At 50.1% G+C, this 63327-nt stretch overlaps 2 protein-coding genes across 3 annotated transcripts; both read left to right on the top strand.

Moving 5' to 3' along the window:
* The first annotated feature begins 8700 nt into the window (after positions 1–8700).
* Positions 8701–36929, top strand: C3 (complement C3). Its single transcript, XM_004655013.2, has 41 exons — positions 8701–8825; positions 10065–10257; positions 10599–10758; positions 10859–10929; positions 12516–12610; positions 12691–12773; positions 12859–12949; positions 13067–13169; positions 13599–13725; positions 13837–13952; positions 14027–14170; positions 15497–15706; positions 15848–16054; positions 16235–16390; positions 17737–17866; positions 18089–18160; positions 18273–18473; positions 19395–19503; positions 19791–19876; positions 21568–21710; positions 21802–22014; positions 22671–22737; positions 22836–22922; positions 23411–23614; positions 24218–24293; positions 24566–24725; positions 25117–25215; positions 26827–26983; positions 27282–27445; positions 28139–28297; positions 28986–29045; positions 29180–29270; positions 29385–29436; positions 30234–30321; positions 30422–30511; positions 32768–32873; positions 33893–33982; positions 34171–34254; positions 36345–36428; positions 36512–36647; positions 36729–36929. The coding sequence occupies exons 1-41, from the start codon at positions 8749–8751 to the stop codon at positions 36868–36870; spliced, it is 4983 nt and encodes a 1660-aa protein (XP_004655070.2). The 5' UTR covers positions 8701–8748; the 3' UTR covers positions 36871–36929.
* A 4053-nt stretch (positions 36930–40982) lies between these two features.
* Tnfsf14 (TNF superfamily member 14) lies at positions 40983–45108 on the top strand. Of its 2 annotated transcripts, none has more exons than XM_045134609.1 (4): positions 40983–41102; positions 42977–43013; positions 43247–43288; positions 44681–45108. In XM_045134609.1, exons 1-4 carry the CDS (start codon positions 40983–40985, stop codon positions 45106–45108), a joined length of 627 nt encoding a protein of 208 aa, XP_044990544.1. The 2 variants fall into 2 exon arrangements, with proteins under 2 accessions (XP_044990544.1, XP_004655068.2); XM_004655011.2 differs by having other exon boundaries at positions 40983–41201.
* Positions 45109–63327: the final 18219 nt, after the last annotated feature.

Here is a 63327-nt window from a genome sequence, read left to right as displayed (position 1 = left end):
GGGTCAGTAATTAACTCAAGGTCATTCTTGGCTTCATAGCAAGTTTGGGACCAGCTTGGACTACATGATATCCTGACTCAAAAAAAAAAATAGGGCTGGAGAGATGGCTTAGCGTTAAGCGCTTGCCTGTGAAGCCTAAGGACCACGGTTCGAGGCTCGGTTCCCCAGGTCCCATGTTAGCCAGATGCACAAGGGGGCGCACGCGTCTGGTGTTCGTTTGCAGAGGCTGGAAGCCCTGGCGCGCCCATTCTCTCTCTCCCCCTCTATCTGTCTTTCTCTCTGTATCTGTCACTCTCAAATAAATAATTAAAATAAAATAAAATAAAAGATTGTCCCACGTGGACAGATGTCTGTGGCCATGTGCCCATCAGCACAGCCTTAGCCTGTCCTCGGACCTGTACTGAATTGCGAGTGACTATAAATTGGCACCCTCTAGGGCTTGGCTCTTATCTACTCTCCCACAAGGGCACCATGAACCCCTTTTGGAACTGAGAAATGTACCTCAGAGTGGGCCATGGTCACAGACAGGGAGCTGGAGTGGGTGGAGGCTTCTGGAACATAGAAACAAAACCAGCTGGGCACCAGATGGATGGAAGCCCAGCCAGCTGAAGAAGGAAGTAGGAGGCACTGCATGCCAGGAAGTCCTGTGAAGGATGAGGAAGAGGGTCTAGATCTTAGGTCTGGGGGCTGCCATGGGGAGCTGACACAAGCCTAAAGACAGGGGCCTAGAGGTGGTCATTGGGTAGTGCTTGTCTCAAGCATGAAGACCGGAGTTCAGACCCCCAGCATCCATGTAAGCCAGGGTGTGGTGCCACGTGCCTGTGACCCGTGTGGAGGCAGAGGTGGAGATGGCGCAGGGCTCACTGGCCAGCCAGCGCAACCAAGTCTGAGCTGTAAGTTCAGTGATGCTGTCTCCAAGAGCAAGGTGAGTGTGACATTGGCAGCCTGTCTCAAAGGGGGTGTCTGGGGAGATAGTTCACTGGATTAAATGCTGCACAAGCAGGAGGGCCTGAGTTCAGAGCTCCAGAACACACACGTGTTTGTTATTTTCTTGTGAACACCTCACCAGAAGCAACTTGAGGGAGGAAAGGGTTTAACTCCATCATGGCAGGAGTGGGGAGCCAGCTAGTCACATTGTATCCATGGCCAGGAAACAGAAGGAACAGGAAATGAGGTCAAGCTATGAAACCTGAAGGCCCAACCCCCAGTGATAGCTTCTCGTAACAAGGCCCCACCTCTGAAAAGTTCACAGCCTTGGCAAACAGCACCACATGTTCAAACGCAGGAGTTCACAGGAGACATTTCACATTCAAACCACAACATCCCATAAAAGCTGGGCATGGTGGCGCGTGCCTGTCTGGAGACAGGAGGGCCGTTGGATTGTCACCCCCAACTTAGAGATGAGTTGTGTCTGAAGCCAGAATCCAGTTCTCCCTGGCTCTGCACCCAACTATGGTGAGAGGGAACCCTATCTGCCCGTGTCCAGCACCGCACAGGTCAGACTGGAGCTGTTGTCACAGGGCATGTTGGCAGAGGCAAGCGGTCAAGGTTACCTAGGAGTTAATGGGTAATGGGGTGGGAGTGGAGGCTGCTAGGCCCGGGTGCTGGGAGGAATTATAGGAAAGCAGAGCCAGCCTGGACATGGGGATCAGCTAGTGTGGGTCCTTGGGCTCCCAGGCCTGGAGGCGCACCCGCAGAGACAGAAGGGTGAGGCGGGACGGACCACCATACCCAGAAATCCTTCCCACGTCTTCCCCGTTCTCTCCGTGCGGCACAGCGATGGTGGGGCTGAATCTGAGGCCTCCAGGACAGCCTGAATGTCACTTAGACACCCAGTACAGAGCCTTCCTCAGGGGACAGGTCCAGGGCCACCACAGATACGAGAATCCACCAGTGCTGCAGAATATTCTAAACCGTGGCAGGAAGGTGCCAGGCTTGCATAGAACCTGTGTGCGTTTTCCCAGAAAACTTCAAAATATCTCATCTTTAGAAAAAAAAGAAAGAAAAAGTAATCTTTCCATGACTCAGAAACAACACAGGGTCACACTGGGTACATCACTACTCAGTGCTGTCGCGAGAATACAGACAAGAAAATAGGTTCATGTGTCTCCCTTCTCGAGGCAGGTCTCTACCCAGGCTGACCTGGAACTCATGGCCATCCTACTGCTTCAGCCTCCTAATTACTGCGATTAAAAATGTGAGCCAGGGCTGGAGAGATGGCTTCATGGTTAAGCCTATGTATTAGTCGGGGTTCTCTAGAGGAACAGAACTGCTAGAATGAATTATTTAAAAGGGGGATTTATTGGATAAGCTTACAGTAGTCCAATAGCAGTTGCAGGCCTGAAATCACCGAACCTGGTAGCTGCTCAGTCCTCGTGTCCAGAAGCCTCAGCAGTCCCGACCCAGCGCTGCACATGGTGCGGGGAAGCCTGGCGGCTTCCTGAGGAGCTGCTGGGTTTCGATCCATGAGGGTCTTCAGTTGATGCTGGTCTTCAGTCCGCACTGGTCTTCAATCCACGCTGGAAGGTAGCGAGCAGCTCTGGCAGCTAAGTGGAAGGAAGGAAGGAAGGGAGAAAGGGAGGGAGGAAGGAACTCTTTTTACCCAGAGCTTCCTTATATCAAGTCCCCCTCTGAGCAGGGCCGCCCACTCTGGGGGAAGGGCTCACCCTGGGGGAAAGACTTCTTCCTTTAGTTGAGCCTTCCTAGAAGCAACCTGTGGATTACTAAACAGATCAAGTTGACAATACCTTAACTATCACAGCCTAAGACCCATGTTCAACTCCCCAGATCCCACGTAAGCCAGACGCACAAGATGACACATGCACAAGGTCACACATGTGCATAATGTGGTGCACACATATGGAGTTCAATTGCAGTGGCTGGAGACCCAGGCATGCCAATTCCTTCTGTCTTGCTCACTCTCACTCTCTCATGAAAGAAAGGACAGTCTGTTGGGCTTGCCTAAATAAAACGAGAGAGAGAGAGAGAGCCATTAAAATTTAAGATCAGGGCTGGAGAGATGGCTTAGTGGTTAAGCACTTGCGTGTGGAGTCTAAGAATCCCAGTTTGAGGCTCAATTCCCTAGGACCCGTGTTAGCCAGATGCACAAGGGGGCGCATGCATCTGGAGTTCGTTTGCAGTGGCTGGAAGCCCTGGCGCACCCATTCTCTCTCTCTCTCTCTCTCTTTCTCTCTCTCTCTCTGCCTCTTTCTCTCTCTGTCTGTTGCTCTCAAATAAATAAATTTTTAAAAAATAAATGAGAAAAAAAAATGTAAGATCAGCTCTCTGATGTAATTTTTTTAAAGTACTTATTTTACTTTTTTTTAAGGTAGGGTCTCCCTCTAGCCCATATTGACCTGGAATTCACTATGTAGTTCTGGCTGACCTCAAACTCATACCAATTCTCCTGCTTACAAGCAGATAAGAAAGAGAGAATGAGAGAGGGGACAGGGTGTGCCAGGGCCTCCTGCCACTGCAAATGTACTCCAGGTGCATGCATCATTTTGTACTTCTGAATTTATGGGTTCTGGGCAATTGAACCCAGCCTGTCAGACTTTGCAATCAAGAATCTTCAACCACTGAGCCATGTATCTAGTCCACAGATATAAAAAAAAAATTGCAAATTCTTCCCTTCCTTCCTTCTTTCTAGACATTTTGTAATTGGTTGAATCCACAGATGCAAGGCCTCAGCTTCCCACGTGCCAGGATGATAGATGTGCCCTACCACTTCTGCCCTGACTCTACTTTTATTTATTTTTTAGCTTAAGTGTCCGCATAGGAACTCTTCTGTCAGCTAGGTGGCTTGGCCCCGGGCTCTGTCCCACTGCTGGAACACTGGGCTGGGTTGACCAACGAACTGGAATTCCCTACGCATTTTGTTTCCTGCTTTGGTGGCTTACCTTGTCCACTCTCCCTTTCTCAGCATTATGACACAAGCTCTCACTCTCTCAGGGGAGAGTCATGGTTGAATGAGAATTTCCCTTCTTTCCTCCCAATGGGCCCTGGTACAATCCAGGCCTCCATATCCTTCCTTCCCCATATCCTGTGGTCTGGTCACTTCCAGGAGGCCAAAAATGAACCTAGAACCCCATGCATGTTTGACCTGTGGGCTGCATGCACCCTAGGAGAACTATGAATTTGGCCCAATATATTTGTAGACCACAAGGTCATGTTGCATGGTCAACCCCTGGTTATGGTCCCAGCAACACCAAAATCAAGAATGATGTCCAGGGCTGCAGAGATAGCTTAGTGGTTAAAGGCACTGCTTGCAAAGCTTGATGGCCCAGGTTCAATCCTCTAGACCCCACATAAAGCCAGATGCACAAAACGGAGGCTCATGCATCTTGAGTTTGTTTATCATGGCAAGAAGCCCTGGAATGCCCATATCTGCTCTCTTCCTCTCTCTCTCTCTGCTTGCAAATATGTAAATAAATTTTAAAAAAGAAAAGCCAGGTATGGTGACGCATGTCTTTAATCCCAGCACTTGGGAGGCAGAGAGATAGGAGGATCACCATGAGTTCGAGGCCACCCTAAGAATACAGAGTGAATTCCAGGTCAGCCTAGACTAGAGTGAAACCCTACCTCGGGGAGAAAAAAAAAAAAAAAAAAAAAGGAATGGTCCACCATCTGATTGTCAGCTTGTCCCTCACAGGGCTTCTAAGTACCTGGGCTCCTTTTCTTTCATAATCCCCAAATATGTCATCCTCATGTGTCCCAATGCCCAGATGGTAAAACTGAGGCTCCACAGAGGTTGAAGCAAACTCTGCAGCAAGAAATAAGCCAGGTGAGATTTCCTTCTCCCTACTGTCCAGCCACAGAGCCCCGTTGTGCTGAAGGAAGTAAAACAGGTGCCTGGAGGAAGGAGAATCAGGGGGACTGGCAATGCAGTATCAAAAGTTGAGTGTTTGTTTTTAGAAGCAAGCAAGCATTTGCCTCCTCCCCCTTCTGCCCCTCTCCAGAAAGAGTGTTGCAATCATAGCAAGAAGCCAGGTTTGTTATTCTCCCAGCCAACCACCCCCCTCAATACTTCTGCAAAACCAGGAAAAAGGAGTGACTTACAGGAAATTAGCCCGATCCTCTGTTAACCCCTTCAGCCCAGTTTATGAAATTACCTGTCCATGGACACTGATGTTTGCCTCACTGTTCCCGTAGCCATTCGTGGCCCCAGTTCAGAGGACAACATGGCTGAGTGTCAGAGGAGCGCAAGTGACGGAGACTCCAGGCATCACCTTTGAGGAAGAGAAAGCCCCTGCCCCAAAGGCAGCTGGGTGTGGTGGCACTCACTGGTCACCCTAGCCCTCTGGAGGCTGAGGCAGGAAGATTACTGCCAGTTACAGGCCAGACTGAGAACGAGAGTCTGTCTCACAAAATGGAAAGGGCTGGGGCAGGGGGCGGTGGTGGGGGTGGGGCAGAGCCCTTGCCTGGCACGCACTGCCCCAGCACTGCGTAGACCAAGCACGGTGGCACATGCCCATCATCCCAGCAGTGGGAAGGTGGAGGCAGAAGGATCAGGACTTCAAGGTCATCTTCAAATGTATTGTTCGAGGCCAGCCTGGGCTACACAAGACCCTTTATGTCCAAAAAAAACCCAAAGTCTGCAAGGCAGCCAGCATGCCCCAGTAGACAAGACATGGGGAAGCTGGCAGCTTATACCCTGCAGTCTGGTCAGTTTGTAAATCACTCGAGCTTCCCAAGAGGCAATGTGGCAAGACTGCATATAGCAAGACGCACCTAGAAGCAGGCCCAGCAGCCAGCGTCTCACAGGAAGCAGTGGAGGCTCCCAGGGGTCATGGGGTGGCTGGTCCCAAGGGCACAGCCAGAGCTGTCAGAAAGTGTGAAGCGTGCATGACTGGTGACCCAGAAGTCTGTCTGTCCATCAGTAGAAGCGGCTTCTTTCACACAGTGTGCGAGGGGCAGTTGGCAGTAAGAAAGGAAGCTCTGGGTGTCACTTCTGAGGCGCAATGTTTGTGGAAATGCTAGTTGCAACACGGAGAAGCAAGGAAGAATGGTGTTGAGTGTATGTTTGTATGGTTATTTTACAAAACCTGTATGCAGGCAATAGGGGTGCTGGGGAGAGGCCCCCTTCTGCTTTTGAGGTGTTGAACTCTGTGAATGTATTATCCAGCCACAAATGCACACCAAGGCAGCACAACTTAAAGTATTAAAACTCCTGTGGAGGGCTGGAGAGATGGCTTAGCGGTTAAGCGCTTGCCTGTGAAGCCTAAGGACCCTGGTTCGAGGCTCGGTTCCCCAGGTTCCACGTTAGCCAGATGCACAAGGGGGCGCACGCATCTGGAGTTCGTTTGCAGAGGCTGGAGGCCCTGGCACGCACATTCTCTCTCACCCTCTATCTGTCTTTCTCTCTGTGTCTGTCGCTCTCAAATAAATAAATAAATAATTTAAAATAAAATAAAAATAAAAAATAAAGAGTTGTTTAAAAAAAAAAAAAACTCCTCTGGATGTGAGACAAGTGCAGGAGGACTCTCCTCACTGCTGACTACCTGAAATACCACACAGTCACCTCGGCATCCTAAGGGCAGGTGAGTGGAGATTTAGAGTACCTTTTCCCTAGCAAACAAACAGGCCTGTGTAGTGAACTCCTTTGCCTACTCTGAAGCCAGAATGACCTTGCCCCAATCATCTAAGAAGCAGAATTCCTTTCCCATTCTAGAAAACATTCTTACTCCGTGGAGGTGAAAAGTGTTTATGCTGTGCTGTCTCTCTTCCTCCTTAACCACTAAGGCATCTCTCCAGCCCCCAGGGACTTTTTAATTTATTTTTTTTATTGACAACTTCCATAATTATAGACAATAAACCATGGTAATTCCCTCCCTCCCCCCACTTTCCCCTTTGCAACTCCACTCTCCATAATACCTCTTTCCCCTCTCAATCAGTCTCTCTTTAATTTTGATGTCATCATCTTTTCCTCCGCTTATGATGGTCTTGTGTAGGTAGTATCAGGCACTGTAAGGTTATGGATATCCAGGCCATTTTGTGTCTGGAGGACTGTGTTATAAGGAGTCTTACCCCTCCTTTGGCCCTTACATTCTTTCTATCACCTCTTCTGCAATGGACCCTGAGCCTTGGGAGATGTGGTAGAGATTTTTCAGTGCTAAGCACTCCTCTGTCACTTCTTCTCAGCACTATGATCCCTTCTGAGTCATCCCAAGGTTGCTACCATCTGAAAAGAGAAGTTTCTAGAACCAAAAGTGAGAGTAGCATTAGTATATGGGTATGAACATTAGCAGAAGTGTTTACCAGGCAGTTTAGTGAGCATAGTATATATACTTAGCCAGACAGCAGCAGACTGTTGTAGATTTTCAGTATCAGGGATGTATCCCCTCTTATGGAGTGGGCCTCCAGCCCAGTTAGAGAATGATTGGTTTCCCCCTTAACAGACATGCCATATTGCACCATTGGCTCATTTGGCCTGGTTGGCTAAATTTAAGGCTTGCAATGTCCACTGTTGAGTATCTTCACTGGTGATTTCTCTCTCTCCCATTGAGCTGCATGCAGCATATCTTTATCCAGCTTTCTGTCAGCTAGTCTACATGGTTTTCAGCTCAGCTTCAGCAGGATTTCCCAGTGACCTTGCAGCCCAAGTATGTGGAGTCTTCAGCAATGGGGTCTTGCCATCTATTCCTGATGGACAACCAAGAGCCTTGGCAGTGGCCTTTAATGTTTTGGGGACATCAGGGACCTCCCTGGCCAACAACTCACTGGAAGGCCTCCCATCTCCAGGGAATTGGACTCGCCAGCAAGCTCTCCGGATCCTCCTTTTCTTCACCTCCCCAGCACAGAGATTGTACTTGCAGATCGCCTCAACTGACATTTTTGTTTTATTTTGTTTTTGAGACAAGCCCTCATGTAACCCAAGCTAGCCTCAAATTCCTCATGGGGTTGCAGACGACATCGAGTCCCGATCCTCCTGCCTCCACGCCCAAGTGCTGGGATGGCAGCTGTGTGCCTCCACGACCGGGTTTTCACACCTGGCACTTCACATTACGTGGGCCCCAGAGATAGAATTCAGATCCTCATCCTTTCAAGGTAAGTCCTCTATCCACTGAGCCATCTCTCCAGCCCATGGCCCTTCCTCTTATAAAGACGCACTCCATGGCAGGGCGTGGTGGCGCACGCCTTTAATCCCAGCATTTCGGAGGCAGAGGTAGGAGGATCTCTGTGAGTTCGAGGCCAGCCTGAGACTACATAGTGAATTCCAGGTCAGCCTGGGCCAGAGGGAGACCCTGCCTCGAAAACCACAAGCTGCACTCCATGAACAGGGTGTGGTGCTGCGCACCCTGAAGAGTCTGAGGCAGGAGACTTGGTTGAGTTCAGTAGTTCACAGTGCCCCCACCCTGGGCTTATATTGCTAGTGAACAAACAGAGAGTGCATGGCTGGAAGAGCTCTGGAGGTGCCTGGGGCAGGTGGCTGTCTGGATCTAGTGGAGAGGAGACACCCCCAATCAGTAGCTAGCCTTCACCCCGAGCCAGTCCAGAGCAGGCCCAGGTGCTGCAGGGGAAAATGCCTCTGGTTATTCACCCCAAGACATGCTGGCCCCAGTGCTTGTGAAAAGTTTAGGAAACGGTATTGAGAAATCTGGGGCAGCACCAGGGAGGGCGGAGCCACTGGGAGAAGGGAGGACTGGGAGGAGGGACGCACAGGGACCACATAAGAGGCACTGAGAACAGCCCCAGGCCCATTCCTGCCCATCCCTCCCCTCACTGCCTCCTGCCCTCCATTCCTCCACCATGGCACCTGCCTCAGGACCCAGGCCGCTCCTGCTGCTGCTGCTGGCCAGTCTGCCCCTGGCCCTGGGGGACCCCATGTGAGTGGCCACCTTCTGGGGTGCAGTGCCTCACAGAGTTCAGAATGCAGCTGTGTGGTTTTGGTTTGGGGAATTTATTCAGGCTGGGATGTTTAAGCATTTGGCTGCTTGTGTGTGGAGGTGTTTTCAGGCTGGTTGTTTGTAGAACCCAGAAGACGTGATATTGAGGGTCAGATTTGTAGACCCACGGGTTTAGGGGTTTAGGGTGCCTGCTGTGTCTCATGATTGCAGGGTTGGGAAGTCCCAGGGAATCAGCACACTTTGGGGTCGGGGGACCCCAGGTTGTTCAACCTATGCCTTGGGGGAGGGCACTGATTGGGTCCAGGAGGTCTAGGTGCTTTCAATGTTGGATGTGTAGAGTTTGGAGTGCATGAAGGTCTGGGTGTTTGTGTTTGCAGCAAACTGTAGAGGATGTCACCTGTTAAAAGTTTTTGTTTCTTTTTTGAGGTAGGGTCTCACTCTAGCCCAGGCTGACCTGGAATTGACTATGTAGTCTCAGGGTGGCCTCGAACTCACAGCGATCCTGCTACCCCTGCCTCCCAAGTGCTGGGATTAAAGGTGTGCACAACGACGCCTAGCTGTCACCTGTTAAAAATTTTGTTGAATGCAGGTCTAGGTCTGGGGATTGGAGGTTGCTGAGATCAGCAACAGCTCCCAGTTGTCCAAGGTTTTAAAGGTCAAACTCGAGCTGGGAATGGTGGTGTGGGCCTGTGATCCTGGCCACCGCTCTGGAGGGCAGAGTGGGAGGATTGCAAATCCCAGGCTAGCCTGGGCTACAGAGCAAGCTCGAAGCCAGCCCGAGTGTCCTTGGAGAGATCCTGTCCCAAAATAAAATGTAACGACAAAGACTGCATGTATAGCTCATCGGTGGAGCACTGGGCAAACATGGGCAGAAGTCCTGGATTCAGCCCCCAGCACTGAACAGACAAATGAAAGGGAGGGAGGGAGGGAGGGAGGGAGGGAGGGAGGGAGGGAGGGAGGGAGGGAGGGAGGAAGGAAGGAAGGGAGGTGGGTGCAGATAATAGGCCAAGTTCATCTGGCTGAGGAAGTGTGGGTTGGATTGAGATGGCTGCTGCAATCCCCCGTGGAGAGGGCGGCAGTGCCCAGGAGGAATGCGGATCCAGGCACTGGCGCTGGCAAAAGTCCCTGGATCCCCTCCAGGACAACGTTGAGCCAAGTTCTGGGGAGCAAAAGACCAGCTGGGCACCAGGGAGCTAAAGGTTGGGGTCTGCCCTCTAGGTACTCCATAATCACTCCCAACATCCTGAGACTGGAAAATGAGGAGACCATAGTGCTGGAAGCCCATGAGGCCCAGGGTGACATTCCTGTCACCGTCACAGTGCATGACTTCCCCGCCAAGAAGCAGGTTCTGTCCAGTGAGAAGACAGTGCTGATGGGTGCCATGGGACACCTGGGCAATGTCACCATCAAGGTGGGTGCAGGCCGGGTTCTCCCAACACACCTGCCCACTGCATGCCCAGTTCCTCTGAGTCCTCTCTTCCCCAAGCCCCCTTCCTCCAGCCCCTTCTCCCCTATCTCTCTGGCCCTCCCCTCCGAGTCTCAGCGTCCAAGCCCCTCCCTCTGCCTCCCTCCCTTAGTCCCGTGTTCAGAGCCCCTCCCCTGTCTGAGACCCTTCGCATCTCCCCAGCATCTCTTCCCTCCCCCACCCCGGCTGGGGGGGCAGAGGCTCAGGGGAGCGCCCACGCGGGGCCAGAAGCCCCCTGGGCGTGTGCCACCCTGCAGCCCACCCCTGACCGCCCCGGCCCTGTTTAGATCCCCGCTGGTAAGGAGTTCAAGCCGAATAAGAAGCAGTTCGTGATGGTCCAGGCGAACTTCGGGGCGACGGTGGTGGAGAAGGCGGTGCTGATCAGCCTCCAGAGCGGGTACCTCTTCATCCAAACGGACAAGACCATCTACACCCCGGGCTCCACCGGTGAGCGCCAGGGGCGGCTGGGGAAGGCCGGGCTTGGTAGCTACCCCCCCTCAAGTCTGGGGTCTCATCCGGCTCTTTCTGTGTCCCCCACACCTCCCAGTCCTGTATCGGATCTTCACTGTCGACCACCAGCTGCTGCCTGTGGGCCGGACCGTCATCATCACCATTGAGGTATTGCTGCTGGGAACCCCAGCGAAGGTCTACCCATACTCGGGCACACCGAGGAAAAGAAGGGCACACCCAGAGAGACCTGCAGCGTGGGGCATAAAGCCAAGGCCCTGGTTCTGCATGAGGCCCTGACCAACGCGCTCCCAGAGCCTCAGTTTCCCCATCTGAGGAGTGGGCAGATACTAGTAATTCTATGTAGCCTTCTCCAGCTAGAGGGCCCTGAGTGAGGGGCTGCCCTCTTTGCCCACAGCCCTCCAGGGCTGCAACCTCCGGCGGGGCCAAGCCCAAGTCCTCCCCACAGCCCACCAGGCCCTGCCCACCCTGCCTCTTCCTCTCTGACCTCCCTCCTCCCTCTCTGCTTCTCCCTCGGGTGCCCTGTTCTCCCACACTTCAAGCTTAGTACCGTGCCAGGCCTTTAACAAGAGCGTCCTCAGACTCAGGGCCTTTGCAGGGCGGTGTAACCCCCCCCCAAAGAAAACCAATTTCCTCTACATAAACACTGCTTACTGGTTCACCTACACGCTATACAGTTTTACACACACACACACACACACACACACCCCTCCTCCTTTCTTGCCACCGCCCCACTCAACAAGAACTATGATTTCCATGCAGGGTAGGAGTGTTCTCTGTTCATGGTTTCTGTCCATGTGTGGTGACGTCCTCCTGCCATGCCGGCACTTAGGGAGGCGGAGGCAGGAGGATAAGGAGCTTAGGGTCATCCTCAGCTACACAGAGTTCTAGGACAGCCTGAACTACATGAGACCAAAACTAGCAGCACTGGAAGAAAAAGGGAGCCAGAAGAGACAGGACAGGAAGGGACAGGAAGTAGATCTGAGGAAGTCATGGGATGTGTCTGAAGACCCTGAGCTGGCTTTAGATGCCACGCCCATGAAGCCCATGAGAAACAGGTCTCATGCTTCTTTCTCTGCTTCTCAGACTCCTGCTTGTGTCAATTATGTCCCAAGCCAGTGAGATCAGGACCCTTTTCATTTATTTTATTTTATTATTTATTTTGAGGTAGGGTTTCACTCTAGCCCAGGCTGACCTGGAATTCACTATGCAATCTCAGAGCAGCTTAGAACTCACAGCTATCTTACTACCTCTGCCTCCCAAGTGCTGGGATTAAATTTTTATTTATTATTTACTTATTTGCAAAAGAGAGACAGAGAGCAAGCCAAGGCCTCTAGCCACTGCAAATGAACTCCAGACACATGCACTACCTTGTACATCTGGCTTTACATGAGTACTGGGGAATCGAGCCTGGGTTCTCAGGCTTTGCAGGCCAGCCTTAATGGGTGAGCCATCTCCCCAGCCCAGGGCCCTTTTTTTTTTCTGAGACTGACTTGCTACCTACTGTGCTAATGAGGCACAGGAAAGGCGGGGAGGTCAAGTAACCTCCCTGAGGTCAGACAGCTTGTAAGTGGTACAGTAGGGATTTGAACCCAGGCTGACTGACTGGGCTCCTTAGTCTTAACCACTGCCTCTGTAGACATGATTAAGCTAGTTGGAGAAGTCTGGGGGACAGACTGGACCACTAAAGGCCTCAAAAGAGCTCTTTATACCCACTCTTTTCTTTCTCCTTACAGACCCCAGATGGCATCCCCATCAAAAGAGACACTCTGTCCTCTCACAACCAGTATGGCATTTTGCCCTTGTCCTGGAACATTCCAGAGCTGGTGAAGTATGTGTGGGTCTCCAGGACAGGGCTGGGGTGGGGGGGCTGTCTCTGAGGGTGGTCACATCTCCTTACCCTCTTGGCAGCATGGGGCAATGGAAGATCCGAGCCTTCTATGAGCACACACCTGAGCAAGTCTTCTCTGCGGAGTTTGAGGTGAAAGAATACGGTGAGCCAAGGGGCCCCTGCTGGGGGATGGGAAAGAGGCACCCTAGGATGCCCGCCAATGTCACTCCACCCTCCCTCACCGCCAGTGCTGCCAAGCTTCGAAGTCTTGGTGGAGCCAGCAGAGAAATTCTACTACATCGATGATCCCAAGGGTCTGGAAGTCTCTATCACCGCCAGGTGAGGTCCACGGAGGAGCAGGGCATGGGGACAGGGGCTCTGGGTCATTATCCTCAGCCAGGGCAGCTAGGAGCCGGTCACTGGCCCGCAGAACTGAAGCCTCTCCTTGCCTCCCAGATTCTTATACCTGAAGAATGTGGACGGGACAGCCTTTGTCATCTTTGGGGTCCAGGATGGTGACCAGAGGATCTCCCTGGCCCACTCTCTCACCCGCGTTGTGGTACTGACCCTCGGCGGCCGGGCCCGGTCCTTCCCCATGCCCGGGAGCCGCACTCTCTTCTAAGACACGCCCCTCTGGACCTGGTCCCCTCCGAGCCACGCCCCTCTCTGAGACCCTCCCCTGCGTCCTGGCCCAGCGTCCCTCTCTGAGCCCACCTTCCTTAAGTCTCACGGTCCTCTGAGCCCCACCCCAAGCCACATCACTTCTGAGCCCCACCCCCACTCTCTGGACCCTTCTCTTTTGAGTCCTGCCCCTGCCTCGCCCCACCCACCCCGAAGACCCGCCCCTCCTTAGTCCCTCTGCTCCCTGAGGCCCACCCCTCTCTGAAACTCTTTTCCCGAGGTCCTCCCGTTTCTGAGCCCCTCCCTTCGCAGATCCTCCCCCCACGCCCAGAATCCTCCCCTTCTCAGCCTGGCTCCTCTCCCCCAGATAGAGAACGGCGCTGGGGAGGCGGTGCTGAGCAGACAGGTGCTCCTGGACGGGGTGCAGCCCTCCAGTGCTGATGCGCTGGTGGGGAAGTCCCTGTATGTGTCCGTCACGGTCATCCTGCACTCGGGTGAGTCCTGGTTGGAGGGAGAAGGCCCAGTAGGAAGGCCAGTCTGAGAGAGGAGGCCTGGCACCTGGAGGCTGCCAGGAAGCCAGCCCTCAAGTCATCATTTCCTCTCAGGCAGTGACATGGTGGAAGCAGAGTACAGCGGGATCCCCATTGTCACCTCCCCGTACCAAATCCACTTCACCAAGACGCCCAAGTACTTCAAGCCAGCCATGCCCTTCGACCTCATGGTGAGACCCAGAGCCGAGTCCCACTCCCACCTCCCGGATGGCCTTGCCGCCTGACCCTCCTCCATCTGTCTTAGGTGTTCGTGACCAACCCTGATGGCTCCCCAGCCCAACGTGTGCCCGTGGCGACCAAAGACAACGTTCAGGCCCTCACCCAAGATGACGGTGTGGCCAAGCTGAGCATCAACACGCCCAACAGTCGCCAGCCCCTCAGCATCACGGTGAGTGGCTGGGACCCCTGGGCCTGCTGACAGAAGGGGTCTGCCATCAGGATACCAGCCTCAAAAGTAGCAATACCTATCTGCAAAGGGGGTCTGCCTCCCACAACCCGGTGCCCAGAGATCTGAGATGCTTTGGTCCTTGTGTGTGCAAGGAGCGGCCTCGTCTTCCTGCCTTTTGCACGAAGGAGTCTGAAAATTATTATTATTATTATTATTATTATTTTCTTTTTTTGAGGTAGGATCTCACACTAGCCCAGGCTGGCTTTGAACTCACATCAATCCTCCTAACTCTACCTTCCGCTGCTGGGATTACAGGCGTGTGCCACCATGTCCCATACTGCTGGGATTATAGGCATGCACCTGGCTTCTAAGGAGTTTTTGTGTATTTTTTTAGTTTAAATTATTATTACTACTACTACTTTGGTGCCCTCTTTTCCCTCATCCTTGCCCGCATTCCACTGGGGACCCTCCTCAGTTTTAAATATGTATTTCTTATTTGTTAAAAATTTATTTAGTATATGTACCATGGTACTTTGGTGTTGAAATTTCTTTTCTTTAACCATCTCTGTGAGCCTCTGGGGAAATCTTCCTGTCTCCTTGCTGGGGCTACAGAAGCCTTCCACAGCTTTTTGCCTTTTTATGTGGAGTCTTGGGGATCCAAACTCCGGTCCTTAGGTTTGTGAGGCAGGTTCTTTACACACTGAGCCGTCTCCCAGCTCCGAGTGTGGGTCTTACAATGCTGGCTTCTGGGGAGGAGGTAGCTTGGCCATGCTGCCGAGGAAGGAGTGGTCTCTGCCTGCTCCCAAGCTGGCCCCCCTCTGCCTTTCCAGGAGGCCTGCCCCACGTGTGGGCTCTGAGCATGTCCAAGTCCCTCATGGCTGTTGTGACAAAACCACAGCTTGATGATGAAATTCATGAGTCATTTAAGTTCTGGAGGTTGGGCATGGCAAAATCCAGGTGTGACAGGGTGATTTCTGGAGGTTCCAGGGAGAGTCTGGTCTTTTCTAGAATCCACAGCCTCTTCCTCCTCCTCTTCCTTCTTCATTCCTCCCCTTTCTCCACTTCTTCATCCTTCCTCGTCTTCCTTCTTTCTCCCTCTTCCCCCTTCCTCCTTTTCTGTCCTTATACTCTCCCCTCCCCTCCTCTTCCCCACTCTTCTGTGTTCCAAATGCTCCCATGCCATGACCCAGATCACCCAGCAGGCTCCCTTCCCCCAACACAGGCCCTTAACTGTCACCATTTGTGAAGGTCACCTATTCCTCGGTCTCAGGGACTCCTGGCAGGTATCTCTGGGGAGACCAGCAAGCCTCTCCTCTCCTCACCCAGGTGCGCACAATGAAGGAGGGCATCCCCGAGGCACGGCAGGCCTCCAGGACCATGCAGGCCCAGCCCTATGGCACCATGCACAGCTCCAACAACTATCTCCACTTGTCTGTGTCCCGGGTGGAGTTCAAGCCGGGCGACACTCTGAACGTCAACTTCCACCTGCGGACCGACGCTGGCCAGGAAGCCAAGATCCAATACTATACATACCTGGTTCGTGGCTGCCTGGAACCTCATCCCTTCCTCCCCAGTTATCCTGCACCCCCAGAACCCCTCCCCAGCACTGGGTCTCCCCAACCATACAACCTGACCCTCATCTTGGTCCTTACGCCCCCCTCCCCCCCGTGTCTCCAGGTCATGAACAAAGGGAAGCTGTTGAAGGTGGGCCGCCAGACTCGGGAGCCGGGCCAGGACCTGGTGGTGCTACCCCTGACCATCACGACTGACTTCATCCCTTCCTTCCGCCTGGTGGCCTACTACACCCTGGTTGGCGCTAGTGGCCAGAGAGAGGTGGTGGCTGACTCCGTGTGGGTGGATGTCAGAGATTCGTGTGTGGGCACGGTGAGCCTTTTGGGTCTCCTCCTCCATTGCTTCCCTTTCTACCCATCTTGCCTCATCTTTCTGTCCATCTCTCCCTCTCGCCATCTGTTCCCCTCTTTTCCCACATCTCTCTCTGTCCCTCTCTCCATATCTTTCCCACTTTGCCTGTCTGACTCTCTCCCTGACTCTCCCCACCCACAGCTGGAGGTCAAAGGTAACCAGGACAAGAAACAGCCTCTACCTGGGCAGCAGATGACACTCACGATACAGGGTGACCATGGGGCCCGAGTGGGGCTGGTGGCTGTGGATAAGGGTGTGTTTGTGTTGAACAAGAAGAACAAACTCACTCAGAGTAAGGTAGGTACTTGTATCACAGAGGCCAGGCAAGTTGGCAGAGGGTGAAATGAGCAGGAATGAGACTGGAAAGAGCGATGAATAGGGGTTGGAGAGAGCAGAGAGTAGAGGGCAGAACAGAGGCCAGGTGTGGTCACCAGAAGAGCTCCTGCCTAGAACCCACAGTGAGGGCTGGGGGCGTGGTCAGAGGTAGAGTGACAGCCTAGAACCCACAGTGAGGGCTGGGGGCGTGGTCAGAGGTAGAGTGACAGCCTGGAACCCACAGTGAGGGCTGGGGGCGTGGTCAGAGGTAGAGTGACAGCCTGGAACCCACAGTGAGGCTGGGGGCGTGGTCAGAGGTAGAGTGACAGCCTAGAACCCACAGTGAGGGCTGGGGGCGTGGTCAGAGGTAGAGTGACAGCCTAGAACCCACGCTGGGGGCGTGGTCAGAGGTAGAGTGACAGTCTAGAACCCACAGTGAGGGCTGGGGGCGTGGTCATAGGTAGAGTGACAGCCTAGACTCCACAGTGAGGGCTGGGGGCGTGGTCAGAGGTAGAGTGACAGCCTGGAACCCACAGTGAGGGCTGGGGGCGTGGTCAGAGGTAGAGTGACAGCCTGGAACCCACAGTGAGGGCTGGGGGCGTGGTCAGCGGTAGAGTGACAGCCTGGAACCCACAGTGAGGGCTGGGGGCGTGGTCAGAGGTAGAGTGACGGCCTAGAACCCACAGTGAGGGCTGGGGTGTGGTCAGAGGTAGAGTGACAGCCTAGAACCCACAGTGAGGGCTGGGGGCGTGGTCAGAGGTAGAGTGACAGCCTGGAACCCACAGTGAGGGCTGGGGGCGTGGTCAGAGGTAGAGTGACAGCCTAGAACCCACAGTGAGGGCTGGGGGCGTGGTCAGAGGTAGAGTGACAGCCTAGAACCCACCCTGAGGAGCTGGGAGTATGGCTTGGTGGTAAATCCTCTGCTGTGGTGAAGGACTGGGATGAGGAGTAAGGAGGAGGCAGCCTGGATCCCTATGGAGAGGAGATAGGAATGAGATAGAGGAGGAGGGATTAGCCATGGTTCTGTACAGGGCTGGGAAGGGAGGTGTATCTGAGCTAGTAAGAGCATGGGAATGAGGCTGGGCACAGGGTGGGGGCTCAGCCAAGCATCGGGTTTGCATCCCGATGAGGGGACTTGGGATTAAGACAAACAGGCACAGGATGGTAAGTGGCATGCAGAACAGAGCTTGGAGTGGCAGGGGCCGAGGTTGGAGTGGGGATGAGAGTGGGTGGGTGGGGAGGGCTCAGGAGCTCTGCGTGTCACTTAGGGTTAGCTCTGTTGACCTGGCCTCTGCCCACCCCCAACATGCTACCCGACCCTCTGGCAGATCTGGGATGTGGTAGAAAAGGCAGACATTGGCTGCACCCCAGGCAGCGGGCAGGACTACGCAGGTGTCTTCACGGACGCGGGCCTGGCCTTCAAGACCAGCCTCGGTCTGCAGACTGCACAGAGATCAGGTGAGGAGGAACCCAGGGGCTGGCACAGGGAGGGACACCCCTCGCCTTCCAGAGGCTACAAGCAGCACCCTGGAATCAGGAGCCCCCCATCGGTGGTCCTAGCCCATCACTACTATCCGAGCCTCAGTTGATATGTCGGCCAACTGGGACAATCGCACTCAAACCTCACCGATGTCATACGAGGCAGGTATCCATCTCATTTCGGATCCATCTGCCCCTCAGATCTTGAATGCCCCAAGCCAGCTGCACGCCAGCGCCGCTCTGTACAACTTATGGAAAAGAGAATGGACAAAGGTATGCACTGTCTGCTTGGGAGGTGGGTGCTTGCCCTCCCTGGAGTCTACCTGTGGCTCTCTTGCTTGGGGGCCCCCTGACCAAGACTGACCCGGGGTCTGGGCTCCCACAGCGGGGCAATACAAAGACAAGATGCTGCGGAAGTGTTGCGAGGATGGCATGCGTGAGAACCCCATGCAGTTCTCCTGCGACCAGCGGGCACGCTACATCTCCCAGGGTAAGGCCTGTGTGAAGGCCTTCATGGACTGCTGCACCCATCTTGTCCAGCTGCGGAAGCAATACCAACGGGACCATGAGCTGGACCTGGCCAGGAGTGAGTGTGGGGGGGGACACTCCTTCCGGTTAATGAGGGGGAAGGATCCACCTGTCTGGTGAAAGGGTACCCCTAGCAGTGAAGGGAGAAGATCCTTGACTGGGGGAGATAGGGACTCACCCCAGGTGCACAGGGCTTGTGACCCCAGCATGGGGAAGAAAGACAGAAAGTGAGAAGGGTCACAAGTTCAAGGTCAGCCTCAAACATACTACCCCTAAGCTATACCCTCCCACGCCAAAACAAATTCATCTGAAAACAAAGAGTAAATTCTCTTATACTGATGGCCTTTTAAAGCCAAAGACAGTGGCACATGCCTGCCATCCCAGCATGTTGAAGGCAGAGGCAGGAGGATGGGTACAACCACTCAGCAAGTTGCAGGCTAGCTTGGATTCTATTCATCATCATATCAACACAGCTGTAAAATGCCATTTTTCCTTTTCTTTTCTTTTCTTTTCTTCTTCCTTTCTTTTTTTTCTTTTTCTTTTTCTTTTTCTTTCTTTCTTTCTTTCTTTCTTTCTTTTTTTTTTTTTTGAGGGAGGATCCCACTCTACCTACCTCAGGTCGATCTGGAATTCACTATGTAGTCTTAGGCTGGTCTTGAACTCACAGCGAATCCTCCTACCTCTGCCTCCCAAGTGCTGGGATTAAGTTGTGCACCACCATGCTCAGCAAGGTCTCACTCCAACCTGGAACTCAAGCTTGGACTAGCCTCAAACTCGTAGCAATTCTTCTGCCTCAATCTCCCGAGTACTGGGATTAAAAGCACAGACCTTCATGCCCAGTTTGGATCCCAGAGGCAGACCTACCTGGGGCTGATGTAAACCTATCACCTAGCTCCAGATGCATCTCCTCAGCTAAGAAAGACATATGAGGGCGCTACTAGCAAAATAGGCCTTTTCCAAACCAACTGTTTGCTCTCAGGTGACCTGGATGATGAAATAATTCCTGAGGAAGACATCATCTCACGAAGTCAGTTTCCAGAAAGCTGGCTATGGAACATAGAAGATTTAAACGAGCCAGGGAAAGATGGGTGAGACTGGGGTGCCCCCACTCCACATTCCTCCCCTCAGGCCACCTAGCATCTGCCCAGACCATCTATTTAATTCACACGTCATTTGCATGTACCTACTAACTTCCCTCTAGAGTCGCTGTGTAATGCCGCAGGCTAAACTGGGAAAGCTGGAATCTGGGTTCCTGACCCATGTAACATCTCCAGAGCCCCTTCAGCCTGTCTCATGGGACCCTGCACATCCATACTCCCCCTCCACACTGCTAGACACCATCTCCTTGTAATGCTGTGACCTCTTCCACACCCAGAATCTCCACGAAAGTCATGAAGATCTTTCTCAAGGACACCATTACGACTTGGGAGATCCTGGCCGTGAGCTTGTCAGACAAGAAGGGTGAGAGAGGGGCTGTGGAGATGGGTAAAGTGCTTACTATGAAAGCATAAAGTCCTGAGTTACATCTCCAGAAACCAACATCAAATTTTAAAAGCTGGGCATAGTGGCATTTGTCTGTAATGCCAGCACTGGGGAGGCAAAGACAGGAGGATCCCTGGGGCTTGCTGACCATCTTGTCTACCCTAAACAGGGAGCTCCAGGCTAGTGGGAAACTCTGTCTCAAAAAATAAATAAATAAAAATAAAAGGGGGAAGTTAGGGAGAGATAGCTCAGTAGGTAAGGTTTGCCCAAGCAAGCATGAAGGCCAGAGTTTGATCCCTGGTATCCACATAAAAAGCTGAGTGCTGGGACTGGAGAGATGCAGTTAAAGGCACTTGCTTACAAAGCCTGAAAGCCTGATAGCATGGGTTCCATTCCCCACTACCCCCATAAAGCCAGATGTACAAAGAAGCACATGGGTCTGGAGTTCATTTTCTGTGGCAGGAGGCCATGGCACACCATTTTCTCCCTCTCCTTCCTCTCTACCTGTTTTCTCTCTCTCTCTCCCCCCCCCTCATAAATACATAAATAAAATCTTTAAAAATGCTGAGTGTGGCCGTGCACACCTATAACCTCAGTTCTGTGGGGGAGCAGACATAGCAGAATCGCTGGGGTTCACCAGCCAGCTAGTTTGACCGCGTTCAGCAGTTCTGGATTCAGTGAGCGAGTCCATCTCAGAGAACACATGGATCGGCGATGGAGAAGGACACCATCGCCCTTTCTCCTCTGGCCTCTGCATGTGTGTCCATGGGGTGGGGCATCTACACACACATGCATCGTACACATGATGCCACACTTACTACACATATACATGGCAAATATAAAAAGAATAAAAGAGCCTGGTTTGAGCATCTTGTCCACTCCTGCATCCTGCTACCTTAACCCTTCACACTGTGTTTTTTATTTTTTTTATCATGAGTTTCATTTTATTTATTTTTTTCAATTTATTTTATTAACAACTTCCATGATTATAAACAATATCCCATGGTAATGCCCTCCCTCCCCCCACTTTCCCCTTTGACACTCCATTCTCCATCATGTCCCTTCCCCTGTCAATCAGTCTCTCTTTTATTTTGATGTCATCTTTTCCTGCTATTATGATGGTCTTGTGTAGGTAGTGTCAGGCACTGTGAGGTCATGGATATCCAGGCCATTTTGTGTCTGGAGGAGCATGTTGTAAGGAGTCCTACCCTTCCTTTGGCTCTTACATTCTTTCCACCACCTCTTCCGCATTAGACCCTGGGCCTTGGAAGGTGTGATTGAGATGTTACTCAGTACTCCAGTCACTTCTTTCCAGCACCAGGATGCCTTCTGAGTCATCCCAAGGTCACTGCCATCTGAAAAGCTAAGGTTCTCTACCAAAAGTGAGAGTAGCATTACTATAAGGGTATGAACATTAAGAGATGTGCTTACTGGGCAGTTTGATCAGCATAGCATATACATTTTTCCAGACAGCAGCAGACGTTACACCCCTAGGGCTCACGACTACCCATTTTAAGTTTTCAGTATCAGGGATGTGTTTCCCCCCCATGGAGCAGGCTTCCAGTCCAATTGGAGGGCAGTTGGTTTCCATCATGACATACATGCCACTATTGCACCCGTTGGCTCATTTGGCCTGACTGGCCAAACCTGTGTCTTTTCTTGATCTTCAGGGATCTGTGTGGCGCATCCTTATGAGATCACCGTGATGCAAGATTTCTTTATCGACCTGCGGCTTCCCTACTCGGTGGTGCGCAACGAGCAGGTGGAAGTCCGAGCTGTCCTCTTTAACTACCGGGAGGATGAAAGCCTCAGGGTAGGGACAGTTCCCAGCTCACAGGCGAGGCACAAGGGTGGCTGTGGGCACACACACCTGTCCTGACTCCCGCTCACCCACCCACCCATAGGTGAGGGTGGAACTCCTCCACAACCCCGCCTTCTGCAGCCTGGCCACGGCCAAGAGGCGCCACTACCAGACTGTGGTCATCCCCCCCAAGTCCTCTGTGCCCGTGCCTTACGTGATAGTCCCCTTGAAGACCGGCCTGCAGGAGGTGGAGGTCAAAGCCGCAGTCTACAATCATTTCATCAGTGATGGTGTCAAGAAAACACTGAAGGTCGTGGTGAGTCCTTGGAAACACCTGCTGTCCATGACCTTCAGGAAAGGGCCTGATCTCTGTGCTGTTGACCCCCACTCTGAGACACCAGGGATTATTGCAGAGCCTGGCAGAGAGAGGGAAAGGAGGGGGCTGGAGGTGGTGGCACACTGTAATCCTGTCCATTCACAGAGACAAAAGCCCCTCAAATTGTATTTTTAAAATATTTTTAATTTTTATTTGTTTATTTGAGAGAGAGAGGGAAAGATACAGAAATAGAGAGAGAGAGAATGGGTGCACCAAGGCCTCCAGCCACTGCAAACGAACTCCAGGTGCATGTGCCACTTTGTGTATCTGGCTTACATGGGTCCTGGAGAATTGAACCTAAGTCCTTTGGCTTTGCAGGCAAGTGCTTTAACTGCTAAGCCACCTCTCCAGCCTAATTTTAAGAGTTTTGTTATTTTATTATTAATTTAATTTGTTGCAAATTTGCACAGAAAGAGTGTAACATAGGTGTCTGGATTGCCTTTTCTTTATAAGGGAGGTTAAAGAACGGGCCCTCATCAGTGAGAAGGCAGGTTCAGGTGCCAGGTAAACTCTACAAGGGTCATTCTCAGAACAGTGTCCAGCTGACCATATCTGTATTTGTCCTTTGATTCACCATCCTCCCCAATCTTGGGTAGCCGGAAGGAATCAGAGTCAACAAGACTGTGGCTGTTCGGACACTGGATCCAGAAAAGCAAGGACAAGGTAAAGCAGCTACAAGAGAGGGCCAGCTATAAGGCCTGGGACACCACACAGCCAGGGCCAGGCAGGACCCTGCCATTCATGTCTCCTCCACCCTGCAGACGGGGTTCAGAGGGAGCACATCCCACCTGCAGACCTCAGCGACCAAGTTCCAGACACAGAGTCTGAGACCAGCATCCTCGTACAAGGTAAGGCACTGTCATCCTCAGTCCTACTGTGTGCCTCCCAAGGTGAAGCACCCTCAGTCCTACTGTGTGCCAGACAAAGTGAAGCACACAAGTGGTTTTCAGGGAATGGCTGAAGCCATGAGAAGGCAGCTGAGTTCCATCTAATATTGGGGAAAGGGAAGGGAAGAGAAAGGAAGGAACGAATAGGAGGGAAGAAGTCAGGAAAGGGAAGGGAGGTAAAAGGAAAGGGAAGAGAAGAAAGGAAGGGAAGGAAAGGAAAGGAGGGAGGGAGGCTTCCTAGAACAGAACAGAGGCAAAGAACATTTCACAAGATCTGTGTCAGCAACTAGTTATTTTAGTATTGCTGACACTAAACATTCATGGGCTCTGTCAAATATAAGACACCCCAAACTGGTGCAGGACCCCTACTCAGTCCCCAGCCCCTCCCTACAGGCTGTTCTGTGTCTGAGGCTTAGACGGTCACTTGTGTCCTCACATCCCTGCTGCAGGGACGCCTGTGGTCCAGATGATTGAGGATGCTGTGGATGGAGAGCGGCTGAAACACCTGATCGTCACGCCTTCTGGGTGCGGGGAGCAGAACATGATTGGCATGACGCCCACAGTCATTGCTGTGCACTACCTGGACCAAACCGAGCAGTGGGAGACGTTCGGCCTGGATAAGCGGCAGGAAGCTCTGGAGCTCATCAGGAAGGGTGAGTGTCCTGCCAGGGACCAGTACTGTCCTGAGCTCAGCTCCTCTGTCTTAGTCCTCTTCCGTCCTCCCAAGGACACTTCTCCTCTTCCCAAGACCCTTCCTTCCTCCCAAGACCCTTCCTCTCAAGGCCTGCCTCTGCATTTAAGACCCATATTTCTTTCTAAGACCCTTCTCTTGTATTTAAAACCCACTTCTCCTCCCTCTTCCTCCCACCTCTGCATCTCCTGTCCTTTGAACACACCTCCCCCATCTCTGATTCCTGGACCCCAGCAACCCCAGCTATAGTTTCTGTCCCCAGAATCCATCCCACCTTGGGCCTCCACCCCTCTCTGCACACCTGTCTCGGTGTGTGTGGCTTCCATGTCCCTCCTCTCTCTCTAATGAAATTCCACCCCCAGCATGCCCTCCTAACTCTCTTGTCCTCCTCTCAAATTCTCATACCTCTCCACATCCTTTCCAAGTAATTCTCCTTAAAGATCCCCCTCCGTATCCAGGATGCCAACCCTTCCCTCTGTGAACCCATCACACCCCACATAGCATCTTTAACCCTCTCCAGACACCTGCCACCCCGTCTTGGGTGACCCCATCTCTTCCCCCACAGGGTACACACAGCAGCTGGCCTTCAAGCAACCAAACAATGCCTATGCTGCCTTCAACAACCGTGCACCCAGCACTTGGTGAGTAGGAAGGTCAGCTTGTCTGTTCTTGGCCTCACACCGGCCCAAGCAGGACCCAGATCTCCACCAGGGGTGTTTAGCCAGCCGGGCCCAAACAGCCCCTGGCAACCCGGTTGTGACCCCCTGTTCATGGTTAAGGAAGGAAGCCACTGTCCTTAAGCTTCATCTGGGCCCTATAAATGGAATCTGAGCAGACTGGGTTAGAACCCTACCCCTCTCTGGTAGCCTCTACATCCCAAATCCAAATGTCTCAACTCTGGGTCCATCCCCAGGCTCACAGCGTACGTGGTCAAGGTCTTCTCTCTGGCTGCCAACTTCATTGCCATCAACTCCCAGATCCTGTGTGATGCCGTTAAATGGCTGATCTTAGAGAAGCAGAAGCCAGATGGTGTCTTCCAAGAGGATGGGCCTGTGATTCACCAAGAAATGATAGTAAGAGGCGGATGGGAGGTAGCTAAGTGGGTAAAGTCCTTGCTGTGCAAGCAGAAGGACCATAGCTCAATCCCCAGCACTTACGTTATTTTCCATCTACAGTGGCTTATCAGGAATTACCCCTAGCATGAATTGAAGAGCCAGAAACCCCATGAGGGCTGGGGCCATTGTCTGCCTTTTGTCTGCCATTTTACCTGGGGTTGCCAGCAGTGTGACCCCAGTGCCACCTGCAGAAAGATCAAATGACTCAATTAATTCTAGAGAGTTTGACCTTCGGAGAGAGACCAGCAAGAGACATGCCCTTGCACAGGTCACCTGGTTGTACGAGGCATTTGACTGCCTCATGGGGATGCGGGATGACTCCATCCTTGCTTTCTGTTCCTCATCCCAGGGTGGCTACCGGAACACCAAGGAGGCCGACGTGTCCCTCACAGCCTTCGTCCTCATTGCATTTCAGGAGGCCAAAGATATCTGTGAAGGGCAGATTGCGGTAAGTGTCATCTCTCTGCCATCACCCTACCCCATCTAATAAGGAAAGACATTGCCTTTGGGGGTCTTACTACCTGGGTGGTCTTGAGAAAAAAGTATATGGATCCTGCTGGTGTATCCATGTTCTGATATCAGAGGGCTTTATGAGGTTTATTGGGTGACTTTTAGGGAGGACCTAACCAAATATCTCTTCACCCCAGTTAAGAACTGATGGCAGGTCAAAGAAACAATTCCACCCAAGTCCAGCTTGATGAACCAATGAGTTAACTGACATTATTTACAGATTCAAGGCACTTGCATCACCAAAAGCCATTCAGGAAAGCTTATTCCTGGAGCATCTGCTCAGCTAGCAGGCAGCTCCTTGGAAGAGTCTCTTCTTCCCAGACAATCGCTGCTGCTTGTATAAACGTGGGGAGGGGCCTTGTGAATCATATAAAATTAACAGCTTCCCTAGCCTTGAAGGTTTCTCTATAGCTTCCTGAGTCTTATGAGCGTTCCTCGGTTAGGAGGAAATAGCTCCATTGCAAGGTTAAGTAAGTGGCTGTAAGACAGGCCCATAGAAAGAGTGAGTGATGATGGAGGAACAGGAGGAGGGAGTGGGGAGGATGGCTGACAGGCGGGAGGTACTCAGAGTGGATGTTTAGTGAGCCTGGCTTCTACTAACTTTGGTCAGTCTGAAACATGGTTTGCCAAGCATTTATTTAGTGACCTTCCCCCCACCCAAACCCCACTGTCATCAGCCATCATGATACCAGTACAACATATCAGTCTCCCTTCACAGCCCACTGCCTCACGCTCATCAGTACACTGCTCATCTCTGGACCACTCCAAGAACACAGCAGTATTAAAAAGGGATGGGGAGGTGGCTTAGTGGGAGAAGTGCTTACCACACAAGCATGAAGACCACGTTTGCTCCCTGGCACTCACTCAGTATGGCCTGTGACCCAAATGCTGGGAAGCAGAAACAGGAGGTTCCTGGGGTCCACTGGCTGCTAGTCTAGTTGAATCGCTGGGTTCCAGGTCCAGTGAGACACCCTGTCTTGAAAGATAAGGTGGGGGCTGCAGAGACAGTTCAGCGAGTAGGAGAGCTTCCCACACAAGCATGTGGACCTGAGTTTGATTCCCAAAACGCACCTTGAAAAGCCCTGTGTGCCTGCCACCCCATGTTGAGGAGGATCGCTGGGTCTCCCTGGTCAGCCAGTTTGACAGAAAATCTGCAGCTTCAGGTTCAGTGAGAGACTCTGTACAAAGGAAGTGAGGTGGAAGAGCCACAGAGGATGCCTGATGTCCTCCTCTGGACACTGCACATCACACGTGTACATGGAGCATGTGCATCTGCATCTAAACATATGTGCATACTCTATACACACACAGGCGAATGAATGAGGAGGACACCTGACCTCTGGCTTCTATACACATGTGCATGCACAAACACTGGACACACATGTGCCCCCACACATATGAATGCACATACACACATACATGTACGTGCCACACACATATACACATGCAAAAAAAAGTACAGCAATCCAAGACAGAGAGGTTTGGAGGACACACGGTCTTCGTGCCTCCGAGACAGCACTCACAGGTTCCTGATGGCTGTTTCTGACAGAGCTTACACGGCAGCATCAACAAAGCCGGGGACTACCTGGAAGCCAATTACCTGAACCTACAGCGGCCGTACACCGTGGCCATCGCTGGCTATGCCCTGGCCCAGCTGAACAAACTAGAAGGCCCTTACCTCTACAAGTTTCTGAACACAGCCAAAGGTGACGGGTAGCTCAAGGGGCTCTGAAGGTGGCCATGCAGAGCTGAGCTGTATGAATGTTATGGTGGGGGAAGGTCAGGTAGATGGCCCCATGTCCAACCAGAATAGATGGCTTAGGTGTGCACTGGGCAGTGGAGTCAAAGGGAGGGAGGAGGGGGGCTGAGGGAGCCAGCAGATTAAGGAAAGTGAACATCAGTGGAACTCTCCAGACAGAAGGAAACATAGCATGAGTGGTTCTGAGCCGGCCTGAGACTGAACAGAGAGTGAATGCTGGGCTGGGGTGTCCCCTGCTTCTGCAGACCGGAACCGCTGGGAGGAGCCGGAGAAGCATCTCTACAGCGTGGAGGCCACGTCCTATGCGCTCTTAGCCCTGCTGCTTTTAAGGGACTTTGATTCTGTGCCTCCCGTCGTGCGTTGGCTCAACGAGCAGAGATACTATGGCGGTGGCTATGGCTCGACCCAGGCAAGTGGCCCCATCCCCCAGGCACCTGCATCCACTGCCAGCGTCTCAGAGGAGGTGGTGACACATAAGCAGGAAGCTCTTTCATCCCACTGGATGGAGTGGAGCAGATCTGAGAAGTTAGGATGTGTTCTTAGTTCCATCAGAACCCCAATGCTACCCTCTCTCACTGGAAGAAGCTTCTAGAACATGTTCCTAGTTTCACCAGCCCCCTATGTCACCCTCTCCCCCAGAGGATTCTAAGACTATATTCCTTTTCATGAGAGAGTCCGAGGTATATTTCTGAATTCCTAAGACACTTCCCTCTGCATGGGTCTAGACCACATTCTCACAAGGTCTTACCTTATATATGGATTTTCTGGTGGATTGGAGACATGTTCTTAGCATATCCAAGTTCAGGTTGAAAATCTCTATCTCCTGGAGACTTCTAAAACATGTTCTCAGTGTCTAACAACCTCCAGTCTTACCTCTACACTCTGGTGGCTGCTATGCCACAGATGTGTTATTGGCCAGTCCTGGTCCAATCTTCTCATTCAAAGTGTTCTGGGGCTCCTCCAAGTCCTTTTGATGCTTTGGTTCTCCAGAGGGCTTTGGACATGGTTCTGATGCCATAGCTCTGAGCCACACCTCCTTATCACCCAACCACATTCTCAGGCAAGACCACAGCTCACTCTCTTTCCCTCCTATGGTCTCTAGGCCACCTTCATGGTATTCCAGGCTTTGGCCCAATACCAAATAGATGTCCCTGACCACAAGGATTTGAACATGGAGGTGGCCATCCATCTTCCCAGCCGCAGCTCTCCAGTCACATATCGCCTCCTCTATGAATCCGGCAATCTCCTGCGGTCCGAAGAGGTACAGACTTGCCTTCCTGGCTTTCATATCCATATCAACCTGGGAGGCAGGAAGGAGGTCAGATGACTACTGAAGTCTTCGGAGCCAGGGAAGCTGGCTCTGTGCTGAGTGTGAGTGTGTAAGTGTGTGCTGTGTGGGTGTGTGTATGTGTGTGAGTGTGTGCTGTGTGTGTGTGTGCTGTGTGAGTGTGAGTGTGTGCTGTGAGTGTGTTCACACGCAAACATGTGGATGCCAGCGGACACCAGATGCCATTCCTTAGGTGCCATCCACCTTTTTTTTTAATTTGAGAGAGAGAGAGAGAAATAGGCAGATAGAGAGAATGGGTGCACCAGGGCCTTCAGGTACAGCAGATGAACTCCAGAGGCATGTGCCACCTTGTGCATCTGGCTTACATGGGTACTGGGGAATTGAACCTGGGTCCTTAGGCTTCACAGGCAAATGCTTTAACCACTAAACTATCTCTCCAGCCCCCATTCACCTTTTTTGAGACAAAACTCTCTCAATGTCCTGGAGCTGTAGGAATTGTTCCTCCCTCTCCCCAGTACTGGGATTACTGACATACATCATGAATTTATTTCCCATGGGTTCTGAGGATTAAACTCAAGGCAAGCACTTTACTGACTAAGCCATCTCCCCATCCCTAAGGCTAGCTCTGAAAGCCCCTCCTGTCTCCTCCCACTCTCTGCAGACCAAGCAAAATGAGGGCTTCTCCTTAACAGCAAAAGGGAAAGGCCAAGGCACGCTGTCGGTAAGGAGGGGCCACACCTGCGTGTGCACCACGCGCTCCTGGCACCTTACCCACCCCCACCCCCCGACTCTCTCCTCCCAGTCTTCAGTCATCCCCAGTCCCATGGGACTTGGTCTCCTCTTCCTTCTCACCAGGTAGTTACAATGTATCATGCCAAGGGCAAAGCCAAGGTCCCCTGCAAGAAGTTTGAGCTCAGGGCCACTATCAGACAACCCCTTAAAACAGGTAAGAAAAGCGAAGGTCCCTCCACCACCTTTCCCAGCCTGTCCGTAACACCTCCCTGCTCCTATGCCAGCGCCCATGAATGCCTCCTCATGCCTTTGCATCTTCTGTTTCCAGTCAAGAAGCCCCAGGACGCCAAGAACACGATGGTCCTTGATATCTGCACCCGGTAAGGACCCGGCCCTGGGGTCCTGCCATCCCTCAGCCTTCAACAAGACTTCCTGGTTTGGGGGTGGCTGAGGAGGGAACCCAGGGCCTTGCTCATGCCCGGCAAGCACTCACCACTGAGCTGCGTGCCCAACCTAGTTGTTTGTTTTGGCACAGGGTGGCACTCTGAAGTCTAGCCTGGCCTGGCACTCACTGTATAGCCCAGGTTGGACTTGAACTCATGGAAATCCTTCTGCCTCAGTCTCCTAAGTGCTGGAGGCTACAGGCATGAGCCCCCACATCTGGCTACATTTTCATGTTTTTGACACTGACTAAGTTAAACTTGATGGTGGGTAGAAGCCAGATACCTAGGCCCCAGGGCTGGGGATATGGCTCAGTAGGTAAGAGTGTTGGTCACAAAGCATGAGAGCCTGACTCACCCTGAGTTCAATTATCCAGAACCATGTGAACAGCTGGGTGTGGCTACACACCCATAACCCCAGTGGGGAGCAGAGGCCTGAGACTCGCTGGGTCTCACTGGTCAGCCAGCACGACCCGAATGGTGGCTCCCGGTCGAGTGAGAGACTCTGTCTCGAGGAAACAAGGCAGAAAGTGACAGAGGAGGATACTTGATGTTCTCCTCTGGCCTCTGCATGTGTGCATTAAGGGTACACACCTCTGTATGCACAAGCACATACATCACACCATGGCACTCATCCTGAACGCACAAGCAGTAAAAGAAAAGAAAGAAACTGTGGTCCCTGTTGAGACTCCCTCAACCAAGCACACACTCCACACTCTCTTCCCTGCCCTGCACAGGTACCTGGGAGATGTAGATGCAACTATGTCCATCCTGGACATCTCCATGATGACTGGCTTTGTGCCTGACATGGCTGACCTTGATCTGGTAGGATACACCTTGGGTCTAAGGCCAGGGAAAGGAACATGGGTATGGAAGAGGCTGTCAAGAGAGAAGCAGGGATTTTCATAATTCCTCCCTTCTGCAGCTGAGCTCCGGAGTGGACAGGTACATCTCCAAGTACGAGATGAACAAAGCTTACTCCAACAAGAACACACTTATCATTTATCTGGACAAGGTAAGGAAGTGTGGTTCCCAGGAGTGCTTCCCGGGGCTCCTTGGCCTTTACCTGCCTGGGCTTTTCAGTCTTGGTGTCCAGGACAGATGGGGTCTATGCCTCTGGGGGAAGGTCTTATCCCATTATAAGGCCAACTTGGGATTCTGTCCACTTGCATACACTTTTTTTTTTGCATGTGTGTTCATATGTGTGAGGAAGCAGGGGACCACCTTGGATGTTGTTCTCAGGAACACCACCCACCCCCTTTGAGACGGGGTCTCTCACTGAACCTGGAGCCCACCAGTTAGGCTAGACTAGCTGGCCAGTGAGTTCCAGAGCTCCTCCTGTCTCCTTATCCCTAGTGCTGGGATGACGAGTGCATGCCACCATGTCGGGCACCTTACGTGGGTTTTCAGGATGCGAGCGCAGGTCTTCAAGCCTGCACGGCAATAGAGTAAATCGCTGTGCCATGTCCGCAGCCGTGTACCGTTCCCCAGCGGGACGTCACTGTTGTTGAAGCCCATGCCTGGCTCCAACCTCCCCACACCCAGCTGTGTTCCTAGGCCTCTGCATTTGTTTCCCTTTTCTCTTGTTTTCTCTTTTTCTGTCCTCGTCTCTCATGACCTGGGTGTTCTCTCCTGATCTCTTCCCTTCTCTTATCCCTGCTAATTCCAGTGGCCCCAGTACCCCTCAACAGCACATTAGTCAGGACGAGTAAAAGGAGCTCCTTGGAGAACCCCTCTGAGAACAGGGGCTCTACCTAGAACACTGGTATTTCTCAAGTCAAGTCCAGTTGCAATAAAGCATGCTGGGACATACCTGAAATCCTGGCTGCCCAGGAGGCTGAACAGAAGGCTCTCTTGAAACCAGGACTTCAAGGCCAGCGTGGGTGACAGAGCAAGATCAAGAAAAATCAAGTCCAGTTGACATAGGAGACTAAGAAGGACTCTGCTCTATGCAGCCACTCAGGGATCTGGACCCCTTCCATCCCTAGGAGCTTGGAGTTTTCTAAAGAATCTGTTCTCTTGAGAAGAAAAGAGATTTTTCATGGGTTTGTTGGTTTATTGTTTATTACAGGGTCTATCTATGTAGCCCAGGCTGACCTCTAACTTGAAATCCTCCTGCCTCAGCTTCCCGAGTGCTAGATGTTTTTTATAAAAATATTTATTGGGCTGGAGAGATGGCTTGGAGGTTAAGTGCTTGCCTGTGAAGCCTAAAGACCCTGGTTTGGGGCTCAATTCCTCAGGACCCATGTTAGCCAGATGCACAAGGGGGTGCACGCATCTGTTTGCAGTGGCTGGAAGCCCTGGCACACCATTCTCTGTTCATCGCTATCTGCTTCTTTCTCCCTCTGTCTGTCGCTCTCAAATAGATAAATAATAAAAACAAAAAAACAATAAAAATATTTATTTACAAGGAAAGAGGGAAGGAGAGAGAAAATATGAGCACACCAGGGCCTCTTGCTTGCTGCTATACATGAACTTCAGATGTATATACCACTTTGTGGCTTTACATAGATATAAGGGAACTGAAATCAGACTGTCAGGCTTTGCAGGCATACACTTTAACCACTGAGCCATCCCCCCAGTCCTGCATGGGCTGTTTCCATGAGCATTATCTTAGTACCTTTTATGCTGCTGTAACAAAATGTCTGAGGCTGTGTGATTTATTTAAAACCAGGTTTTTTTTGATAGATAAAGACCAAGACTGGGTGGCCCCAACTCTTTAGCTTCTGATGAGAGCCCCTGGCATAATGACAGGAGCTGAGAACAAGAGGACGGTCACACTCTGAGAGAAGAGTGAAGCCGGGGGCAGCCAGGGACCTGGGGCTGAGCTCCATCACAGTATCAAATCTGACTCACTCCTCCAAGGCAGGCATTCATGCCTTCCAAGGGTGGTCCTCCTATCACTTTATTACCTCCCTGTCCCCTCCATGTTGTGACATCAGGAAGTGAAACCTCAGCATGAGTTTAGGTGGAAACAGCGCTTTACTCACACCGGGCGCAGACAGCCATGTGTGGGAGGGCTCTGTCACAGGGGTACATCTGACTCAAGGGGGGCTGTGAAGCACATCTGGCTGTGAGGCAAGGAGAACAGGAACAGTTTTTCTGAGCTTCTTTCTGTTCATCTTTGCTTTTTCCCCCACCACCTCCTGTATGTATGTATCTCCCCCCGCCCCACTTATGGTTCCTAATCTCCATCATGGCTCCAAGTGCCAGGGCCCTATCATGGGGTCCCTTCATGTCACCCACTGACCTGCTTCCGCCTTCCCCTCAGATCTCACACACCGAGGAAGAATGTCTGTCCTTCAAAGTTCACCAGTACTTTGAAGTGGGGCTTATTCAGCCTGGGTCCGTCAAGGTCTACTCCTATTACAACTTGGGTGAGTGTGTGCTTGTCACTTGTCTCATTGCTATGGCAAAATGCCTGAGGAAAGTAAGTCAAGGGAGGAAAGGTTTATTTCAGTTCACAGTTCCAGGACACAGTCCTCCATGCCTGAGGCAGCTGGTCATGTTGCATCCACAGTCAGGAAACAGCAAAAGAGAGACAGGTGTGAGTGGTCAGCTAGCTCTGTCCTTTTTACAGTCCAGGAGCCCAGCCCACGGGATGGTGCCACCCACAGTTAGAGTGGGTGTTCCCACCTCAACTAACCTCATCTAGAAACTCCCTCACAGATATGCCTGGAGGTTTGCTTTCATAGTGATTTTAGGTCCTATCAAGTTGACAATACAGACTAGACTATCATAATGGCCAAACTACAGCATGGAGATGAGTGTTCCAGGGTTCTTAGTGTCTTGGAGATCTCTGTGTACCAGGGTTTGATGCCCCTCAAATCCCAAAATAACTGTTTGGGGTCCCAAAGATCCATACATTAGGATTCTGAAAGTCCTAAGAATCCAAGGGTTGAGATACTGAGAGCTCAACAATCTGGAGCTTGGGGCATCTGTGGGTCCTAAAAATGATGACATGGGGGTGTCCTTGGAATTGGGATTGTGGGCCTAAGGTTCTCAGAGATCTGGGGTTTGAGATTCCTAGGAGTCTAGAAGTTGGGGCTCCAAGTGTCCCATTAATTTACAACTTGGAAGTCTGAAGTAGGGTTTGAGGTACCAGGAATCTGAGAGTTGGAGGTCTGAGGGACCCATGGATTTGTAGGTTGGGGTCTGAGGTTGCAGAGGTCTGCAGTTCCCAATGATGTATGCATTGAGATGTTGAGATGGTTGTGAATTGGGACTGAGCGTCCCATAGATTTGCAAGTTGGTAGCTTGAAGATAACAGGGTTTGAGGGTCCCCAAAATCAGAGCGTTGTAGCTCCGAGGTTAGGGATTCAGCAGCTGTGAGCTGATGGCCGTGGCACGTGAAGTGCTTGGTCTTCTTAACTCCTCTCACCGTCTCTCTGCGCAGAGGAGTCGTGCATCCGATTCTACCACCCTGAGAAGGCGGATGGAATGCTTAACAAGCTCTGCCACAAAGATACATGCCGCTGTGCTGAAGGTGGGTGTCCTGGAGCCAGCAGGGAAGGCCTGGATGAGCCACACACACCCAGAGTCCCTGCTCCCATCGGAAGGCTCTAAAGGCCACACTCAGTGGGCATGGAGCAGGACGGCCTGGGGGACCAGCCACACCCATGAGCCATGAGCCTGGGAGAAGTAGGGCTTAGCATGTGTCTCCCCTACCCACAGAGAACTGTTTCATGCATCAGTCTATTGAGAAGGTTACCTTGAAAGAGCGCTTGGACAAGGCCTGCGAGCCCGGAGTGGACTATGGTAAGTGTGGCTGGGAGAGTAACAGTGGCTGTGGTTGTATGTGTCAGACTGTGTCGTAGTCAGCTTCAGGTTGCGGGGATGAACCTCCACACCAAGCACAGTTTGGAGGAGGAAGGGATTTACTTCAAGCTGACAGATCTGGGGGGGCGGGGTTCCATCAGTGTCAGAATAAGCTGCTTCCATGCATCTAAGCAGAGAAAAATGACCACCACCCAGGAAAACCCCAAAAGCAAGAAGCATAAAGGGGCAGGAAGCAGGATCCCAGGCATAGTTCAGACTGCTCTTCATACCTTTTGACTGGAAATCAGATCCACCCCAAACACATCTTAGGGCTGAACCCCAGGTTCCACCCCTGGTGGCATCTCCTCCAGTCAGGCAGCTGGATACAAGTTTTAATAAAAAACACCCGAGTCTCTGGGGGACATGGAGTGAGTGTGATTGTGGGATCCGCTGGTGTGTGCATGCATGTGGTTATAGTGACTGCTGTGTGTATGAAAACGTGCTGCAATGGGATCATGGCTTTGTGGAGAACCATGGTCACAAGGGTCCTCCGTCTGTGCATGAGCATGTAAGAAAAAGTGGGTGGGTGGAGAGGCTCATGCATAAATCACCCGCCGTGCAAGTGTGGAAAACTGAGTTTGGGTCTCCAGAACCAATGTAGAACAGGATGCTGTAGCGAGCATCTGGAATCCCAGTGCACCAACAGTGAGAAGAAGGGCAGAGGCAGGAGAGTCACCGGGAAGCGCTCAGGCCAGCTGGTCTGGTTAGCCCAGAAATGAACAATGGAGACCCTGTGTCAACAAGGTGGAAGGCCGAGCACTGAAAGATGTCCTCTGACCTAAACATGCTTGTCACACGCACATGAACACACATCATCCATCACATACACACCGTACGTGCCAGTCACTCATACGAACACACCATCACATCAACCTCATATACATACGGTTGGTGCCATGCTCACTCATATGAACACACGCACACTCACATCATCCAGATATACACCCAGTGAGTGCCACACTCACCAACTGAGTACATACACACTCGCATCATCCTCACATACACGGTGGGTGCCACACTCATCATCATAGGCGCATGGCGGGTGCAGGTGTGGCTGGGGTGGCTGCCTGTGGCGTAGCCGTGCTCATATGGAGTTGTGGGCATAGGTGACACCGGAGAAGAATATCTAAAGCTGTATACAGCTGTTGTGTGTGACTGCGAGAGGCTGTGGCTGTGTATGTCTTGTGACAATGGTCAAGGGTATGTCTGAAGTCACCATCATGTGTGAGTGTGTGTGTGCATGGCTCTGACATGTGCAGCGGAGGTGTGGGCATGAGGCCGTTCTTGCACACAGCCACGGGTGGAGCATGAGACTGTCACCGTGTGTGCGGCTGTGCTTGCGCACACGGCTGTGAGTGACTGAAGTTGCCCATGGTCTTGCTTGCCATATCAGTCATCTCCTCATTGCTGTGAACTAAACGCTGGACCAGAAGCAATTTACGGGGGAGGTGGGGAGAAGGATTTCATTTGATTCAGTTTATAGCTTCGAGGGGAAGTTCCATGGCAGGAAGACGTGGTGGCAGGAGCATGAAGCAGCCGGTCACATTTCCACCCATAGTCAGGAAGCAAAGGGTAAATAGAAATGGGGCTGGAACCGCAAAGCCTTAAGCCGGCCCCCAGTGACCCGCTTCCTCCAGGATGGCTCCACCTCCTAAGGTTCCACAGCCTTCTGAAACAGCGCCCTCTGCTGGGAATCAAGCGTTCAAACACACGAGTCTGGGGGACTTTTACATTCAAACAAAACAGTTGTGTAAGACTTTGCTGTTGGTGGCCATGTCTGTGACCGGGTGTCCTTGGGTCTCTGACTGTGCCTGTGGGTGGCCTTAGCTGGGTACGTGCCTCTGAGCTTGAGGAGACAGGGTGGTGTGTGGTCCTGTGTGCTGTTGGGATGGGGTAGCGTGGAGTGTGGATGGAAACTGCTTCACATGTCTCATTTGTGGGCAGGGGAACCACATGCTCAGGTGCACCTGCTGGTGGGGACACCCATGGCCAACCCAGCTTGTCATCTTCACCTTCTCCTTTCCCCGCAGTGTACAGGACCAGGCTGGTCAGGATCGAGCTGTCAGATGACTTTGATGAGTACGTAATGGCCGTTGACCAGATCATCAAGTCAGGTGAGCCTCGGCTGTCTGCCTTTCAGGCCTTCTGCTCCCCGCCCTCTCCTCCAACTCTCAGCCTCCCTGGCCCTCCTCTGTAGGCTCCGATGAGGTGCAGGTGGGGCAGGAGCGCACGTTCATTAGCCACATCAAGTGCAGGGAGGCCCTGAAGCTGCAGGAAGGAAAGCACTACCTCATATGGGGCCTCTCCTCCGACCTGTGGGGTGAAAAACCCAAGTGAGTGCTCTGTGTGCCTGTGATGCCCCGCCCCCGACCCACCCATGGCCCTGCCTCCTCACCTGTCTTCCCTCCCCTCAGCACCAGCTACATCGTGGGGAAGGACACCTGGGTGGAGCTCTGGCCTGAGGCAGAAGAATGCCAAGATGAGGAGAACCAGAAACAGTGCCAGGACCTTGGGGCCTTCACTGAGAGCATGGTGGTCTTTGGCTGCCCCAACTGACCACAGCCACAGCCACAGCCCCTCCAGTAAAGCTTGTTACAGTTCACCTGCTCCCTTAAGATCTGGAGTTCTTTTCTTCTGCGTGGGTGTGTAAGGCGCATATGTGTGTGCTCATATGTGCATGCTCACACATGCCTGTGCACATGTGTGTGCATCCGGAGGACAGAGGGAGATGTCAGTGTCTCCCTCAACTGCTGTCCATTGCTCTCCATTTATTGAGACAAGGTCTCCCACTGAACCCAGATCTCACTGGTTGGGCTAGACTAGCTAGCTATCCAGTGAGCCCTGGGGGTTCCCTTCTCTCTGCCTCCCCAGCATTGGGATTACAGGCGCCCCAGGGATCTGAATTCAGGTCTTCATGCTTGCACAACAAGCAGTTTACTCACCAAGCTATCTCCCCAGCTCTGGAGTTTGTTAGTGACAACTGTGAACCCCTCCCCCACCAGCTGCCTGTCTTGGAGCTGGGGTCCATCCTACAGCCTTTTTCTCCAGGTGGAATCGGTCCCTTGTGGAGGGGGAGGGAGGGTCATGGGGATCCAGAAACTCACAAGGCTCAGGAAATTTACAAGTTTCACAAAGCTTCCTAAGGCTCCTCCCCAAGGTAATATAAACAATAAACAATTGTTAGGAGACAGGACACCCTTTGGCGGAGCTGCCTGTAAGTTCTACAAGGGACTAAAGAGCCACAGCTTTCATAAGTCTTCACCCATGTTCTTGTAAGGAACCCACATCCCTGTTCAAAGGAGCATGAAGCAGCTGGTCACGTGACATTTGCCGTCAGGAAGCAGAGAGGGAATGGGTGCTGGTGCCTGGCCCACCTTCTCCTTTTCATCCAGTTCAGGACCCCAAGCCATGGGCATGTGCCATTCATATTTAGGGTGGGTCTTCCTCCTCAGCTACCATAACCTATAAACTCTTGTCACAGACATACCTGGAGATTTGTTTGCATGGTGATCTAAATTCTAACTTGACAATCAAAATTAACCATCACAATGGTGACTATAGCAATGGTCTCCCCAGGAAAAATCACAGGAAACCCTTACAAGCTTGCAGGCCAGGTCCCTTTGCCCCAGCAGCAGGCACCCGCCTCACCTGCACACACGTCACCTGTCACCTGCGCTCAGCCTGAGGCGCTCCTGAGTCCCAGTTCCATCCTCAGGGGTCTTCACAGGTGCTCACCAGCCCTTCACGGAGTCTCACACCCTTGCTCTACTGCACCTCTGGCACCTTCCATCTCATCGGAGCCCCTCCTTGCGTCTTCAACTGTGCACAATTGCATTTATTTTTGAATTTATTATTATTATTATTATTGGTTTTTCGAGGTAGGGTCTCACTCTAGCCCAGGCTGACCTGGAATTCACTATGTAGTCTCAGAGTGGCCTGGAACCCAGGGTGATTCTCCTACCTCTGCCTCCTGAGTGCTGGGATTAAAGGCGTGCACCACCACACCCGGCTTTGCTTATTATTTATTTGAGAGAGATAAAGAGGCAGATGGAGAGAATGGGCACACCGGGGCCTCCAGCCACACTGCAAATGAACTCCAGAAGCATGTGCCAGTTTGTGCATCTGGCTTACGTGAGTCCTGGGGAATGGAACCTGGGCCCTTAGATTTCACAGGCAAGCGCCTTAACTGCTAAACCATTTCTTCAGTCCCTGACTGCGTTTCTTGTTGAGTTTAAAATTTTTATTTTAGCTCCTCACCTGTCACCATACATTTTACTGATTCTTTGAAAGCAAGGACCTTTGACTGCTGAGCCAAACACCCCGGGCCCCTGTTTTATATTTTGAGACAGAATCTCACGTATCCCCGGCCGGCCTCAAACCACTAGGTAGCTGAAGACTACCTTGCACTCCTGGTCCTCCTGACTCAGCCTCCTGAATACTGGGCTGACAAGCGTGAGCCCAGCGCCTGGCTTCTGGTAGAAGCGTCCTGTCTGTGGCTCCTGGGTCCTGGCCTGCCTCCTTCCTTGGACCCTTTCTTGAGGTCTTAGCAACAGCCTTGGAGGCCTCACATGCAAACCTTCCTCCCCCCACCACAATCCCACCCTTCCCTGCCATGCCTTCTCACCCCACCCGCACCGCTGTGCCCTGGCATTCCATGTGCCCCCATCTGCAGCCCACACTCACTCCAGCTCCCAACACACTAGCCCTGCTTGTGCCCCTTCATGTCACCCCATCCTTCGGGTCTCCACTTTGTAGACGAGCCACAAGCTACTAGGAAATTCTTCCTGTCTGGGGAGCTGCACCTGGCCCAAGGGGAAGGAAAGTGGTCAGTGACAGGTTCGGGCCTCATGGGCAGGTGGGTGGGGCCAGAGGGCATGCAGACTGTGCTTCCTAGCGCAGGTGGAGGAAGTCATGAGTCAGCGATGGGTAGGAAGCCTTGGGGATTCTCTTCACAGCATCACCAGTTCTGCGTGGAACCAACAGGCATGGTGTGGGGGCCGCTGTTCCTTCACGGGGCGGGAGGAGGCTGGTGACACTTCTAACTGTGCCACTGAACCTGTGGGATCGGGAGGGCTTGTGATGAGCATGAGAGCCAAGCTGCTGGCTCTGGATGAGGTGGTGGGGAAACCCCTCGTTCCTGTAAACCTGCTGCACAGCCTGTGACCAAATCCAAGTCTGGAGAGCCCCACTTCCCCATTCCAGTGCACAGGGATAGAGTTGCTTATACACCCCTCTGCTGTGACCACCTCCAAGTCCTGCAGAGCCCCACTTCCCATCTCTAGAACAGGGACACACACACCCCTCCAGCCCCTCACTTTCTTCTCCCTTTCTACAGCTCAGGGTTCACAGCATCCCTGTTTTTAATTATATATATATTTGAGAGAGAGAGAGAAAAAAAATGGGCCAGGGCCTCCAGCTGCCGCAAGCAAACTCCAGATGCATGTGTCACTTTGTGCATCTGGCTTATATGGGTTCTTGGGAATAGAACCTGAGTCCTTCAGCTTTGCCAGCAAGTGCCTTAACCATTATGCCATTTCTCCAGTCCAGCATCCCTGTTTTAAGTGGAGAGGGAGTCTATTTGCTGTGATCTTCCAGGCTGTGGTCAGCACAATTCCTGATACTGCCAACCTGACATTCTAAATGATAGCAGAGGAAACACAGCCCTTTCTCCCACTCGTATCAGAACATGCATGTACATGTGCACAAATACATACCAGAACATGTATGTGTATGTGCCTATGCATGCACAGCTACACACCAGAAAATGAAGCACATATGTGCCATCACAAATATGCAGATGTAAGAACTTATGTGCATGCAGTCACGCATCCATTCACACACAGGTGTATATAGGTGCACAAACATCAGAGCATGTGTGCATGTATACACATGCATTTGCACATACAAGCACACCATGCCAGGACATGTTTGCACATGTGTGTGCATATCAGAACACACGTGTGTACATGTGTGTTTATGTTTGTGCTGCACCTGCAACCACATGGACATATATGTACATGAGCACACACATAGAACATTGCACACAGACATGTACGGCTCACATGGGACATATGCACACACATGTCAGAACATGCATGTGTGTGTGTGCACACCAGGTATGCAGCTGCAAGGCATGTGCACACACATTTGCACAAACAGGCCCACCACTTCTTCCTGCCTCTCCTACCCACTCTGCACCTGTCACCCACTACAAGTCATGTGCTCTTTCCTCATTAGGCTCTCTCCCATCCATGGGACAGGGTCCTGGTCTCCTGTGCTCACTACTGGCTCTTCCAAACCCACAACCATGTGTGGCGCCACAGGGACAAAGCCCAGGGAGGGGAACCACCCAGCAGGGCAAGCTGGGGCCGCCCCATTGGTCCCCACCTGAGTCACTTTTTCAGGTACCTCTGGAAAGTGTGAGGGGTCTGTGAGTGAGAGTGAGCCTGGCGGGGAGGAGAGCTATGGGGACACAGGAAGGAAAGGAGGGTGCTTGGGCAAGGGGAGGAGCTGAGCCCAGCTCTAAAGCCAGCCCCACGGCACCTTGTGCAGCGCGCAAAGCCCACAGCATTGAGCAATTGTGGTTTTCTGTGAGCCGGAGGCACTCGAGCCTGGCTGTCTTACCCCTGGGACGACAGCGGCGTGACGCTGAGCCTGGCCTGCCTGCCATGGAGGACACAGTCGTGCTGCCCTCAGTGTTCGTGGTGGATGGACAGACAGATATCCCATTCAGGAGGCTGGAACAAAGCCACAGGAGACGGCGCTGCAGTGTGGCCCGCATGGGCCTGGCTCTGCTGCTACTGCTCATGGGTGCGGGCTTGGCCACCCAGGGCTGGGCGCTGCTGCGGCTGCACCAGCGCCTGGGGGACATGGATGCGCGCCTGCCGGTGAGTGGGGGCTGCAGGAGCAGAAGGGGCACTCCAGGTCATTGCGTGCCCCTAGGTGGCTATGCATGTGTATCCGGACCGAGAGAGTGGAGCCAGAACCCTAGCTGCTGCTGTCACCCAGGGCAACATCCCTTGAAGCCAGCCTCAGTCGCTTCATCTGTGAAATGGGGTGCCACCAAGAACGAATTCCTAATTTGCTGTATGTGTGGTGCCGACAGCCTCACTGGGATGACAATGTGCTTTGCTGTTTTCTTAGCCAACCTTTGTCTCTGTCGCTGGCTTCTAGATTGATCTTGTTGACTTTCAGGTCGTGGCAGTCGCTCTCTGTCCCTTTCCTGCCTGTGTGTCACACCTGGGTACACGCATGTCCAACAACGTGGTCATGTTGTCTTGACCTCTGGGGTCCTGAGTCTGTGTCTTGTCACCTTATGTCCAGGACAGGGCCACATGTTCACAGCCCCATAGCCACGAAGATATAGGCCGTGGCCTGTGTGCAGGCCCCAGTGCTCGCCTGCCCGCCTGCCCGCCACACACTGGCGTGGTGTGTGGTTGTGTCTGAGTTTCTGAGTCTATAGACCCACCCGGACCCACAAACCACGTGTCTGGGTGTCATGGACTCATGGGACTTCCCATTCCCGTGTCTAGCTTTCAACTCGTGTCCATGTGGCCAGCTGCCTGGATGGCCATGTGTCCCAGATCTGAAACCCTGAAACCCAAAAGGCTCCAACATCTATAAAAGGTTGATTTGTTTTGTTGTTTCTGCTGTTTGCCTTTTGGTTTGGTTTTAATCATTTATTTATTTACTTGGGCGTGCATGCATATGGCGCACGCATGTACGGGGTGTATGTGCCATGGCACGCGTGTGGAAGTCAGAGAACACCCTCAGGGTGTTGGTCCTCCCCTCCCACCTTGCTTGAGCCAGCCTCTCTCTTGTTTTGCCTCTGGGAAGGCCAGACGAGCTGTCCTGGGCTTCAGGAATCTCCTCCATAGGCAAGTGTCCAGCTCTCCACAGATGCTGGGGACCAAACCTATAGACGGCGGCCTTGCCGAGCAGGTGCCTTTAACTGCCAAGCAATCTCCCCAGCTCCTGGGTTTGGGTTTTCAGACGGGGAATGGCTCTGTAGTCCAGGTTGCCTCACACTTGTTATCCTCCTGTCTCCACTCCTGAATGCTGGGTGGCAGGCGTAAGGCACCACAAAAACTTTCTGAGCATGGATATGATTTTGGATTTTTGAATTTTAAATGAGGGATGCTCAATTTTTTTAAAATCTATGTGGTTATTCCAGAATCCCAGAAACATTCAGAAATACTTCTGGTCCCAAACCTTTTGAATCAGGGATTCTCAGCTTGGGTTAGCCGTGTGAGAAGACCTTCTGCGGGACATGCTGTGTGGCATGCTTCATATGTTTTAACTCATTAGATCCAACCAGGTGTGGTGGCCCACGCCTGTCTTCCAAGCACTGGGGAGGTAGAGGCAAGAGAATCAGGAGTTCAAAGCCACCCTTGGCTACATAGCAAGTTCAAGGTCAGCCTGGGCTACATAGCAAGTTTGAAGCTAGCCTGGGCTATGTGAGATCCTGTCTGAAAAGCAAACAGGAAAAAAGATCTTAAATTACTACTCTTCCTGATTCGAAGCACAAAGAGAGAAATGAGATATTTCGAGGATGATGGGCAGTTGGGGGTGGCACATGCAGCCCTGTGTATGTGTCATTGCCACAGAGCTGAGTGACTCTTGGGTGTGGCAGGTCCTCATCATGACTCCCTCTGCACTTTAGGATGGTGACACAGGCTTCTGGGAAAAGCTGATGCAAGGTAAGTTGGGGTCCTGGTCCCTGGGAGAGAGGGGGCTGGCTGCCATGGCACCCTGTGTCCTAGGTCATTACCCAATGTGTTTTCCCACAATCACAGGCTCCCCCAACCCCCAGCCTGAGAAGCAGAAGTCTGGGTCACTCAGGAAGGGGCGGAGCTGACACCATCAGGTGGCCACAATAACCCCCTGACCCTCCACTGTCTTTGCCTCTAACCTCTAATCCTGTCTTCTCCAGAGCGGAGCTCCCACCAGGCCAACCCCGCCGCACATCTTACAGGTGAGGGAGCCCCTGGGCCCACATAGGATAGGGCTCAGGGACTCCTGGGAGAGCCAATGCCCGGAGCAGTCAGAACATTAAGTCAGTCAGTCAGTCAGTCAGTGCTTACCAGTGGCCCAGAGCACAGCCACGGAGGTCTATGTAAAGACCCCCCTTCCTCTGCTACTCATGGGGATGTGTCCCCCAAATGCTCAGAAAACACTGAGACCACAGAAGGCACCAGACCTGTATATTATAGATATTTCCTGTGCATTCATATCTGTGATGAAATTTAATTTATAATTAGCCATGGTAATGGTTACCTAATAGAACAGTTATAATATGATGTACTATAAGAAAAAAGCTATTTAAAACACAGTATTTTTCCAGTTCTTTTTTCCTCCTTGTGTTAGGGTCTTGCCCTAGCTCAGGCTGACCTGGAATTTACTATGTAGTCTCAGGCTGGTCCTGAACTCAGTGATACTCCTACCTCTGCCTATCAAGTGCTGGGATTAAAGGTGTGTGCCACTACGTCTGACACTTTTTTTTTCAGTTTTTTTAAGATACTTTTTGTGTTTTTAAAACAGGGTATTGAGGATACCAACCTATTCTCAAACTTTCTATATAGCCAAGGATGACCTTGAACTCCTGATCCTCTTGCCTCTACCTCTGATGACAGATATGTGTCCCCATGTCCACTTGAAACATGTTCTGACTATGTAGCCCTGGCTGGTTTCAAACTTGCAACCTTCCTGCCCCAGCCTCCCAAGTGCTGGGATTGTAGGTGTGCACCACCTGGCTGGCTTAAAGCCTAAGTAGTTTGTTTTTGGAATTTTCCATTAAATGTATAGAGTCAAGCCTAACTGAGAGCGCAGGGAGTGACTTGGAGCCCCGTGTCTGCAACTGTATTTACTGGATAGACCCTCCAAGTGCTCGCTCTCTGCATGACCCTTCACACATGCCGTACATACGAATTTTTTCTAAATCCCAAGCAGGCACTGTTCATAGCCCCACTTTGACAAAGAAAGACATTGGGACACAGAAAAGCCACATGGCTTTGGGAACTAGTGACACACCTTGCTCTGGTCATTGGGGTCTGTCAATCCAGGGTTTGGACACTTGTTCCTGATCATTTAATTTCTCTGTGCCTCGATTTCCCCTTGGAATTCAAACTATTTTGCTTCTCCATGCCTCAGTTTCTCCCCTACAAAAGGGAAGAGAAATGAGTTGAGACAGATAATAGCCAACTTAATGTGCTTTCCCGTGCCTCAGTGTCCCCCATTTGCAAGGCAGGAATGAAGTGGGTTGCTCCATACATAGAGGTGGAGGCCCTGAGAGGGGTGGCCACCAGAAAAATATCACACAGAAAGAGTAGGACATGAGCTAACCAGTTTTCTCTCTTTTTCCCTCCAGGGGCCAATGCCAGCTTGATAAGCAGAGGGGGCCCATTGCTATGGGAGACGCAGCTGGGACTGGCCTTCCTGAGGGGCCTCAGGTACCACGACGGGGCCCTGGTGATCACCGAGGCTGGCTACTACTACGTGTACTCCAAGGTGCAGTTGAGTGGCATGGGCTGCCCCCAGGGGCTGGCCAGTGGCCTTCCTGTCACGCACGGGCTATATAAGCGCACATCCCGCTACCCCAAGGAGCTGGAATTGCTGGTCAGCAGGCGGTCGCCCTGCAGCCGGGCTCACAGCTCCCGCCTCTGGTGGGATAGCAGCTTCTTGGGAGGCGTGCTTCACCTGGAGGCCGGGGAGGAGGTGGTCGTGCGCGTACCTGGGGAGCGCCTGGTCCGACTCCGAGATGGCAGCCGGTCCTACTTCGGAGCGTTCATGGTTTGAAGGACTCGGTGATGATGGAGTATGTGGGGAGGGTTCTCACCAACAGAGGCCTTGGAGGGTGCTCTGGGGGACAGAAAACCCAGCATGCAGAAGTCTTGGAGGACCCCCTCCCCAGCCAGGGAATGCCAATCTAAGCAGGTGGACTGCTCAGGAAATGCCTCGGGGGACTAAGCCTTCAGCCCAGAAGTTGAAGACCCAGCCTGTCTTTCCTAAGGACCCACTTAACTCCCCGGACACTGTCAGTCCTAAAGGCAGAGACCTGGGGTCCAGAGGCGCTGGTGCGGGGATCAGCTACCTCACCTGACATTCAGGAGGATATTTGTGGCATTTGATATAGACAACATGCACTGGAGATTTCAGGGCTTCCAGCTAGAGACAGGAAGCCTGCTTAGTGTCAAAGGGAGATTTATCAGCAGGAATCTGCCGGGAGCCAGCCAGGATCCACAGTCACTGTCACACACTCAGATCGCCCTCAGGTTTGTTGGGCTGGCTGGTTATTGTGGTTCACACTGCCACCCACTGCCACCAAGACAGCCTCAACCGCCAAGGACACTCAGCCCAGTGTGCAGCATGCAGTTTGGGAACAGGCAGTCAGGAAATGATTGTTGATGGAAGGAGAGAGAGAGAGGTAGGAAGGGAGGGAGAGAGAGAAATAAGACAGGAAGAGAAAGAGGATGAAAAATCCAGAAGAGAAAGGAAAGAAAGAGAGAAGGAAAGGAAAAGGGAGAGGAAAGGAGAAAGAAAGGCACAATGTCACACACACACACACACACACACACACACACACACACACACACGCGCGGCTCAGAGTCCAACCAAGCTTTCCCTGTAAGAACCAGTCAGCAATGAAGGTGGGCTGACACTCCGTGGCAACAATCACATGCTGCCCACAACCACCTACACAGGGTCACAGTCACGCTTGGTAATGTTCTGTGCACGGGAATTCCACCTGCCACCCACACGGTCCCCCCAGTGGCACATACAGAGACTTCAGGCCCTTCCTAGCCAGAACCACATGTCTCCAAGCGAGGGCCACACCTTGTCTGTAGCCCTGGGTCTTTGAAATAAGTGACTAGCCATTGTACCTGGATGTGTTTGTTTTTTGGGGAGACGTGAGTGGAGGAAGGACCTGTCACACAAAGAGGTCATGCCACCAATGGGGAACCGGAATGAAGGTGGCTCAGCTCCACACAGGAAGCCTTGGGCACACCAGTATGATGGTTAATCTCAACTGTCAACTTGATCAGAGGTAGAATCATGTAGGAAACAGAACTCTGGGCACATCTGTGAGTAAGTTTCTAGACTAAGTTCCTTGGGGTGGGAAGACCCTCCTAACTGTGGTCAGCACCATCCTATGGGCTGGGACTCAATCAAAAGGAGGAAGTGAGCTGAGCGCCACATTCATGGCTTTCTGCTTCCTGACTGGATGCAATGTGACCAGCCACCTGCCCCATGCCTTCCCCGCTGTGGTGGACTGTACCCTTGAACTGTGACCCAGAATAAACCCTTCCTCCCCAAAGTTGCTTTTGTCTGGTGTCTTGTGCCAGCAAGGAGAAGAGTAAATCTAGCACCTCCTGCCAGGTCTGCCTCAGAGGACATGCCCTACAAGGCACCTTACTAAACACAGTAACGATGGCACTGTCTGCCAGGTCTGCCAAAGTCTGGAGCTAACAGAAGTGGGAATGCGGAGGAGGAGGTGGAGGATGACAGCCTCGTTCCATCGTCCACGCAAATGAGCTCTATGGAAATGAGAGTCCAGGGTGGCCTGAAGGAGGCCTTAGTCTGTAGGATCTGAAAATGAGGGCTCAATAACCAGAGACAAAGAAATCAGCGTTGTTGTTTTGTTTGTTTGTTTGTTTTTGTTTTTGTTTTTCCAGGTAGGGTCTCGCTCTAGCCCAGGCCAACCTGGAATTCACTATATAGTCTCCAGCCCACATTAAGAATCTTAAAGACTAGTATTTGGGGCTGTAGAGATGGGTTAGTGGTTAGTGGTTAAGCGCTTGCCTGTGAAGCCTAAGGACCCCGGTTCGAGGCTCGGTTCCCCAGGTCCCACGTTAGCCAGATGCACAAGGGGGCGCACGCATTTGCAGTGGCTGGAGGGCCTGGCGCACCCATTCTCTCTCTCTCCCTCTTTCTCTCTCTGTCTGTCACTCTCAAATAAATAAATAAATAAATAAATAAATAAATAAATAAATAAATAATTGAAAAAAATTTTTTAAAAAAGACTAGTATTTGAAGAGCACTTGCAATATCCCAAGCACTTTGTTTTGTTTTTGTTTTAGTCTGTTTGAGACAGGGTCTCGTGAACACTGACCTTGAACCTACTATGTAGCCAAAGATGACCTTGAACTCCTGATCCCCCTGCCTCTACCTCCCAAGTGCTGGGATTATGGGCATGAGTGACCCCGCTTGACTAGGCACTTTATATAAGTTACATCTTTATTTTTCTTTTTGTGTGTGTGGGATGAGATCACCATGTTGGTCAGGCAGGTCTCACGCTCCTATACTCTGACAATCCTTCGGTCTCAGCTTCCCAAGTAGCTAGAATTACAGACCAGACTTGTCACGCTCAGATCTGTATAGAGTGCCTAAGCCCTGAGCAGGATGTGCTGGGCCCCCCACCTTCTAGAAGGAGAAGCTAATGTCCCAGCTGGGCCAGGACACCGCCTCCACCCCACCCCAGCTCAGGGCCAGTCCAAGGAAATTTCCATCTCCTGCCCTTGCTGGGCTGGTGGGAGGAGAAAAGACCCCCCAAATCCCCAGCTCAGCCCCAACCGGAGTTTCCTTTCTGCTCATTGAGGCCTTTCTGTTTCCGTGGCTTTGATGAGACCAAGGTGTGGGACAGTGTATTTATAACAAAGCCACCAGCAGCTTCCGCCTGGGGATGGAACCTCTTCTCAGGTTCGTCTTCGCAGCCATTCTGGGAGGGACTGGGCAGTCCTGAGGAGGAGGGGAAGAGGAGAAGGTGGGCCAGGAGGGAAGGCCAGACAGGTGTGGAAACAGAGAGAGAGAGGAAACACAGGGAAAGGGTTGGGGAAGGAGGGGACGAGGGACAGGCAAAGAGAAAGATGGAGGGCCAAGGGGAGCCCCTGCAGGGAAAAGCTGCCAAGATACACTCTGAATTTATTTCAAATAGAGTAGGAGGACAGAAAGGCCCCGGCACCAGCCACTAACCTACTTTTCTATTTCTGAGAAGTTTATCTGATAGATTGCTTCTTTCACCCGGGGCTTCCACCACCTACCCTTCCTTGAGACCCAGGAAGGAGCCTCTCCCTTCCCTTCACCTCTTACCAAGACCCAAAGGAGGAAGAAGGAACAATACTGACGATAAAAGAGATGGTTAGCCTCACAGGCTTGTGTGGGCTCTTCTGTGTGTGATGACGTCCAGCCTCCAGGAACTTCTGTCTACATGTTGGTTGCCTGAGTTCAAAGCCCCGCTCTGCCTGAGACTCCAGGATCCATCTTTGGGCTTCTCCGGGCCTCAGTTTCTTCTTCTGCTTACCAGTAGAAAGAGCTCTCTCTCTCTCTCTCTCTCTCTCTGGCTGGAGACATGGCTTAGTGGTTAAAGAGCTCTCTCCCTGGCCCCAGTTACTGTGAGATTGACAGAAACCTTCACTTTTGTGAAGTTTGGGTTGCTGCAATCACCTGAGTCCTTAGTAGCTGTTAAATTTTTTTCAGTGTTTTTTGTTTTTTGATTTTTTAAGGTAGGGTCTCATTCTAGCTCAGGCTGACCTGGAATTCACTATGTAGTCTCAGAGTGGCCTTGAACGCACAGTGATCCTCCTACCTCTGCCTCCCAAGTGCTGGGATTACAGGTATGCACCAACATATCCGGCTTCCACATTTTTTTTCCTTTTTTAAAAACTATTTCATTTATTTATTTAGTTGAGAGAGAGACAAAGAAAGAGAAAGAGAGAGAGAGAGAGAATGGGTGCTCCACGGCCTCTAGCCACTGTGAACTCCAGATGTATGCACCACCTTGTGCATCTGCTTTTATGCGGGTACTGGGCAATCAAACCTGGGTTATTTGGCTTTGCTGGCAAATGCCTTAACTGCTAAGCCATCTCTCCAGCTCCCATAGCTACTTCTGATAACACAATTGATTCAGAGCAATTTTCAAAAATATAATTCATGGTTGTCACTTGCAGTTATAATGATGCATAATTGAGCTCTTACATTTATTCTATCTGAAATTTTGTTTTCTTTGACTAACGTCTTTCCAACCCGACACCTTACAGACTGGCTGCTAGCCATCATTCTACTCACTATTTCTTTTTCAAAAAAATATTTTATTAACAACTGCCACGATTATAAAAAATATCCCATGGTAATGCCCTCCCTCTCCCCACTTTCCCCTTTGAAACTCCATTCTCCATCATATCTCCTCCCCCTCTCAATCAGTCTCTCTTTTATTTTGATGTCATGATCTTTTCCTCCTATTATGATGGTCTTGTGTAGGTAGTGTCAGGCACTGTGAGGTCATGGATATCCAGGCCATTTTGTGTCTGGGGGGAGCATGTTGTAAGGAATCCTACCCTTCCTTTGGCTCTTACAGTCTTTCCGCCACCTCTTCCACATTAGACCCTGAACCTTTGAAGGTGTGATAGAGATATTACAGTGCTGAGCACTCCTGTCACTTCTTTTCAGCACCATGATGCCTTCTGAGTCATCCCAAGGTCACTGCCATCTGGAAAGAGAAGATTCTCTACCAAAAGTGAGAGTAGTATTAAGATAAGGGGATGAACATTGAATAGTGAATTCCAGGTCATCCTGAGCCAGAGTGAGACCCTACCTCGAAAAACCAAAAAAAAAAAAAAAAAAGATAAGGGTATGAACATTAAGAGAAGTGCTTACTGGGCAGTTTGATAAGCATAGTATATACATTTAGCCAGACAGCAGCAGATGTTACACCCCCAGGACTCATGACTACCGCTGTTTTAAGTTTTCAGTATCAGGGATGTATTCCCTCCCATGGAGCGGGCCTCCAGTCCAATTAGAGGGCCATTGGTTTCTACCATGACAGATGTGCCAGTATTGCACCCATTGGCTCATTTGGCCTGGCTGGCCAAATTTAAGGCTTGCAGTGTCCACTGTTGAGTATCTTCACTGGTGATTTCTCTCTCTCCCATTGAACTGCATGCACAGTGGCTTCTTCCCGCTTTCTGTCGGCTGGTCTACATGGAGGAGGTTATCAACTCAGTTCCCACTTTTTTTTTATTAACTTATTTTTCCTATGATTTTGTTTTTAATTTTACTTTTTGTATGTTGAAGTGTGTGGTATGCATTTGTGTGGATGTGTGTTCATATGCATGTGAGGACATGGGTGCGCATGCAGGTGGAGGCCAAGGTAGATATCAGGTACCTTCCTCCATCACACTCCACTTTATTTACCAAGACAGGGCCTCTCACTGAATCTGGAGCTCACTGAGTTGGCTAGACTAACTGGCCAACAAGTCCGGGGGATTCTCCTGTCTCCGTTTCCGCAGGGCTGAAATCACAGGGGGTGCCACCACACCCCACTTTTACATGGGTGCTGGGGATCCGAACTCTAGTCCTCAGGCGCACACACAGCGCTCCCCACTGGCACCTGCCAGCACCACGGCAGCGGTCTGTGGTGGGTGAGCGGTCCTCACACCAGGACGCTGCTAGGCAGCGCTGGAGTCCCTGAGGTGCAGTGTGCAGCGGGGAGCTGAGGACCGCCTCTCCCAGGGCGGTGAGTCCCTGCGCCTGCTTCCATTTCTGTTCCTAGCCAGGGGCTGAGTAGTTTTTCTCCACATTGTGCTTTCACTATGATAGGCTTCCACAGGCTCAACGCAATGGAGCCAGCCTGTCACTACGAGAAACTTCCCAGGCTGCGAGCCAGGGCTGGGGCAGGTGCCCAGTGGGCAGCGCTTGCCTAGCACACATGGCACCATGGGTTGCATCTCAGAACCACAGGAACCTGTCACGGTGGTGAACCCCTGTCATCCCAGCACTCAGGAGGCAGAGACAGGGGATCAGGAGTTCAAGGTCATCCTCAGCTATGTAGTAAATTTGAGTCCAGCCTAGGCTACCTGACTGTCTTCAAACAACCAAACGGGGAAAAAAAAAAAAACTGTATGAATTAAAATAAACCTTTTCTCTCTTTTTAAATATTTTTTTTAATTTATTTGCCTCCAGCCACTGCAAACAACTCCAGAGGCATGTGTCACATTGTGCATCTGTCTTTACGTGGGTACTGAGGAATCAAACCTAGATCATTAGACTTTGCAGACAAGCATCTTAACCACTGAGCCAGCTCTCCTGCCCACCGTTTCTCTTTATATGTTGTCTCTGTTTTTTGTCACAGTAATCAAAAGCTGACTCACACAGCTGTAATCCCATGCACAGTTAAAATTCTGATTCTTCTCATCTAATACATCAAAGGCAGCCTGAAGTGGCATGGGTGGGGAGGGGCTCACGAAGCCCCACCCTTCTAGAGGATCAATACACAGTAAACTGTTGCCAGGGGAGGGATCTACTGAGTAAACACGGAGGCTTAACTTTAAGGCATGATTGATCTTCTGATGCCCACTGAATGTAAAATTCCCCACCATCCACATAAAGCCAGATGCACAAAGTACCGCATGCACCTGGAGTTCATTTGCACTTGCTGGAGGTCCTGGCATGGTGACTCTCCCTGTCTTCTCTCTCTCTCTCTCTCTCTCTCTCTCTTTTCTCTCTTTCTCCCTTGTAAGTAAATATACTAAATTTTAAAAAAATTGTTCATTTTCATTTATTTATTTGAGAGCAACAGACAGAGAAAGAGGCAGAGAGAGAATGGGCGCACCAGGGCCTCCAGCCACTGCAAACGAACTCCAGACACGTGTACCCCCTTGTGCATCTGGCCAACGTAGGTCCTGGGGAATTGAGCCTCAAACTGGGGTCCTTAGGCTTCACGGGCAAGCGTTTAATTGCTAAGCCATCTCTCCAGCCCCAATTTTTTTGTTTTGTTTTGTTTTTCAAAGTAGGGTCTCACTGCAGCCCAGGCTGACCTGGAATTCACTATGTAGTCTCAGGGTGGCATTGAACTCACAGCAGTCCTCCTACCTTTGCCTCCCGAGGGCTGGAATTAAAGGCGTGTGCCACCACACCCTGCTATATTAAATATTTTAAAAAGAAAAAAGGAAGAAGTGGGAGGAAGGGAAAGAAGAGAGAAAGGAGAAAGGGAAATAAAGAGAGTAAGTATTTGTGGGTTTGCGGTCTTTCCGCTTCAGCACTGTGGCCACGTGGGCAGCTCACTGTGTAGGCGACCTGTGCAGCCTAAGGCAAGGAGCAGCCTCTCTGGTGTCCGCCCACAGACTCATCGCCAGACGTCACCAAGAGTTTCCTGGAGGAGCACAAGCTCCACCGTTGGCCACTACTGAGGGGCAGGATGCAAACTGGGAGGTTTTTATTTTTTGTTCTGAGAAGAATCTGAAAGTTTAAATTAAGTTTCTAGTTATTTCTAAAGACACATAAACTCCTTCTCTGACCCCACCTCTCAAAGATCAGAGGGCTCATACCATCTCAGCCCCTCTTGAAATATTTTTATTTATTTATTTGCAAACAGGAAGAAAGAGAAGGAGAAAGAGAATGAGAATGGGCATGTCAGGGCCTATGCCACTGCAAATGGACTCTAGTTGCACAGTTTGTACATCTGGCTCTATGTGGTCACTGGAGAATGTAATCCGGGCTCTCAGGCTCTGCAAACAAGCACCTCTAACCACTGAGATATCTCTCCAGTCCCTTGGTCCCTCTTCAGTGAATATTCCCTAAGCATTTTTAAATTTATGTATTTATTTTAGAGAGACGTAAAGAGAGAAAGAGGCAGATAGAGAGAATGGTGCTCCAGGCCTCCAGACACTGCAAATGAACTCCACACATGTGTCACCTTGTGCAGCTGGCTTACATGGGTCCTAGAGAATCGAACCTGGGTCCTTTGGATTTGCAGGCAAGTGCCTTAACTCCTAAGCCATCTCTCCAGCCATAGTACCTTATTTTAAAATGGCAAAAAAAAAAACCAAAATTTAATGCTTATTAACTTTTTTTAAAAAACCTAACTTTTATTTATTGACCTCATTTCAAAGTGGTCTCGATCTAAAAGCTACTAAGAAGATATTTTATCTTCTTTCGTTTTCATGTGGGGTCTTCAGATCTTGGGTTCCCTGTAACAGCACAAACAGCCCTGAATGCAAGCACTCAGCAGCAGCATGTGCTCACCGTATTGAAAACTCACTCACACCATTTGCTGACTCTAAATCCTGATAATTTTGAATTTATTTCGAGCTGCCTTTAAAAAATTTTTTTCTTTCCTTCCTTGTCTTCTTATGGCTTTTGCCCCTCTTGATTTAGTTTCTTTCTGCTACATATTTCAAAATTTACAACCGCTACTGCTACTTTTGAATTTTCTTTAGAAATTTCATTTATGTTTTTCATTTTTATTTATTTATTTTTGTTTTTTGAGGTAGGGTCTCACTCTGGCCCAGGCTGACCTGGAATTAACTATGTAGCCTCAGGGTGGCCTCGAATTCACGGTGATCCTCCTATGTCTGCCTCCCTAGTGCTGGGATCAAAGGCGTGCGCCACCACACCCAGCCGGAAATTTCATTTACGTATTAATCAAAGTCTGACTTACTCTGGTCAGTATGCATCCGTTCTCCCCCTATAGGCCGCTCTGTGCACTGCAGCCAGTCGGGATGCTGTGCTCAAACCCAACAGAAGCGCCCCACTCCTCCAAAACCCCCAGATTTTCAACCGCTGTTCGCTCTCTTCTCCCAGGGGAACACACTAACACTTTGGTTGGTTGGTTGAGACAGGGTCTCACTGTGAAATCCAGGCTGGCCTAGAACTTATGATCCTCCCGACTTATCCTCCCAAATGCTGGGGTTACATCAACCAATTTTCTCCAGATGGAGCCCACCACAGCTCACCCTGCTCTCTGCTTCGGTAAGCCTTAGTTTCTTGTTGTTTTAAATATTTTAGTTACTTATTTACAAACAGAGAGGGAGAGAAAGTAAGAGGAGAGAGAGTGGACACATCAGGGCCTCCAGCCACTGCAAACAAACTCCAGACACATGCGTCACCTTGTGCATCTGGCTAATGTAGGTCCTGGGAATCAAACCTGGGTCCTTAGCCTTCTCAGGCAAGTGCCGTAACCACTAAGCCATCTCTCCAGCCCTGTGTGTTGTTTCTTAAGATAGGCTCTCACTCTGGAGCCCTGATGACCTACAGTCAAGGCTGGCCCTGAACCCACGGTGCTTCTCCTGCCTCCGCCTCCAGAATGCTGGGATTATAAGTGTGTGTCACCTTGCTTGGCTAAATCTGAGCGTTTTTGATTTCACACAGATAGATCATGTGACATTTACCTTTCTGGCTGTTTAATTTCACTTGCAAGATGTACTCCAGTTTCAACCAGGTTGTCACAAAGGTAGGGATTTCAGGCCTTTATGTTTGTCTGTTTTTTGAGGTAGAGTCTTGCTCTAGCCAAGGCTGACCTGGAATTCACTATGTACTCTCAGGATGGCCTCATACCCATGACAATCCTCTTGCCTGTACCTCCCCAGTACTGGGATTAAAGGTGTACACTACCATGCCTGGAGGATCTCATGCTTTTTAAAGGGCAAGAAATATTCCATTACACACACACACACACACACACACAGGCATGTATGTTATGTACATGATATGTGTAGATCACACTTTACCTAGTCATACACCAACAGGCATGTATTGCTTCCACATCTTGCCTCCTGTGAATAAGTCTACAGTGGATGTGAGGCTGGAAATATTTGAAGATAGTGATATCAAGCCAAGAGTAGTGGTGCATACCTGTCACCCGGCATTTGGGAGGCCGAGGCAGGAGGACCACAAGCCTCCTCCATCATGCCTTCCTCCATGATGGACTGCGCCACCTCAGAACTTCCCCCCTTATGTGGTTCTTTGCCAGGGTCTTTGTCCCAGCAGCGAGGGCGATTGGAACACAGGGTCCCTCCGCCGCATGGTCCCCGCGGCCAAGTGCACTGTTGGTGATGGCGCTGATGCTTATCTGAGTTCACTCCTGGTGACCTTCATATGACACCTGACCTGAAACAGGTTAACTGTGTATGTTAAGGAGGCTTATTTAGCTCATAGTTTGAGGATTTCAAAGCTGGCACCTGAATTGGCTCAGTCCTGGTGTACCACATCACGGTGGGTAGCAATGGCAAGAGGGTGCGTGAGGAAGGACTGGCTCTTCACACAGGAAGTCAGGCCCTGGCGGGGCCAAGGGAGTTAGTCGAAGGCTTTATGACAATCCTCTAAAGGTCTTGTAAGAAATCCCACTGGTATAAGCGGCTGGGTGTGGCCACACATGCTCAGAAACCCAGTCCTGTGGGGAGCAAGGCCGGAGAATCCCTGGAGCTCACAGAACAATGACAGCTCGGGAATCAGGAAGAGACTCCGCCACAAGGAAGAACAGGCAGGCGAGCAATGGAGAGAGACACCTGTGCAGGTGACATACACTCATGGGCACCACATCAGCCTCCTGCACATGTATAAACCACATACCACGCATACTGTGCACACACACACAGACACTGAGAGGTGTAGGGGCTGGGAAGATAGCTCAGTGGCTAAAAGTGCTTGTTGTGTAAGCATAAGGGCCTGAGATCAGATCCCCAGAACCCACACAAGCCAGACACAGTAGCTAGAGTGTCTGCAATCCCGCATGCCTCCACTGAGATGAACGGAGGAGACAGAAGTCCCAGATGCTCATGGGCCAGCTGGCCTGGCACACGCAGTGGCACACAACAAAGAGACCCGGCCCCAAACAAGGAGGAAACCAAAGCTGTCCTCTGCCATCTGCAGGCATGCATCCCACGTGCACAACACACATGTGTACACACGTGCAGCATTGCAGTTTCCTTCTCACTGCTGGGACAACACCCGACCAGAAGAAGCAGTTTATGGAAGGGAGGGGTTTACTTCAGCGTTCGGTATGGAGAAGCTTCCTCATGTCAGGGAAAGCTGGGCAGACAGACAGCTGAGCATCACATCTTGTCACTTCAGAAGACCGAAGACTGAGCTGACCTGGCATCACATCTCCACAGTGGCAGGAAGGAAGACGCCTGAGTACCGGGCTTAGAGCTGGGCCATGTCACCCCAAAGCCTGCTCCAGTGACACACCTCCTCCAGCAAAGCGCCCCTCCCACAGGCCCCTTCCAAAGTGGCCACCAGCTAGGGACTAAGTGTTCAGAACACTTTGAGGGACATTTCATTCAAACCACCACACATGCACTGCACACACATGAACACTCTTACACACATGTTTCCATAAGCCAAGTACTTGTTACTAGATCCACCTGGGGGCTGAGCTCCCAATGCATGATTCTTGGGGAAGTGGTTTGATCCTAACCAAACTCACATCAGAAGGGAATTATTGCATTTAAGCCCATCTAAGTGGGACACTATGAATCTTCCTGACATGGGAAGGGGGTAATAACCCAGGTACATTTTGTTTTATTTTTTAACATATATATGTTTATTTATTTATTTGAGAGAGGGAAAGAGGCAGAGAGAGAGAGAGAGAATGGCACAGCAGGGCCTCAGCCACTGCAGACAAACTCCAGATGCACGCGCCCCCTTGTACTTCTATGGGTCCTGGAGAGTTGAACTGGGATCCTTTGGCTTTGCAGGCAAATGCGTTAATCACTAGGCCATCTCTCCAGCCCCATAATTTATTTTATTTTATTTCTTTAATTTTTATTAACATTTGCCATGATTATAAAATATATCCCATGGTAATTCCCTCCCTCCCCACCCCCACCCTTTCCCATTAGAAATTCCATTCTCCATCATATTACCTCCCCATTACAATCATTGTAATTACATATATACAATATCAACCTATTAAGTATCCTCCCCTCTTCCTTTCTCTACACTTTATGTCTCCTTTTTAACTTACTGGCCTCTGCTACTAAGTATTTTCATTCTCACGCAGAAGCCCAGTCATCAGTAGCTAGGATCCACATATGAGAGAGAACATGTGGCGCTTGGCTTTCTGGGTCTGGGTTACCTCACTTAGTATAATACTTTCCAGGTCAATCCATTTTTCTGCAAATTTCATAACTTCATTTTTCTTTACTGCTGAGTAGAAATCCATTGTATAAATGTGCCACATCTTCATTATCCACTCATCTGTTGATGGACATCTAGGCTGGTTCCATTTCCCAGCTATTATAAATTGAGCAGCAATAAACATGGTTGAGCACGTACTTCTAAGGAAATGAGATGAGTCTTTTGGATATATGCCTAGCAGTGCTATAGCTGGGTCATATGGTAGATCAATCTCTAGCTGTTTTAGGAACCTCCACACTGTTTTCCACAATGGCTGGACCAGATTGCATGCCCACCAGCAGTGAAGAAGGGTTCCTGATTTTCCGCATCCCCGCCAACATTTATGATCATTTGTTTTCATGATGGTGGCCAATCTGACAGGAATGAGATGGAATCTCAATGTAGTTTTAATCTGCATTTCCCTGATGACTAGTGACGTAGAACATTTTTTTAGATGCTTATATGCCATTCGTATTTCTTCCTTTGAGAACTCTCTATTTAGCTCCATAGCCCATTTTTTGATAGGCTTGTTTGATTCCTTATTATTTAACTTTTTGAGTTCTTTGTATATCCTAGATATTAATCCTCTATCAGATATATAGCTGGCGAAGATTTTTTTCCCATTCTGTAGGTTGCCTCTTTGCTTTTTTCACAGTGTCCTTTGCGGTGCAAAATCTTTGTAATTTCATTAGGTCCCAGTGGTTAATCTGTGGTTTTATTGCCTGAGCAATTGGGGTTGTATTCAGAAAGTCTTTGCCAAGACCAATATGTTGAAGGGTTTCCCCTACTTTTTCCTCTAGCAGTTTCAGAGTTTCCGATCTGATGTTAAGGTCTTTAATCCAATTGGACTTAATTGTTGTGCATGGCGAGAGAGAAGAATCTATTTTCATCCTTCTGCAGATATATATCCAGTTTTCAAAACACCATTTGCTGAAGAGGCTGTCTCTTCTCCAATGAGTATTTTTGCATTTTTATCGAATATCAGGTGGCTATAGCTACTTGGGCTTACATCTGGAACCTCTATTCTGTCCCACTGATCTACATGTCTGTTTTTGTGCCAGTACCATGCTGTTTTTGTTACTATGGCTCTGTAGTATAGGTTAAAATCAGGTATGGTGATACCACCAGCCTCTTTTTTGTTGCTCAGTATTATTTTAGATATTCGAGGTTTTTTGTGATTCCAAATGAATTTTTGGATTTTTTTTCTATTTCCATGAAGAAAGCCTTTGGAATTTTGATAGGGATTGCATTAAATGTGTAGATTGCTTTAGGTAAGATTGCCATTTTCACAATATTGATTCTTCCAATCCAGGAACAAGGGATGTTTCTCCACTTCTGCAATTTCTCACTTGAGTGTTTTAAAGTTCTCATTGTAGAGATTCTTTTCTTCCTTGGTTAGGTTTATTCCAAGGTACTTTATTTTTTTTGATGCAATTGTGAATGGGGGTGATTTTCTGATTTCATCCTCTGTGTGTTTGTTGTTAGCATATATGAAGGCTACTGATTTCTGTGTATTTATATTGTATCCTGCTACATTGCTGTAGGTTTTGATCAGCTCTAACAGCTTCTGGTAGAGTCTTTAGGGTCCTTTATGTATAGAATCATGTCATCTGCAAATAATGATAACTTGATCTCTTCCTTTCCAATTTGTATCCCTTTTATGTGTGTCTCTTGCCTTATTGCTATGGCTAAGACTTCCAAAACTATATTAAATAAAAGTGGGGACAGTGGACACCCTTGTCTTGTTCCTGATTTTAGTGGAAAAGCTTCCAGTTTTTCCCCATTTAGTAATATGTTGGATGTAGGCTTATCATAAATAGGCTTTATTATATTGAGATATGTTCCTTCTATTCCCAGTCTCTGTAGGACTTTTATCATGAAGGGATGTTGGATTTTGTCAAATGCTTTCTCTGCATCTAATGAGATGATCATGTGATTTTTGTCCTTCAACCCGTTTATGTAATGTATTACATTTATAGATTTGCGTATGTTGAACCATCCCTGCATCACTGGGATAAAGCCTACTTGGTCAGGGTGAATGATCTTTTTGATATATTCTTATATTCTGTTTGCCAATATTTTGTTGAGAATTTTTGCATCTATGTTCATGAGGGAGATTGGTCTGTAATTTTCTTTTTTTGTTCTATCTTTGCCTGGTTTTGGTATCAGGGTGATGGTGGCCTCATAGAAGGAGTTTGGTAGAATTCCTTCTTTTTCTATTTCCTGGAAAAGCTTAAGAAGCAATGGTGTTAGCTCTTCCTTAAAAGTCTGGTAAAATTCAGCAGTGAATCCGTCCAGGCCTGGGCTTTATTTAGTTGGGAGATTATTGATAACTGTTCGGATCTCCATGTTTGTTATAGGTCTATTTAAGTGATTAATCTCATTTTGATTTAATTTAGGTAGGTCATATGGATCAAGGAAATCATCCATTTCTTTCAGATTTTCATACTTTGTGGAGTATATGCCTTTATAGTATGTCCCTATGATTTTTTGAATTTCTCTGGAATCTGTTGTGATGTTACCTTGTTCATCTCTGATTTTATTAATTTGTGTCTCTTCTCTCTTTCTTTTGGTCAGATTTGCTAAGGGTTTATCAATCTTGTTTATCCTTTCAAAGAACCAACTCTTTGTTTCATTAATTCTTTGGATTGTTCTTTTTGTTTCTATTTCATTAATTTCTGCCCTAATCTTTATTATTTCTTCCCGTCTACTGATTTTTGGTTTGCCTTGTTCTTCTTTTTCCAAGGCTTTAAGGCGAAGCATTAGGTCATTTACTTGCGACCTTTCTAATTTCTTAATATAGGCACTTAAGGCTATAAATTTACCTCTTAGAACTGCCTTCATTGTGTCCCAGAGATTTTGGTATGTTGTGTTCTCATTATCATTTGACTCTATAAATTTTTTGATTTCCTTCTTGATTTCTTCATTGACCCATTCATCATTTAGTAGTGTATTGTTTAGTTTCCATGATTTTGTGTATGCTCTATAGCCTTTCTTGCTATTGATTTGTAGTTTAATTCCATTGTGGTCAGATAGAATGCAAGGAATTATTTCAACTTTTCTGTATTTGTTAAGATTTGCTTTGTGTCCTAATATATGGTCTATTTTAGAGAATGTTCCATGTGCTGCTGAAAAGAATGTATATTCTGCAGCCTTTGGATGAAATGTCCTGTATATATCTGTTAAGTCCATTCCTTCTATGACCTCATTTAGTCCAGATGCCTCTCTGTTTATTCTTTCCTGGGATGACCTGTCAATTGATGAGAGTGGGGTGTTAAAGTCACCCACCACCACTGTGTTTGGTGTTATCTGTGACCTTAGTTCTAATGTTTGTTTGACGAATTTGGGAGCCCCGATGTTAGGTGCATATATGTTTAGGATTGTAATGTCCTCCTGTTGGAGTGTGCCCTTAATCAACATAAAGTGACCTTCCTTACTTTCTTGACTAACGTCGGACTAAAGTCTACCCTGTCTGATATTAGGATAGCAACCCCTGCTTGTTTTCTAGGCCCATTTGCTTGAAACACCATCTTCCAACCTTTCACCCTAATATAATGTCTATCCTTTGTAGAAAGGTGAGTTTCTTGGAGACAACAAATTGTAGGATCCTGCTTTTTAACCCAGTCTGCAAATCTATGTCTTTTCGTTGGGTATTGAGGCCGTTGATATTAAGAGATATTATTGAAAGGTGTGTATTTTTGTTTGCCGTTTTTGTGTGTGTGTGTGTTTCTTGTTCTACCTGCGCTCTCTTGTATTAACTAGTATTTGAGTATTGCTTGTTTTTTTTTTGTTCCTTATATGTGTGCTTTTCCTTTTCTTCAGCATGGAGGATTCTATCAAGTATTTTCTGTAGAACTGGTTTTGTCTTCAAATACTCCTTTAACCTGCTTTTGTCATGGAATGTCCTTATTTCTCCGAATATTCGAATGGATAATTTTGCAGGATAAAGTAACCTTGGTTGACAGTTGTTATCTTTCAGAACTTGGAATATATCACTCCAAGCCCTTCTGGCTTTAAAAGTTTGTGTTGAATAATCTGCTGTAATCCTGATGGGCTTGCTTTTGTAGGTAACTTGATTTTTCTCTCTAACTGCTTTCAATATTTTTTCTTTGGTGTGTGTGTTTGGAAGTTTGATTATAATATGGCGAGGAGAGGTTCTTTCTGGGTTTTGTCTGGCTGGGGTTCTAAAGGCTTCCTGTATCTGCATTGGCACCTCTTTCCCAATTTGGGGGAAATTTTCTTCTATGATTTTGTTGAAGACGCCTACTATGCCTCTGGAGTGGAGTTCTTCTCCTTCTACTATGCCCTAAATTCTTATATTGGATCTTTTCATAGTGTCCCGAATATCTTGAAATTCCCACTCATACTTTTCTAATAGTTTGTCTTTCTCTTTGTTGGACTGCATTAGGTCTGCCACCTGGTCTTCTATCTTAGATATTCTGTCCTCTCCCTCATCCATCCTACTGGTGAGATTTTCTACAGAGTTTTTTATTTCATTAACTGTGTTCTTCATTGCTAGTAATTCTGACTGGTTTTTCTTTATTATTTCTATTTCCCTATTTATGTCTTGTATTGCCTTCTTTATTTCATGAAATTGGTGTCCTGCATCTTCTTTGATTCCTTTGATTTCCTCTTTAAGTTCCTCTTTGACTCCTTTGATTTGTTCTCTGACTTCTTTGAACATATTTACAATCATTCTTTTGAACTCTTTCTCAGGCATTTCCTCTAACTCTTTCTCACTGGAGGACATTTCTGATGCATTAATACTTTTAGGTGGGTTTATATCGTCTTGCTTTTTAGTGTTTCTTGTGTTATAATGTATATATTTTTGCATCTTGGATTTAGTTAATGCTTGGATTTTCTAGCTAGCTGTGTATTCTTAGCTGTATCAATTGATTTGATGTAATATATTTTCAGGGTAGGACCTTAAGGTGTTAGGTGTGGCTCTTAAGACTCTCAGAGTATCTACAAAGATGTTCTTAGGGGTTGAGTTTCCCTGCTATAGGAGTATTCAGGCAGGCTGAGTGGAATAAAATACAGGTAGATTCTAAAGTTTAACTAAACACTGTACACATTCAATCAAAAACAGCCCCAAGTATGTATGCAAGAGTAGTTATTATAACGACCAGATCCTCTATCAACAAAGAGGTTAAGATTTCTGGTCTGTTGAGGGATCCAAGTCAGCTTGCGACCAAGTGAGACCCTTCCCTGGTGCAATCACAGTTACCTTGGATGATTTTGGTCTCAGTCAAGTTGCTGCCTGGGCCGTCGGAGTGTTGTTCTGATTTCTGGAGCTGGGCACTTGCTTTTCCTGCGGGGCAGACCGAGCCTGGCAAGTTTGGCCGTGCAGATCAGCACCCCTGCTGCTGGAACTGCTGCTGCTCAAGCTGCCCCTGCTGGGTCTGTAGCCACAGCTGCTGAAGCTGCTGCTGCTGCTGGACCCACCACTGCTGCTGCCTCTGCTGCTGCTGTAGCTGCCACTGCTGGAGCCACCACTGCTGCTGTGTCCACTGCCGCTGCTCCCCCTGAAGCTGCTGCCGCCGAGTCTGCCGCTGCTGCCACTCCTGGGTCTGCTGCTGCTGGGGCCCCTGTTACCGGTGCTGGAGCCGCTGATGTTGCTGCCAAACTCTGTGTGTGTATTTTGCTGAGTTTTTTTGGTCTTTTTTCCCCCTTAGGCTGCTTTGGCATGGTACCTACACCGCCATCTTAACTGGAAGTCAGTCCAAGTCCCATATTTTATTTTTGAGACAGGATCTTGGTAGGTAACAGTGGTGGTTTGAATTAGGTGTCCCCCATAAACTCATAAGTTTTGAATGCTTGGTTCCCAGATAATGGCAGTTTGGGAGGTGGAGTCTGGCTGGAGGAAGTGTGTTGCTGGAGGTGGGCTTTGGGGTGTTACAGCCAGGTTCTTCTGGCTCGAATCTGCCTCACTCTCCTGCTGCTGTTGCTGCTTGCCGTGGCAGAGGTGATGTCCAGCCTCTGCTCATGCCATCTCTTCGATGCCATCATGGAGCTTCCCCTTGAGTCTGTAAGCCAAAATAAATACTTTCAGCCCATTAGCTGCTTTTGGTCAGGTGCTTTGTCCCAACAATGAAGGCAGCTGCAACAGTAACCCAGCTTGGCCTG

The sequence above is a fragment of the Jaculus jaculus genome, chromosome 15 (genome assembly GCF_020740685.1).
Source record: "Jaculus jaculus isolate mJacJac1 chromosome 15, mJacJac1.mat.Y.cur, whole genome shotgun sequence".
NCBI lineage: Eukaryota > Metazoa > Chordata > Mammalia > Rodentia > Dipodidae > Jaculus > Jaculus jaculus.
Note: the sequence above shows the minus strand (reverse complement) of the source record. Positions and strands in the feature narration are given on the sequence as shown.

Bases quoted from the DNA above. Each gene is read 5' to 3' on its own strand.
- C3 (XM_004655013.2), top strand. From the start codon at position 8,749: ATGGCACCTGCCTCAGGACCCAGGCCGCTCCTGCTGCTGCTGCTGGCC. The intron at 13,953-14,026 runs GTGAGACCCAGA...CATCTGTCTTAG, and splicing joins CCATGCCCTTCGACCTCATG to GTGTTCGTGACCAACCCTGA. The intron at 16,391-17,736 runs GTAGGTACTTGT...ACCCTCTGGCAG, and splicing joins ACAAACTCACTCAGAGTAAG to ATCTGGGATGTGGTAGAAAA.
- Tnfsf14 (XM_004655011.2), top strand. From the start codon at position 40,983: ATGGAGGACACAGTCGTGCTGCCCTCAGTGTTCGTGGTGGATGGACAG. The intron at 43,014-43,246 runs GTAAGTTGGGGT...TGTCTTCTCCAG, and splicing joins CTGGGAAAAGCTGATGCAAG to AGCGGAGCTCCCACCAGGCC. The intron at 43,289-44,680 runs GTGAGGGAGCCC...TTTTCCCTCCAG, and splicing joins CCCCGCCGCACATCTTACAG to GGGCCAATGCCAGCTTGATA.